At 35.2% G+C, this 72,089-nt stretch overlaps 4 protein-coding genes across 5 annotated transcripts in view; 1 reads left to right on the plus strand and 3 right to left on the minus strand.

Moving 5' to 3' along the window:
• Positions 1 to 15,193: 15,193 nt before the first annotated feature.
• si:ch211-57n23.4 (immunoglobulin superfamily DCC subclass member 3) lies at positions 15,194 to 46,809 on the minus strand. Its single transcript, XM_067361323.1, has 14 exons — positions 46,764 to 46,809; positions 38,096 to 38,407; positions 35,163 to 35,307; positions 34,943 to 35,073; positions 34,571 to 34,708; positions 32,785 to 32,943; positions 24,067 to 24,232; positions 23,462 to 23,712; positions 20,760 to 20,924; positions 20,273 to 20,461; positions 18,101 to 18,217; positions 17,888 to 18,014; positions 15,587 to 15,722; positions 15,194 to 15,283 (listed from the first exon to the last, which is right to left on the minus strand). Exons 1-14 carry the CDS (start codon positions 46,807 to 46,809, stop codon positions 15,194 to 15,196), a joined length of 2,172 nt encoding a protein of 723 aa, XP_067217424.1.
• Positions 46,810 to 52,314: 5,505 nt separating this feature from the next.
• On the minus strand, positions 52,315 to 64,647 carry crtc2 (CREB regulated transcription coactivator 2). Of its 2 annotated transcripts, none has more exons than XM_067412236.1 (14): positions 64,329 to 64,647; positions 63,249 to 63,350; positions 63,014 to 63,106; positions 60,756 to 60,817; positions 60,519 to 60,587; positions 60,225 to 60,325; positions 59,712 to 59,782; positions 58,513 to 58,556; positions 58,231 to 58,433; positions 57,684 to 58,135; positions 54,829 to 55,524; positions 54,687 to 54,743; positions 54,435 to 54,573; positions 52,315 to 52,853 (listed from the first exon to the last, which is right to left on the minus strand). In XM_067412236.1, exons 1-14 carry the CDS (start codon positions 64,506 to 64,508, stop codon positions 52,750 to 52,752), a joined length of 2,373 nt encoding a protein of 790 aa, XP_067268337.1. In that variant the 5' UTR covers positions 64,509 to 64,647; the 3' UTR covers positions 52,315 to 52,749. The 2 variants fall into 2 exon arrangements, with proteins under 2 accessions (XP_067268337.1, XP_067268336.1); XM_067412235.1 differs by having other exon boundaries at positions 63,225 to 63,350.
• Positions 64,648 to 65,281: 634 nt separating this feature from the next.
• Positions 65,282 to 66,702, plus strand: chrac1 (chromatin accessibility complex subunit 1). Its single transcript, XM_067411457.1, has 3 exons — positions 65,282 to 65,473; positions 65,643 to 65,769; positions 65,857 to 66,702. The coding sequence occupies exons 1-3, from the start codon at positions 65,321 to 65,323 to the stop codon at positions 65,934 to 65,936; spliced, it is 360 nt and encodes a 119-aa protein (XP_067267558.1). The 5' UTR covers positions 65,282 to 65,320; the 3' UTR covers positions 65,937 to 66,702.
• A 210-nt stretch (positions 66,703 to 66,912) lies between these two features.
• si:ch211-57n23.1 (uncharacterized) overlaps positions 66,913 to 72,089 on the minus strand; it is a 6,321-nt gene continuing 1,144 nt past the window's right edge. The window contains exons 2-3 of the mRNA XM_067411456.1: positions 70,497 to 71,022; positions 66,913 to 67,481 (exon numbers count right to left, since the gene is read on the minus strand). Of these exons, the coding sequence (XP_067267557.1) occupies positions 67,340 to 67,481; positions 70,497 to 70,993 (639 nt within the window). The 5' untranslated portion in view covers positions 70,994 to 71,022 and the 3' untranslated portion in view covers positions 66,913 to 67,339. The remainder of the gene's footprint in view (positions 67,482 to 70,496; positions 71,023 to 72,089) is intronic.

Consider the following 72,089-nt stretch of genomic DNA (forward strand, 5'->3'; position numbering starts at 1 on the left):
GTATTTTTATTAACTTACTTTAACACAGATTAATAAATGTTGTAAAACAACGTTATTAACTGAAATAAACTAACAGTGAGAAGTTGTGTGGAGTTAATGGTAGGCATAATAAGCTTTAGCTTCAGCCTACACCTTTTGGTCAATAAGAGTGTAAACATCTTGTTTTTTCTTTTTCTTTTTTTTTTCTTTTTTTTTCTTGTAATTATTTTATTTTGTATGGTTATGTATGTGTACATGCATATGCACAATTGTATGTATGTACCTGTAAGTCTCATGCTTTCCTGTGCAAAATAATGCAAATGGAATTTTGCTTGTTGACCAGAAAACAAACAAACAAACAAATAAATAAATAAATAGTTAATACATAATGTTAACAAATAAGTGTTACGGTGGTGTACTATCAAGGACGAGGAAGGCAGGATAAGAAGCAATAACGTAGTTTAATCACATATAGGAGTCGGGATACATAGAAACACTGGTAACATACAAGGGCAATTCCACGCAAAGGTCATCTTTACCATGAAAAAAAAAAGTTTTAACCAAAAGAACAAAACCCTTTTTAAATTGTCCATTTAGGTCTGTAATATACTGTATTAATGTGCTCTAACAGAAATTTTAAGAAAATTGCCTTGTTTATCCACAATATATGTGGTAAGCAACAATGCTTAAATTAAATTTTCAACCAACCATATTTCATGCTTTCAAAAAAGGGATCAAAGACCCCATTTTTTAAACTTTATTTTAGCAGTAAGCATTGTGTAGAAAGATGGAGGCATGCCTGAGAAATAAATACACTCATTTAGTCATAACAGCACTGCCTGATGAATTTATAAGAGCTAGAATAAAGAGGTCAGGACGCTTCAGAACTCTGTCACGTCCGTAACGTTTTAAAGATTAAGTTTATGTCATATAACAATTATAAATGCAAATAACTTGAAACTTTATATGCAAAGCTAAATTATGTTTATGCTTATTAGGATCAACAATTCATTTCACTACGTTGCTCTGAACAACCATAATAAGCGTTACGGACGTGACCGTTACGGACGCTTCATATTAAATCCTATGAGTTTGCTTCTTTATATTGCTATCATCTGTTTCAGGCTTACCATATCAGAACATATCCAATAATCGCAATACTCTTTGTGCTTTGTTAGTTTTAATATGAAAAAGGTTTAACTTTCAAATTCAGTCGATTTTATAACAAAATTTAAACAATAGATGTCGCTCTTTAATAGCCTACGGCGCGTGACAGATTAGCTACTGCAGCGCCTGTAAGCGGCGGATCAGGTGCACATGAACCGATCTTCTCTTCCTCTTGCCAGAGAACGAAATATGAACATCAAAAGGTAGGCCTATATGATACAGTACAACTTATAGAAGAGCATTGTGTCTCATAGGACACTTCCCTCGAGAATTGGGATGTCGCGTTACCGGTTGGTTAAAAATGAATAGCCTAGCCTATATTGATCACAATCCGCGCGATCAAGCTGACAAAATGAAAATAATAAGATTGCAATAATTTTGACTTGAAATAAAGTTTGATCATTTTGACTCAAGACTCCGCTTTAAACTCTGAAAACTAGACGAAAAACCGTGTGGTCATTTAGACACAAAACATAAAACTGACATGATTGCGATTGGCAATAGTGTCAATCGGTTCACCTGACTGTGGGGAAAACATGCGATTTTAAACTGCTTTATGATAAACATAAATATTTGTCAATGTATTTTAGCAAGCAGTTCTGTAAGAAGGAAAATCATGGTCTCTAAATTGATTCTTGAACAACGCACATGCTGGTCAACATGAGAAATAGGTCTAATCCATAACCTTTTGCACTACAGAGTATAACGTTACATTTGTATAAAGTTTAGTAAAAACTTGATAAATTGTGGAGTCTTACCATACTGGTATCCCAGATTTCAGTATTTGGTGGTTTAAATGCTTGCTTGAGGTCTCTGTGAAAGTTTTAAAGCAGTTTTAAACCAAGTCTTTTGTGCCGCTTTCAGACCGGTCACATCCGTAACGGAAAACTGTCACATCCGTAACATTGTTTTTTCCTCATTAATGCGAACATGAAAAATTAAATAAAATTATTATTTTATGCTCTGTGGAGAGCCAACCCTTCTTCATTCAGTGGGCAGTATTACTTTTGGTTTGCTCAATGTAATTCACAGAATTCTTAAAAAATATGTTGTCACCCAAATCTTAGTGACTTTTTTTGTCACGTCCGTAACGCTGTATATTTCCCTCATCTAAAATATAAAACAGTTGAATAGACTGACATTTTTCTAATGTCTGGACTCCTTTAGTAAGGGATTATGAATATATAAATAGACGGTTCAATATGTTACTATTAAATGCATTCTTTGAGCGTTTATATTTCAAGTTTTGACTCCAAATGTCACGTCCATAACGCTGGAATTGCCCACAACAATACCGGACACTGGACTGAAGACAGGGAGGAACTTAAGTACACACACAAACCAGAAACAGCTGGGGATGAAATCAGTGTCCATGGTGAATAATGAGTGGCGGGAGCAAAACACAAAGGAACACGTGACAGTCAAACAACCTGGACGAGACGGTGGACGTAACAATAAGTCCTTATTGTAAAGTGTTACAATTTTGGTAAATGGAAAAAAACAACATGATAAATGTTCGGGCTTGTCAGGTAATCATAACAGAATGTGTTTACGATATATAACGCAAGCAGAATTTAATTTCTAATTTAAATGGACAAATTTCACAGCTGCCCCGTCCTTGACTCTGTTCATAAGCAGTGAATTTAGTGTATTAAATCAACACAGGTACACTAAGAAGAGGAGAAAGGGGTTATTATTGATTGGGGCAGTGCAACTGTACAGCCAGCAATTCATCAGGAGCCGAAGAACAGCAGCTCCATTCATCAGTTCAACACCAGAAGGCCATTAAATAAGAATCCAGTCAAATGTAGCTATTGCATGGGCACCTTGAAGTTTGTATAATTTGTAGTGAAGGGAAACACATAATGCACTGCGATGAGCCCTCTGAAATATAAAATATATTAATAATAATTAAAAAAAAATATTTAATTAACATTTAATTAATTAATTAAAATTTAATTAATTAATTAATTAATTAATTTAATAATGCACACGTAATTAATTAATAATTAATTACTATTTATAAATGAATACAATTAATATTAATTCTATACAAATCAAATGTGAATCGAGTCTCCCATGTGGAGTGCTATTCTTGTGGTGCAGAACTGAACTTTCCATATCAGTGATGTACGCTGTTCCCGGACCGTTAGGATGCGGGTTTATAATGCAGCTGTAGGCATTAGGCAGCTCACTAGGTTTTGGAACAGATCTCCAGAAAGACAGTGACAACTGCAATGCAGGTGTGCTCATGTTTTCACTGCAATACAACAGTTCCAGCAGTCTATACAGACTGAATACTGCAGACAATAGCACACTGTTGTACCAGTGACACTGACACAGTTTGACAGATCTTAATAAATTAAATCTAAAACAATTTTTCTCTCTCTGTTTCAGGCAGATGTAAGACTAGATTTTAGATTTAAAAAAAAGCGGCTTGATTTCCAAAGGAAGCTTACACAGAAAAATAAATGAAGATTCATCAAGGCTATTCCTTCACTGTTCCTCAACATCACAATGCTTGTAATAAAGCAATAAAGCAGGACACTATACTTGAATGAGCTTTCAATTAATATTTTTACCAAGTATAAAACCATCAGGAACATACTGTATTGAAAGAGTAAGAGAAAATGGAAGGTGACTTTACAGAAGTCAAAATAAAGAAGTCAATTATAAAACAATTAAACATTTCTATTATGATTTTTTCTACACAATTATATATTGAAACAGTACAGTGATAGAAAAATTGATATGTAAATATTATTTAAAAAATGTGTTAAAGATTTTGTAAGCATTTAGTAAAATGAAACCTTTAGCTGTAGTTTGCCTCTTTTTTGCCAAATAATTTTGTCAGATAAATACCTTAAAGTTTAGTGTTTTGTTCCCTCATATTTGAAATGTAAAAGAATATATAATATTTTCCTCATATTTTGATGGTTTAATGGAACTTGTAGGGTTTTAAAAAAACAAAACTTCCCTCAGGACATCACTTTTGGCCACTATTGTATATATTATTATTTATATTTACTCTAATATAAATTGTGTATTATATATATATATATATATATATATATATATATATAGATAGATAGATAGATAGATATATATATATATATGTATATTACATATATATACATATATACATATTATACACAATTAGAGTATTTTATATATATATATATATATATATATATATATATATATATACACACTAAAAAGAATTGTTGGTTTAACTTTGAAAAAAGTAGGTTACCTTAAATTTTTTAGTTTATTGAAATGAATAAAATGAAGGCGATTGGTTTAATCAACAGAAACTCAAAATATTATGTTATCTGAATTATCTAAGTTGATTAAACAAAAGAAATAATGTCATAATAACAAATCATGAAAATAATTTTTTACAGTGTATATAGTGCTGTCAAATCGATTAATCGCATCTAGCATAAAAGTTTGTTTATATAATATATATGTGTGTAAATACACAATATTGCCAAAAGTTTTGGGACACCTGCCTTTACGTGCACATGAACTTTAATGATATCCTGTTCTTAATCCGTGGGGTTTAATATGGAGTTGGCCCACCCTCTGCAGCTATAACAGCTTCAACTCTTCTGGGAAGGCTTTCCACAAGGTTTAGGAGTGTGTTTATAGGAATTTCTGACTATTCTTCTAGAAGCGCATATGTGAGGTCAGGCACTGATGTTTGATGAGAAGGCCTGGCTCACAGTCTCCGCTCTAATTCATCCCAAAGCTGTTCTATGGGGTTGAGGTCAGGCCAGTCAACTTCCTCCACACCAAACTCACTCATCCATGTCTTTATGGACCTTGCTTTGTGCACTGGTGCGCAGTCATGTTGGAACAGGAAGGGGCCATTCCCAAACTGTTCCCACAAAGTTGGGAGCATGAAATTGTCCAAAATGTCTTGGTATGCTGAAGCATTAAGAGTTCCTTTCACTGGAACTAAGGGTTCAAGCCCAAACCCTGAAAAACAACCCCACACCATAATCTCCCTCCACCAAACTTTACACTTGACACAATGCAGTCATTCAACTACTGTTCTCAGACTCGTCCATCAGATTGCCAGACAGAGAAGCATGATTGGTCACTCCAGAGAACACGTGTCCACTGCTCTAGAGTCCAGTGGTGGTGTGCTTTACACCATATCCGACACTTTTCATTGCACTCGGTGATGTAAGGCTTGGATGCAGCTGCTCGGCCATGGAAACCCATTCCATGAAGCTCTTTACACACTGGTCTTGAGCTAATCTGAAGGCCACATGAAGTTTGGAGGTCTGTAGCTATTGACTCTGCAGAAAGTTGCTTACTGTGAGCCTCAGCATGCGCTGACCCCGCTCTGTGATTATACCATATACCATGCTTGAATTCACTGAGCTCCTGAGAGCGACCCATTCTTTCACAAATGAAGCAGTCTGCATGCCTAGGTGCTTGATTTATACACCTGTGGCCATGGAAGTGATTGAAACACCTGAATTCAATGATTTGGAGGGGTGTCCCAATACTTTTGGCAATATATATATATATATATATATACACACAATAAAAACAGTGATGTTGTGATACACAGAACTGCTTAGTTTATGCTTGCTGCTCTTAATTATCTGATCTTATTTGGGTCTTAGTTAAATTACTATAAACCTAATCTTCTTTATATGCTCTATTGCTCCAAATCAGACTCAGTGTGTGAACATCAGGAGCCTGTTCAAGGTGGCATTTGCATCACACAGTCAATCAAAGTGAGCCCCAACACATCTCCTTACATGTGTGATCAGAGCCATGGAAAAGTGCCCATTATATGTACCTTGCACATTACATTGGCTTGATGTTGCATCTTAGTCTCACAAAGACCTCACAGCTGCAGGAACAACTTGTGCGTCATTCACCATGGCTCTGTAACTGTACAGGGTTAAAAAACACACCAATCACACAGACAGCGTTGACCTGGCAGACAGGAGAGAATGCACAAACACTTATGAAGATATAGCGAAATTGCGCAAACACTGGGAAGCAATAATAAAGCACAACAAAATAATGTCAGTAAAGTGCAGACAAATGTGTTATGAATGCATGAGTCACAGAGCAAATGATGATTTGTTGTTTCAATTCAAGATCTTGGAAATTATGAGCCACTGACTTTTATAACACAGGTAAGAATAACATATATATGAGAGGTAAATCTACTCCTAATAGGTCTTTTGGCAGGGCTAAAACATGTGGTGCCACATCAAGAGACATCTCTAGGGTGGAGACAGGAATGGTTTGCAGGGTGAGGTTTCCATGGCAACAGCAAAAGGGTCGAGAGCTTTTGTATGTGTGTGTATGAGTATGTATGAGCAGGTTCAAAAGCATGTGACACTGTATCGGTCAATCAGTCATTAAAAGAAGCAACTGAAACAGTCATATAAGAGCAAGCAAAAGAAATAAGGATGAGGTGCTATTTTATTAGTATAAAATAGCCTAATTAAAAATTTGACTCTGCTGTGCCAATTTCCTATATGTGTATTAAAAGGTGAAGACCGGAGGATCACTAGCTGTTGCTCAAGCATAACTCAAGCCTCCATTTAGTCCCAAGCAAGTGATTTGTACAATTTATCTGCCCTAAATATCTGCAGGCATGTCCTTCAAGTATAACAATGGGATTTGGATAAAAATTATTTTTCTGTGAGGTTTCACATCTTGAACCACCTAATTACAATCATCACGGAATAAAGACACCCCTATAACAGTTTTATTAAGCAAATCTAAATTCATTTACAGCTCCCAGACAGTGGCACATAATTGTTAAATGGCAATTTTCTGTGAGCTGATTTAATGTCACGGCTGTTTGTTCAGCTGTTTGTTCTGTGATTTTACCAGCTGACTGTTTGCATCATTCCTGCCTATGTGAGGAAACACAAGATAATAAGTTTTTAAAGAATGTATCTTGAATTAAATTTCTTACCCCATTGGAAATTGTCATGGAAATTGTCTCGTGATGCACTTGGGCGAACGTTTTCTAGTGCGCATGCCCCGCGCATCACATCATGGCTACTTAAAGGGTTACTTCAGGATTTAGCATTAAGCTTTGTATTAGTAGAATACCACTTTTCGAATTACCGTGCTTTCCCCCTTCATATCAGCCCGAGATGAGAGATTTATGCATTTTTATTCTGTAAAAAAGCCTCCGATGACGCAAAAATCGTCATTTGCGTCATCGGAGGCTTTTTTGGCCACAGGCTTAAAACTACAGCCAGTAATAGCAGGTAGTTCCGCATTTTTTCACCACGCCCATACATATGCGCGTTTGAGGTTACTCACGGACATAGATCAAAGATTTTATCAAAAGTCAACTTGTAATTGTCTATCTAACGTTACTTTGCTAAGTTTGCAGATTTACTGCTACCTACAACACTACATATAGGCTACTGTGTTATCAGAAATAGAGTCTAGTATCAGCGAGTCTTACCTAAGCGAATACGCTTAGTACCAGATGCCCAGGCTGTTCGTCCTCTGGGAAAGTGAATATCGATGGTATCGCGGTGTCCTTCAGAATGGTTCTCTTCATTGCAAAGATATTTGGTTCGTAGTCCTCGTGCTTGAAATGGAGACTACATATTCTGCGTTTTTTTAGGTTTTCTATAACGGTGTCATCTCCAAACTTTGGGTGTTTGATGGCCCGCAGCCACTGTTTACATCGCTCCAAATCTTAAACTTAATCGGAAAATGATGGAAACTTACTTGTCCTTTCCTGGTTTTGGGTGTACATCCAGGTACAAAGCAATTTAGCACCATTTCGCTGTAAATGTATGAACTAACTCACGATTTATTTGTTTGAATTTTCCGGGTAATGCCGCCTGTAACCGATAGGCGTGGTTTGGGCGTGGCCTCGCAAGGGCAGCAAAACAAGTGCATTCTGGGAGTTGTTGTCTTTCATCCAAATTAGTCAAAAATACATTTTCTGCCTTTTCTCAGTCTAGAATGCTCCAAATTCAAAAATAATTTCACATTTCTACTACATAAATGACCAATTTTAAATACACATTCATCTTTCCAGGGGTGAAGTACCCCTTTAAGGGTGCGTTTACACGACAACGATATGCTTAAAACGAAAAAGTTTTTCCTTTGAGTTTTCCACGTACAGACGCACATTTGTCAAAACGATCCCTATTCATACGAATCCGTGAAAACGACTAAAAACGCTGCATTCTGCTGGCAGGCCATTAGATGGCGATGAAACACTATAGACTGAACATGTAACGCGCATGTGCATGACGTGATGTGTTTAACAGATTCGCGTTTTTGTTGTTTACACGGAGACCGTTTTCAAAAGTTTGCTTTTTCAGGCCACCAAAACAGCCCCTAAGAATTAGGGTATGTTTACACGACAACGATGTACTAAAAACGTAAAAGGTTTTTCTTTGTAGCCTACAGATAACGTTTTCAAAACGATCTGTTCGCACGAATCCGTGCGAAGGACTAAAAATGCTGTATTACGCGTGCAAGACAAGTAGCGATGTCACTTTGTAAAGAAAGACTATGCGCATACGCATTCTTTTACAGTGCACTGCCTCACGCATGCCTATCCAACTTATCTTTACAGTTAACTGCATTTTGATACTCTTCTCGTTATTTCACTATAGCGGCTAATAAATTGGAAGTCTCGCACACAGAAAACACCTTATTTCCGTGTTGAAAAATAAGGTTTATAGACTAAACATATAATACGCATGTACAAGATGTCACCGTTTTCACAGATTCACGTTATTGCAGTTTACACGGAGATGATAGTATCATTTTAAAAACTTCCACTTTGAAACCCGTTTTCAAAAGTTTGCATTTTTAGGCCACCAAAACGCTGTTGTTGTGTAAATTAACAGCAAAAACGCATAAAAAGTTTTTACGTTTTTAGGTGAAAATGGTGTTGTGTAAACAACAAGTTTACACGACAATGATGTACTAAAAACAGAAATGTTTTTCCTTGGCATTTTTCGTGTACAGACGACACCATTGTCAAAACGATCACCCATCTGTGAAAGCAAATAAAAGCGCTGCATTAATTCATGCAAGGCCAGTAGATGGCGTTGTCACTTTGTGAGGAAATACTACCGCCTATAGACTGAACACATAATATGCATGCACATGACATCACCGTTTTCACAGATATGCGTTTTTGTAGTTTACTCGTAGAAAATAACGGTTTCTTTTTCAAAAACTTGCATTTTAAAACCCTTTTTCAAAAGTTTACTTTTTCAGGCCCCCAAAATGCCATTGTTGTGCAAATGAACAGGCAAAACGCATAAAAAGTTTTACATTTTTAGTTGAAAATGGTGTCTTGTAAACAGCCCCTTAGTTCCCAGGATTTATTCATTAGGTAAATTCATTAGGTTACATCATTTTTGGTAAATTGTGGCCATGTTGTACTAATTTATTCCCACAAATTATTAATTCATTGCCTTGTTTTAGGGGCCGTTAACTTGACACCGTTTTCAACTATAAATGGAAAACTTTGTGTTTTGGCCCTTCATTTACACAACAACTGTGTTTTTGAGGCCTGAAAATGGTCTTTCAAACTTCAAAACGGGATTCAAAGTGCAAGTTTTTGAAAACGATACCGTTATCATTCCCGTGTAAAGTACAAAAACGGTGACTTCATGCACATGCGTATTACGTGTTCAGTCTATAGGTGCGTAGGGCTTATTTACAAAGTGACATCGCCAACTACTGGCCTGGCAGCATAATACAGAGTTTTTAATCGTTTTTGCGGATCCGTGTGAAGGGGATTATTTTGATAATGTTGTTGTCTGTATGTGAAAAATGCAAAAGAAAAACTTTTCGGTTTTTAGTACGTCATTGTCGTGTACACGTACCCTTAGTTAAATTGAAGCCAAAAATTAAAACAAGGGAACAAAATAGTAGCTAAAACATTGCCACGATTTAACTAAAATGAGAGAACAAATTAAAAACAAGTCTTAATATCTTATATTTTGCTTCTCAGGTAAATGTATCTCGTTTTAAGGATGATATATTTTTACTGCCAATGATATATTTTTACTGTACATAGAGCCTGTCTAGGAAGACGAGTAGAGTAGTGGTTGAGGGTCATATTTCCTTTTGATCCATGAGGCAAGAAGCAAAGAATGATCGGGCAGTTTTCTTAATGTGAATCTTAGACATTTAGAATGGCAGCAAGCATTTCAACACACCTGAATGATAGCAGGCATTAGTCTCTGTGACCTAGACTGAGATAAAGAGAGGTTTTGCGAGGTAGGTCTTGGAAGGGGAGGTCAATCTTGTCCAGATAATGCTGGAGGTGAAGTCACTCGTTTCATACCACTTAAACATAGATGAGTTTCGATTCCATCGGCAGGGTATAACATGATTACAGAAACACTGAATGCTTTCAGTCAGATGGCTATTGTGTTTAGATCAATAAAAGCAATATTTTACAGTCAACTCTATATGTCACTACGTCCAGTTGAAAAGTAACCACACAAACGTATTCTTATTCTATGTTTTTATTTGGTTTCAGGCGCCCTGGAATTTGAACAAATTAGGAAAAGCAGAGATCAGAGACTGTGCTATTACAATAGTCACCTTAATTAAGAGAGAGTTCAGCAATGGAATCTTGGAGCATTTTAAAGACATTCCCATTGGTAGCTAGGTAATGGCAGACATCATTATCTCTCCAGACAGGAAAGGAATTCATCGAAGCCCATTCTTGAGAATTCAATCACACTATATATATAATGATGCAATACTGGAAGGAGCGTGAAGTAAATTGAAGGATCTTGACATTTTGTAAACTGGTAACGACCTATGTGCCAATTAGAGAAATGCTGTAGAAACATGATAAATGTGTGTTTATGAACTCATCTCTGGCACATTAATTTCATTCTGCAAACAGATTGATTCAGAGGCTGCATCTGTATATTAAGCCATTAACAATCTGCTGTAGAACATATGCAAAAAAAAAAAAAAAATTAAAGTTTCAACAACCATGATCCATTTCTATTGTGCATTCATCGCTTGGTCCCTCTGTTTATGTAATTGTCCATTCACTGGACACCAATCTCTGTCTTTAATCTTTTTGGTCGGAGACATCACAGTCTCAAAGTGTTTAAAGCTTTCGTGTTTTCAGGTTCAAATAACTCAAAAGAAAATACATGTTAAAGCATTGTTTTTCCTCGTTGGTTCTAGCCCTCAAACTCTAGTACTATTTTTTTTTTTTCTCTTTTTTTCTAACCAGTGGGTCATAATCCAAACAGATGGCTGATTCACTCACTTAGGGGTGAATTCAGGGTGATTGGGACACATTTTGCCATTGAGATGACTTGGAAAAGTGTCCCAATCAAGCTGAATTCACCCTATGTGTGCTATTTTGCTGTTTGAAATGTTTATAAAAGTGCATTTGGTATCTGCACATTAACATAAGGGTGATTTACCCAAATTGAAGTGTAGAATATATAGGCAAATAGACTCCCAAATCGCATCTTTGCCGACCTGCTGCTTTTGACCCACTGTTTTTTTAGATTCCTAACAAACACTTTCACATTCTCTTTGTCAGCTACAGAGAAATGAAAAATGAAAACAGGCGTTTATCAAAATGGACGTATAAAAAAAGCAATAACAATAATTAAAATATTAATAATAATAATAACATTACAAAAATGGACATCTTTCCAAACCAAGGTAGGTACCATGACAACTTTGTGAAAGAGAGTAGAAAAAACGTTCTACAAAAAGAACCAAATATTGTTTAAAATATGAGTAATCTAATGTTTCCCACTATACGAATCACGCTATACAGCTACGAATCTAAAATCCTCCCATTTTTCTTTCTCGAAACATTTCAGTTCTTTCAAATTCAACATAAGGATGGGAGTTTTAGTCTATGGAAGGGCTGTTTTGAACTGCAGTGATTGTGGGTAAACGTTTCACACTCATTGTGTTCAAAAGGTCAACCTGAAGTAGAGTAGAGCGTCTTTAGGAAAGCAGTTTTAAAGGATGATATTCTTGGTTAAATCATCACAGAACGTCATTTGCTTTCTTGATACGTATCAGTGAAAAAGACAAGTTCTTTGGTTCCATTCATATGTTACTGTATAGACATAGTTCCCTTGACTCTTTTTGACAGGGTATCTTCGACCTCTACTGACCTCAGGTTTGACCTACGGTTAAGGCCCGTTCACACCAAGATATACACACCAACAATAAAGATATATTAGTTCTAAAAATATAAGGATAGCACTGTCCACACCATAAGATAACGATATAGAGAAACGAAATATTGTTGGAATGACTTTCAGAACGATTTTTTTTCCTGCTGTTGAACGATAAAAACGAAGAGCCAATCAGAATCCATTCTAATTTAAGCGTTCACGTATTTAAAATGGCTGATGACAAGTTATCTGCCGATGTCCAAAAAAAGCCACTATTTTGTGACAAGTCAAACCCCTCTTTTCAAAGATACTTTAAAGAAAATGGATATGTGGAAAACAATATCGCTAGTTTCAACAACATTTTCTTGGTTCCTTTGAAGTTGAAAATCTAGACGTTGTTTTTATTTCACTATATTGAGTTTGTCAGCTAAATTCACTGATAGGTTAGATTGATTACACTAGCTATTCACTCGAAACAGCATACTGAGGACATCTGCTGGTTAAAACCGTGTAAATGCAACAAGAATAGCAAAAACACTTTGAAACCGCAGCGCATGAGCTTAGAATAAACAGACCGTTATCGTTCGTTGGTGTGGACGCAAATATAGTTATCGTTATGATTATCTTTATAGTTATAGTTCTTGGTGTGAATGGGCCTTTAGCCAATCACAAAACACACATTTACATACATATACCGTACACTCTTGTATGTTCCTGTGCTTTGGTTATGAAGTGTAACAAAATATAAAGGTTACAAATGTAAAATATGAAAGAGGTATTTGGCATTATTATTATCATTCTACTATTTGGCAAGTTCAACTCTATTATCATAAAAAGGACACAAATGTTCCTTCTCTTATATCAACATATAAAATCTCCTTGAAAATATATCCCATTTTCATTTTAATTCAGTGTTAAAAGGTTTTCAAACAAAAATCTGACAGTTCAGTGTCAAAAGAGGGAAGATGTGAAATTTGACTATTAAAGCTTATTATTCACTCTTAAAAATAAAGGTTCTTTATTGACCTCGATGGTTCCATGAAGAAGTTTTAACATCCAAAGAATCCACTAAAGGTTCTTTATAGTAGAAAAAGGTTCTTTAGATTATTTAAATGTTCTTTTTTTTTTAAGAAGGTTCTTTGAGGAACCAAAAAAGGTTCTGCAAAACCCCCTTTTTTTTAAGAGTGTTGTTGCAGATATTTGTGTGAATAGGTTTGTTATTAATAAAGTACATTTTATTGCAGCTTCCCCTTTTAACATGAACTGTAAAAGCGTCAACACAATGGCTTAGGAAATGAGTATAAAGACAAATGAAAACCTTAAAAATTGTACATCTTTGGATATCATAAAGCTTGGTTTTCATATCAAAAACATTTTTGGATAATCTGCTGCCATGCCTGTTTGTTTGGGGGAAGAGAGAATGCGTCGGTTTCTCGGTAAACCCAAAATCAACCATCATCTCGCAGCTCCTTCAAGTTCCCATGGCAACCGATTTGGCATCTGGAGAAAAGACCAGTTGGTTTGGCTGAAAAGAATCACTTTGGATAAACATCCATATTCCTTGGTGGGAAGCAAAGTAGCCTAAGCTTTTGGTTAAATGAAAAAGGTATCCACATGAAAAGGCCCAAAAATATCCTCAAGGGTCCACACTTTCCATGCAAACTTCATATCGCATTTTCCGAACAAAACAAATCCCTCTCTCTTCCTGCTCTTTCATCATTTTCTTTGGAGTTTAGCAGCATCAGAGAGGAATCCTTCGGAATGGCTTGACAGGATCCAAATCATATCCAAAATGTACGATGCACTTTTGCATCAAAGGTGTTTTTGAAGTAATGGTTGTGTACACATCTCTGGACGATGATGAGGTAGGGAGGGGTTCCCAGACAGCTTTTGTCTGCTAAGGCAATATTTGGAGCAGCCAAGGTCACACTCTCCATGGCAGTCGACCAGATGGGCACCTGAATACAGGTTCTGGAGGCAGATGGCACAGGCACAGGCAGTGGGAAGAGTAGCGGGTATCTGGACATTTTTTGGCTGAGGTAGGCGTGCTTTATCAGCAGGGACTAATGTTAGCCCAAAATAACATTCTGAGGTAGCTATCTTTGGAGGTATACAGCTTTTGGTGGGTGTTACGAAAGATAGGAAAGCGGGAAAGCTGGGAAGAATCCATCACCTTTATGGTTCCTCTGGGGTAGCCTGCCTCGAGGCATGTACGGTGAAACATATAACAATCAATTTATTTGAACTCACACAACCACAAGCGAAGGCAAAAGCAAGGCCACGTTATTAATCTTGGTAAATATCCGAGCTAAGGCTAACAAATGGAACAAACCTCTGTTCCCTGTAATCAACTGAGATTATAGCTTGTTTTGTAAATCATGTAGTTCGCTGAATCTTATGTAAGAGTTTGAAGAGAAATAATGTTTGGTCTTTATATCCGGCATCAGTTCGGACACAACATTAGGCTACGTTTTATTACCAAAGGGCGCATTGCGAAAGGAAGTTTTGGTTTTAGCAGAAAGCCCTTTTGGTAATAAAATATAAAGTTGTTTTTGTATCACGTTTTGCTTGGTTTTGCTTCCATTGTGTATTCAGGCTCAGGAAGAGTGCCGTAAAACTATTTGTAACTTAGCATGCATTAAAAACCGTGTAAAGCATTTCCTAAGGCTATCATTTGGTGTTCTTGTGCAGATCTTAAAAGAGTCAAGCTTTGGTTCTGAAGGGAGGAAGCAAAGAAACAAATGGGACAGTTAATTAGCAGTTAATTTACACCCTTTAACACTAGCAGCAGTTTAGGTGACAGCCAGGGCAAGGTAAATATGGATTAAAGGGGACTTTGGTGGACAGGCTAGGCAGAGGAACCACAAAGAGTGAGATCACTGAGGCTAGTGCTAGCCAGTGCCCGTGCCTGTGCCTGGCAGACTGGACGAGTGCTGCTCGATAAGAACCTGGCATTGGGTCTGGCGATCTATATTAGGACCCTGAAAAAGAGAAAACAGCGATTAGTATGATATGCTACCTTTTTATGAAACCCAGAGCCCAAGTTTCACTAGGAGATTTCCCATAGCTTTAGCATCTCAGTGAGTGCACTGCAAAGTATTGTTACTGATGATATAAACTCTGTTAGCAGACAAGAAAAGGTGGAAAAGTGTTTTGGCAGTAAAACAACATTTCCTGCTGAGGAAGCTGGTGAGTCACAAGCTATAAAAATAGACAATCTGCTAAAGACGGCTTTTTCTCAGTTATAATGCAATGCGAAGCTAGACCACAGATGATAGTCTTACCTGAGGAACTAATTCAATGCCTTGAGCAGGCCGTGTTACTCCCTCTTTTGTGATGCCGTTGCTCTGAGAATGGTGCCCTGCATCTTCGCCCTGTGGCACAGACCAGCTGTCCTGAGTCCCTTTCCTACAGAGGAAACTGAGACAAAATAGATTAAATGCATTTATTGAACTTATATATATCAAAGTCTTTATATAATGTATTTATTACATTTATATATACAGTAGAACTCAAAAGTGATGGGAAAATTGACATCTTCACCCTTTATTGAAATATTAAGATTAAAAAATTGTGTTACACTTTATTTGAAGGCGTCCGTGTTACAGTGTAATTACATTATAAATTATACATTTAAGTACTGTGAAATAATAATTAACTTCATGTACTTATTATAGGGTTAAGGCAAGGATGAGGGTTTGGTTAAGGGTTAATTGCAAGTAATTATGCATAATGTATCGTTATTACTATAGTAACTACATGTAACATGTGTAACAATGACACTGTAAAATAAAGTGTTACCAAAATTTGTTGAAGATTTTGTAAGTATATTTATGCCAAACATGCCAAATTGTGTGGATATAATTTTTGTTTTTCTATGCATTTTTTTTTTTTTTTTTTTTGCATAGTAAAATAAAATCTGTAGCTGTAGTTTGCCCTTTTTTGCCAATTCATTTTGTCAGATAAATACCTTAACCAAGTTTAGTATTTTGTTCTTCCCTCATATTTAAAATATTAAAAAAATAAAATTAAAATATTTAGATGGTTTAATCAAATTTGTAGGGTCATTAAAAACAAATATTCCCTCCGGACATCACTTTTGGCCACTACTATATATACATACATACATACATACATACATACATACAAACAAAAGTTTGGAACCACTAAGATTTTTAATGTTTTTAAAAGAAGTTTCGTCTGCTCACCAAGGCTACATTTATTTAATTAAAAATACAGTAAAAACAGTAATATTGTGAAATATTATTACAATTTAAAATAACTGTGTACTATTTAAATATATTTGACAAAGTAATTTATTCCTGTGATGCAAAGCTGAATTTTCAGCATCATTACTCCAGTCTTCAGTGTCACATGATCCTTCAGAAATCATTCTAATATGTTGATTTGCTGCTCAAGAAACATTTATGATTATTTTCAATGTTGAAAACAGTTGTGTACTTTTTTTTTCAGGATTCCTTGATGAATAGAAAGTTCAAAAGAACAGCATTTATCTGAAATACAAAGCTTCTGTAGCATTATACACTACCTTTCAAAAGTTTGGGGTCAGTAAGAATTTTGATTTTGATTTTTTTGAAAAGAAATTAAAGAAATGAATACTTTTATTCAGCAAGGATGCATTAAATCAATCAAAAGTGGCAGTAAAGACATTTATAATGTTACAAAAGATTAGATTTCAGATAAACACTGTTCTTTTGAACTTTCTTTTCATCAAATAATCCTGAAAAAAATATTATACACAAATATTTTGTACAATTGTACACATTAAATGTTTCTTGAGCAGCAGATCAGCATATTAGAATGATTTCTGAATTATCATGTGACACTGAAGACTGGAGTAATGATGCTGAAAATTCAGCTTTGCATCACAGGAATAAATTACTTTGTGAAATATATTCAAATAGAAAACAGTTATTTTAAATTGTAATAATATTTCACAATATTACTGTTTTTTACTGTATTTTTAATTAAATAAATGTAGCCTTGGTGAGCAGATTAAACTTCTTTTAAAAACATTAAAAATCTTAGTGGCTCCTTGGCCCTTGAATCTGATTGGCTGAGAGCCATGCCATATTCTAGTGATAACTACCTTTTTACAGTTTGTAATTGTTTTTTTAGGCAAGAATGTAGTTGTTTAGACCTGTAATATGTGACTCATATTTAATCATGGCGCCTATTTTACAATTTGTTTAGGTGTTTTCGGAGATGCGAGCTCCAGGCCATCAGCGGCCCTTCAGTGCTCATGTACCCGCTGAGAACAGCTTCATCTTGGCCAGTGCTTCAAGGATTTGCCGCTGGCTCTTATAGTGGTTAAACATGAGATAGAATTCATTTTGGGTACATAAAACGGTCAATCTTTGGTCTTATTAATCTATAACTTGTTCCTGAGCAAATCGAATTGGGCTATGATAAATTTAATAATTTAATATTAGGGCTATATTTAACTTGCATCCTGTAGAGCACTGCTTTTGTACGTTTGACTGAATTGGCTATTGTTGTTAAACTTGTGAAGTGAATTAATATGAAAATATGACATGACATCATCTAACCAAAAGCTCCATTACCTGCGCCGATATCCGAACATGAGGAAGAGCACGCAGAAAATGATGCAGGCCATGCCAATGTGGATGCCAACCACAATACTGCTGATCGAGCTCTCCACACCCCTGCAGTTACAGTGAGTTTCCTCTCCTGAACCAAAGAACATGATCATTATACAGTGCACTTAAAAATAAAGAGCATATTTAAGTGTGCCAAATTAGCGAATGCTGATTTACCCGCTCTGGTTTTAGCACTTGTTCCGTCCTCAGCCAGTGACACAAGTTTTTTTGAACAGTCGCTCTCTCCATTGCCATTGTAGGCCACCAGTTTGACTTCATACACAGAGCCGGGGTCTATGGGGGAAAACGGAAACGGTCAGTATCGCACACACTGCAAATCAATCAAAGATACTCATGCATTCGCCTCACATACACAATCTAAGATATACATCGAGCTGGCTTTGTTGACTTTGCAGTCACAGTAGAACTATTGATCAGCTGAGTCATGGGGATTGAGGTCTTCTGTAAAACCTTCTGCTCTTTCTTTTATTTTGACAATTTTCTTTGTACGTGATGTAAGATCTGCTTTCAATTTTCACTCCTTTCTGAGTTCTCGGAAATTCACACTTTTGTCATGTAGTAATACTAGGAAATATTCTCAGAAGAGTGTTTGTTCTCTAGGACTCATGACATACTTGAGCGAGGGAACATTTCAACGGTCTTAATGGCTTCTTCAGAGGTGCTGTAACAGGTCATTTAGACTGAATTGTGAGAGACTATTCAGTATAAATCATCAAAATAAGCAGGGGTAGATGGAAACTGATGGCTTTTTGTGCAGATTATGTGGGGAAAAGTATTTAATTGTACTAAAGTACAGATGACAATAAAACTCTTGACTTGAACCCTTAAAAGTAGGCTATTTATACGCTTAAAACAGGGATTTTCATACTTTTTGATGCCAAATAACCCCAAATGTGGTGATCCAAAAAATATAAAGGTAGTTATATATTTTCAGTTATTAAAAAAAATGTACACTGTGTGAGGAAAAAGTGTATTATAAAGAAATGATTTGTTTTAAATTAAATAATTGGTATTTTGTATTTTTATTGTACTGAAGCTAAAGCAAATTATTAAAATTATTATTAAATTATAATTTTAATAATTACGGAAGAGGATTAGGGCCAAGCAATAATAAGAAAATAAAACCATCTCGAGATTAAAGTTGTTAAATTTCGAGAAAAAGGTTGAGATAAAATGTTGAGAATAAAGTCATTAAATTACAAGAAAAAAGTCGTTAGATTATGAGAACAAATTCGTTAAATTATGAGAAAAAATGTCGTTAAATTTCAAGAAAAAAAGTCGAGATAAAATGTTGAGAATAAAATCATTAAATTACAAGAAAAAAGTCGTTAGATTATGAGAACAAATTCGTTAAATTATGAGAAAAAATGTTGTAAAATTTCGAGAAAAAAAGTCGAGATAAAATGTTGAGAATAAAATCATTAAATTACAAGAAAAAAGTCGTTAGATTATGAGAACAAATTCGTTAAATTATGAGAAAAAATGTTGTAAAATTTCGAGAAAAAAAGTCGAGATAAAATGTTGAGAATAAACTTATTAAATTACGAGAAAAAAGTCGTTAAATTTCGAGAAAAAAGTCGAGATAAAATGTTGAGAATAAAATCATTAAATTACAAGAAAAAAGTCATTAGATTATGAGAACAAATTCGTTTAATTATGAGAAAAATGTCGTTAAATTTCGAGAAAAAAAGTCGAGATAAAATGTTGAGAATAAAGTCATTAACATAATTTAACGAATTTGTTCTCATAATTTAATGACTTTTTTCTCGTAATTTAATGACTTTATTCTCAACATTTTATCTCGACATTTTTCTCAAAATTTAACAACTTTAATCTCGAGATGGTTTTATTTTTTTATTATTGCTTGGCCCTAATCCTCTTCCGTAAATAATAAATTAATATTATATCAAATTCTTATTTTTTAACTATTACAATACATTTATTATTATTATTATTATTATTATTAATAACTATTTTATTTATATTAAAATTGCATCTTTTTCTCCCCACTATTAGAGTAATGTTAGATGTATAAAGCTCAAAAACACTTTCAGATTTTGTATTTCACTTTTCACACTAAATATAATTGTTGAACAGTTTAAGGTTTTACTTTGACAGCCTTAAAATAAATAGAATTCTCAAATATTCTGCGGACTCCAAGAGCCCTGTTGCGGCTCCCATATTGAAAAGCTCTGACTTGAGATATAAAATGCATGAATTTAATTGCATTTGATAACAAAACAGCAAAGCATATGGCACCTGCAAAAATATATCGCATGTATTGTTGCATAATATAGTTTACACAAACAGAAACCCGTTATCCCTCACCGAGACGAGAGAAGGTGTGAGCGTTAACATGGCATGGCAGCTGAATCGGCCCCTGGATCTCTCCATGGGGGACCCTGCGGTATGACAGTCGGAAACCCTCCGTTTTCCCAGGCTTACTGGGCAGCTCCCATAGGACCTGGACTGCTGTGCTGTTTATTGCTTTGGTGAAAAATGTAGGTGGACTGGGCACTAGATGAAGAAAAACCATTATAATGAGCTCAGAAGAATAAGGAACACTGTCAAAGTTCATTCTGTTGAAGCAAAAAACATAAGGTGGGTGTGCAAAAAGAAGCCATTTAATGAATGAAACAGATGCTCGAACATCTGTGACAAAACAGATCTGATCAGAGGGAAAGGACATGGGTGCGGAGCTAAAAATGCTGACGTGGCTCAGAGAAGAGACAGCCGGGGAGAGAGAGGGAGAGTTTGAAATTGTAAAACATGAACCAAACAGCATACAGTGTGCGATCTGTATGTAAATACATACCGCCCCCTAGTGTTGTGGAAACAACAGTGCTGGACCGTTCACTGGCACCCAGAGGAGAGTAGGCCTTCAGGTAGATGGAGTAGGTGGTCGCAGGTTCAAGGTTTGTGAGGTCATGCTGAAATGTTGTCTTACTCACGGCCTCCTGTAGCTCTTTACTCTCAGGCTCTGAAAGCAAAAGTGCACCGATTATTGAGTGCATCAGCCACAATTCTCATCATTTTTAACTGTAAAAAAACTGTAAAAATGTGATGGTAAAATCCTGTTAATTGGTTAACAGTAAGTTCACTTACGATATATAGTGAATAACTGTAATAAATCTAACAGGACATTTCATGTAGTTTTATAGTAAAATACGGTTAATTTTACAGTTTTTAGAAGTGAAAAACAACGAGCCATCTTATAATTTACAGTGAAAACATGTACATAGACATTCCTAGAATTTCCTGTGTGACAAGTTATAATGTTACTTTTTGTTATTAGTTATGTACGCTAGGATCTTACATTACAACTTGTGTTGTTAAATGAATGTTTATTGCATTATTTTAGTTTCATGTTTTACCATGATGGTGTTTTGTGTTGTTTTGTTCACCTTCTATATAGTAATATTTACCTCAGCTCGTGGAAAAGCTGCTTGTGTCATGATAAACTTTGATTCATCATGAATCTTTTCATTACCAACTGTTTTTTTTGGTGGTTTTCAGTGTATTATAAAAGGTTTTTAGTACTTCAGTAGGATGGTATATTAACATTATCAGTTAATGAAATATTTTTTTTTACTGTAAATATTTTAATCCGTAAAACCTAAAATGTTGCTACCATACCCCCTGAACAAAACTATAGAAACTCACATAGAATTTGTAATGGTTTTAATGGTTACAAAGGGAATGGTAATGGTATTTTAATGGGAACTGTAATGGCTCCAGTGGGTCTCTCTCTACTGGTAATTTATTGCATGTCTTGGCATGATAGACCACTAAACCTTAATGGAATATGGCCCAAAACACACTACTGGACAGGGTTGCCAGGTCTGTGTAATAAAACGCCAATTTAAAATAGCCAAAAACAAGCCCAATGACCCTATCCAAATGTATTTATTTATGATTTAATGCCATATCAGCAGCAATGGCTATATTCATGGCAATCAGCAGTATCACTTCAATACATTGTTTATAATAATTTAACAATTTTGTCTTAAAAACAATCACTATACAAAATCAGGCATATATACCAATAACAACATTAATAATAACAAGACCCTATCCAAATATCAAAACTTACAGAAGCTTGTTTCCGCCACTAAATAAAAAAATTAAAAAGGTAATTGCGACTTTTTATCTCCCAATTGCAAGTCTTTATCACGCAATTCTGACTTTATATCTCACAATATTGACTTTATAACTCGCAATTCTCACTATATCACGCAATTCTGACTTTATATCTCGCAATTCTGATTTTATATGACGCAATTCTGACTTTATATCTCGCAATTCTGATTTTATATGACGCAATTCTGACTTTATATCACGCAATTCTGATTTTATATCACGCAATTCTGACTTTATATCGCAATTCTGATTTTATATGACGCAATTCTGATTTTATATGACGCAATTCTGACTTTATATTTTGCAATTCTGACTTTATATCTCACAATTAGGAGTTTATATCTCACAATATTGACTTTATAACTCGCAATTCTCACTATAACACGCAATTCCGAGTTTATATCACACAATTCTGACTTTATAATTGCAATTCTGACTTTATATCTCGCAATTGGGAGTTTATATCACACAATTCTGACTTTATATCTCGCAATTGGGAGTGTATATCACACAATTCTGACTTTATATCACGCAATTCTGACTTTATATCACGCAATTCTGACTTTATATCTCACAATTCTCACAATAACACGCAATTGCGAGTTTATATCTCACAATTATGAATTAATATCTTGCAATTCTGACTTTATAATCGCAAGTTTGGAGAAAAAAGTGAGAGATAAACTCGCAATTTCAAGAAAAATGTCAGAATTGTGAGATGAAAAGCCGCAATTACCTTTTTTATTTTTTATTTCATGGTGAAAACAAGCTTCCATAAAAACTCCCATGCGTAAAATACATATTTTACAGTCATACACAATTATACACAATTTCAACTTGAAAAACACTAGTAGTAATCATAAACAGTCTGTTTTCATAAATGAGCTCAAAGTCCCCTCGCTCACAGTTTTATCATTGGATTTGGTAGAATGTAAAATATTTCATGCATTTCAGTCAATTATATTTTATGCAAAAAAGCCAAGTTTACAAGTAGCCAAGGGAAAACTTGGCAACACTGCAGGACACCATTAGGCAATGGTTTTATTGGTAAACAGTTGATGGTTTGTAATGGTATTTGTAGAGGAAACCATTAGAACTTCTGTGATGGTTTCTATTGTTTTTTTCAGCAGAGGTATTTTTTACAGTTACAGCTGCCAGTTTTTTTTCTCCATACATTTCACATATTATATAGAGAGCAAAATGCATTCAGTTCAGAAAAATCGAAGGCTCGAGGGTCTGTCCAAATAAACCTACGTCGCGCACTTGAAAAAGTTGTACCCACTTCCAAATGGCCCCAAAGGGCAGTGCCTAGGGAAGGTTGCGAGTGTATGTCTAGAAGTGGAGATAAAAGCAGCCCAGAACTCCAGAGGCACTTACCGCCATACTTGCGGATGTGCAGCACATATCCAATTATCCCGTCTGTGATTTCGGCCGGCGGCTGGGTCCAGGAGAGCTGCAGGGTGGTTTTAGATAGAGCCGTGGCTTTCAGGCCCTGAGGGGAATCGGGCAGCTCTTTGGCCAGGGACACAGCCAGTCGAGCACTAGCCTGGTTAGTGCCAGCAGAGTTTTCAGCGATGCACTGGTATATGGCCTCATCCTCTGATGTGATGCGAGTCACGGCCAGGGTGCTAAAAGCATTAAAAATCATTAAAAAAAACTATACTGTGAATGTATTGCAAGATGTTGTAACCTTGTTAACATTCACAGAGTTTGGATGACAGAATCTAAAACAGGTGAAAACTGACATCTAGTGGAGAGAAGATGGTAATGCCTCCAGACATATAAAAAAATACAAAAAATCTAAAGAGGTATCTACACATATAAGCAGAAACCATTTTAGATAGCCTATCTATTAAAAAAAAAGATTAAAAAAATTTTGGTAATTTTTTTTGTTTACAGTATAGGCCTTTGTATTTCTGAATGTTTATTTCAGCAGTAAGTTTGTGTATTCCTGTTGATATTTGTGGGTTTCCTGTGTGTACCTGTTATTGTTAGTGAGTTTCACATTGTCACCAGGTGTGAGTATCTTTCCATTCTTCAGCCATATGATATGAGGTTCAGGAACACCCTGAGCCACACATGTGAACACAGCACTGCCCCCTGCTGGCTTAGACACAGACTGCGGCCACTGAATGAACTCTGGAGGAGCTGTGGAAAGAGAATGAAAAGGGTTATTATAGTTCACTTAAACTAAAGCCATTACTTAAAATAAAATATATGTTAACTGAAACAATATATATATATATATATATATAAATAGTTTTATGTCAGCAAGTTGCCAAGGAAACATTTCTAATTTTCACTTAGTGTAATTTGGTGTACTAAAATAACTAAAACTAAACTGAAATAAAACAGATAAAAACTGTATAGACATATTTAAAAAAAAGAAGAAGAAAGAAACCAAAAAATTACAACAACAAAAAAACCCAACAAAAATACTAAAATTTCAACAACAAAAAAAATGAAAATGGAAAATATAAAAATTAAAACTATAATAGTATCTCAACTAAAATAAAATACAAAAAACAAGACGACATTTATATGACCAATTTAATCACGTAATTGGTGACACTTTACAATAAGGTCCATGAGTTAATGTTAACATTAACAATGATCAATGCATTTTTACAGTATTTATTAATCTTTGATAAAGTTAATTAATAAAAATACAACAGTTCATGTTAGTTCAGGTGCAGTAAATAATAATAACACATACAAAATATAACTTTAATAATTAATTAAAATAATATAATTTTATTAATGAAAATAAATTAACTAACATTAAGATTAATAAATGCTATATATTTACTAATATAGTTTACAAATGTTACCAAATTAACCTTACTGTAAAGTGTTACTGTCATATCAAAACCAATTGAATAATATGAATAGTTTTAAAATGTGTCTAATGTTTTGATCTCTGAAAATAAAAATTACATTTCTGTTATGAATATGAACATTTTAATGCAGCACAGACAGTATGATACAGAAACACAGCTCATATAAGAAGCAGAGATACATTTGTTTAACATCAAGACATTAATATTTTACCAGCTATATGGCCCTTATAGAACGCACTTAATTCAACAATCAGATCTTGAACTTAAACTCTAGTTTTTATAACTGCTCTCTCTCTCTCTTCATAAATGAGCCTGCAGCCTGTCGTCTGGCTCAGCCGCACAGATGCAGGTTCATCGTTCCGCTTGACACCTCTTCAGTGTCCGCACAATGGCCATGCATATATGTAGAGCTCTCCAGACCACAGGCCCATGCATCTCATTGATCTACTGACACCCACCACAACCAAACACCCCCAAACGAGCCCCTTCTACCTGGGAAGAGGGTCCGAAGTGGTCTGTGGAGGTGTGGAAGGTCATAGGTCAAAGGGAGCCCTATTTCAATAGAGAGCTACTAATCAGGCACCGATCTTTAAAACAGCGCAGCTCCCCCTTCAATTGAGGTCAAAATTTTTAAAACCGTTAGACAAAAATATAGATTTGGCAGATCAATATGAGCTGCAGAGAAGCTGTTTAATTGGGTTTCACAGCTGATTGTTGTTTTTCATCATTGCAATTCTGAAAATGAAGAAAAATGAAAAAATGAAGTTGTTCTTTTTTTTTTTTTTTTTTAAATCTAATTCAGAATCTATTGATAATGAAAGTCAGTACACTTAAATTGTAAAAAAATAAAATAAATGAAGAGCAAATGGATACTTTTGGAAAATATATTGGCACCTCTAAAAAATAATATAACATAAAACAAAGAAATATACATTAGATTAATTACTTTTTTCATATAACTCCCTCCTTTTTAAAAAAAAAATATGTATTGATTTATTATTTATTAGTTATTTATCATCATTATTATTATTATTAGTAGTAGTAGTAGTAGAAGTAGTAGAAGTATTTTTATTTAAATAATAATTATTTATTATTTTATTAATTATTATCTATTTAGGTATATGTGGTTATAAGAGTCTTAAATATGAATAATATATATCTGTTATATGTCTATATCTAATATACTCTAATATCTAATATATATATATATATATATATATATATATATATATATATATATATATATATATATATATATAAATATAATATTATATATATTTTATATTTTTTATATATTTTATATATATATATATATATATATATATATATATATATATTTTTTTTTTTTTATAAAAAAAAATATGCAAAAGTATCTTATTATGTAATTGTTGGTTATTGTTTGGTGGTGGGTATTATAAAAAATGAAATAAAAAAAGAAAGAAGAAGAAAAAGTCAACAATTACTGGAAAAAATATGTCTTTATAAAAGAAATGTCTATTTGTATAATGTAAATGATTTGAATGGAAATACATAATAAAGTATAAAAAAAATATAAAAAAATACATTTATAAATAAAAATAGTATATAAAAAAAACGGGCACAAAAAAGACTGAAAATGTATATAACCTAAGGTTTAGTATATCATGACAAGACATCAAGAACCACTATAAAAACACAAAATTCATCATATGGGTCCTCGTAGGCCTGAAATGAAAAATGCAGCCTTTAAAAACACTTCACTGGGTTCTGCTTAGACATTAGGGTCAAAGTGAAAAGTGGGAGGGGCTGGAGGGGTGTGTGTATAATGAAACTATAGCAGGGCACAATAGGACAGAGGTCACTTCAGACCTCCAGACGCAATCTGAATGAACGGCGGTCACACACACACACACACACACAGTGTGTGCATGAGGAGGGGGTGTCATTCATCAGCCACGTCATTGTGGTTCTCTTCTCTCCCAAGAAGCACTTCATACTTGAACCTGAGTAGAACTGTTGATGAATAGACATCCTTGAATAGAAATGTTTTAAACTGAGGGCCTTGAGAGGGAGACGATACATGCTGCATCTGTCTGGCTGATATACACAAATGTTTGGAATAAAGATAAGTCTCTTATGATCACCAAGACTGAATTTATTTGACTAAAAATACAGTAATATATTCTATTTGAATATATTTTAAAAAGTAATTTATTCCTGTGATCAAAGTTGAATTTTCAGCATCATTACGCCAGTCATCAGTGTCACATGATCCTTCAGAAATCATTCTGATATTCTGATCTGCTGTTCAGATATTATCAATTACCGGTGTTCAAATATTATCTTATTATCATCAATGTTGAAAACAGCTTTTGCTGCTTAATATTTTTGTGGAAACTGTGATACTTTTGATCACTTTAATGCATCCTTGGTGAATAAAAGTATTAATGTCTTCTTCTTTTTTTAATCTATCTTACCCCAAACTTTTGAATTGTACTGTATTAGTTTCCAGCAGCAAAAACTGTTTTCATAATAATAAGAAATGTTTCTTGAGCACCAAATCAGCATATTAGAATTATTTCTGAGGAAAACAGAAAAGGTTATTTTAAATTGTAATAATATTTCAAAATATTATTGTTTTTACTGCATTTCTTATCATATGCTGCCTTGATAAGCATAAGAGACTTATTTCACAAACTTTTGACGGGTATAGCGTATAATTATTATGGTTGCAAAGGGCTGGAAAGTTTCCGGTAAATTTCCGGAAACTTTTCACGGGAACTTAACCTGGGGAATTTTGGAAATATTCCAATTTAGAAACTTAACAGGAATTTATGGGAATTTACAAGAATTTATGGGAATTAATTGGAAATTTTGGGAAATTTTTATATAAATGTATAGTATTTACATAAAAAGTATCATATAAAAACAAATATATATATATATTGTTTGGTCATAACATGAAATAATATCACTTTAATATCACTTTTTATCAATTTCACACATCCTTTCTGAATAAAAGTATTAAATATTTTAAATAAATGCTGTTCTTTAATTTTTTTTTTTTCATCAAAGTATCCTGAAAAAAGTATCACAGGTTATTAAATAATATTAAGCAGCACAACTGTTTCCAATATTGATAACGGAGTATCAAATCAGCATGTTAGAATGATTTCTGAAGTGACACTGAAGACTGGAGAAATGATGCTGAAAATTCAGCTTTGATCACAGGAATAAATTATATTTTTATGTATATCAAAATAGAAAAAACATTACTTTAAATTGTAGTTATCTTTGACAATATTACTATTTTTTTCTGTATTTTTGATCAAATGTGCATGTTATGGAATGGGAGAATGCACAGTGCATGCAGGGGGTGTGGCCTCAATAGCCCTGCAGTAAGTCGTGTGCTGTGTGAATGTGATTGAGGAATGTGCAGGGAAAAAATGTGACTAAAATTGCATTAAATATGGTTGTTTTAACCAAAATTATGCTGCAAGATGTTCTTTTCAACTATATTTAAGTACCCTGTTATAGGCTAACCTGTAACTTTGTAAATTCCCTGTTAATTCCTGTTAATTCCCATATATTCCCATTAATTCCCATGGAAAGTTTCCAGCTTTGAAAATTCCCGGAATTTTGCAACCCTTATAATTATACTATATTGTCTTTCATCAACTGAGATTTGATATTAGCCCTGATTTCCAAATTGAATAGGAAATCAGAGCTTCTTTGTATCATGTTACAATAAACATGGTTGACTATGGTATAAGCATTAAACTTAATCTTTCAGAAAAATGTTTTCACATTATAACACGTGTAGTCAAAAGGAATAATCAAACCCGCTCTGGTACTAGTTCCGTCAGACTAAAGCATTTATATGGCATCTTAAAAAGACAAATTAGTATTTTAGTCTGACTGAAATCAAACTTTAATTACATGAGTGAAAGTCAGCTATAAACAGAGCACACGCACACATAAAACACATGCACATGTCGATCTGTGACTGATTACGATGGATTTATAATTTCATGACATATGCAATTTCCCTTGCCTGCAAAGAGGAAGCAATCAGAGTACAATTAAATAACAGCATCAGCTTTTGGGGGCCTGTTTTTCCCTCTACTAACTAACCAGCTGTGTCTTTACAACCAGGGTCAACTGACAGCATCACTGTCCAATCCATCTCATGTATTGATCAGTTATTCTTTTAGCAGGGTCTCAGATCCCTGACCTTGAGTATGATCAGGTGGCTATTCCTCATTCATTTCTGTTGTGTGACACCCCTTAAAGGATTAGTTCACTTCAGAATTAAAATTTCCTGATAACTTACTCACCCCCATGTCATCCAAGATGTCTCTCTTTCTTCAGTCGAAAAAGAAATGAAGGTTTTTGAGGAAAATTTGTGGTTAAAAAGTATATAATTTTTTTTTTTTTTTTTTAGAAAATGACCAATCGTTTCTCTTGATAAGACCCTTATTCCTTGTCTGGGATCATGTACAGTCCTTTGAAGCTGCACTAAAGCTGTAATTTGGACCTTGAACCCATTGGTCCCTGATGAAGTCCACTATATGGAGAAAAATCCAGGAATGTTTTCCTCAAAGACCTTAATTTCTTTTCAACTGAAGAAAGAAAGACATAAACATCTTGATGACATGGGACTGAGATTTTAATTCTGAAGTGAACTAATCCTTTAATATTGTTGAAAAACATGGCTGACTCTTGATGCGTAATACTTTCATACGCATAACAAAACTGGTTCTTGAAAGCAATCACTGGATTTCAAGCCACATATCAATGCGCTCCATGTTCAATATGATTTGCTATTTCTGCACCTGCTATGATGTTATGGCATACGTTTTCAGATGAACTTTAATGCCTTCAGCTGATCCAGTCATTTTCTCATATTAAAAAACAACCCAGGGTGAAGATAAAGGAAGGGGTTCCCTCGACACAAAGATGTTATACTGTCATAGTACTCTTGAACTTCATCACCCGCTGCCTGATCACCAGCTGGGACGAACAACTGCCCTCATGACGCTATGGAAACTGTGGGGGGAGGATCAAGAAGGACCATCACCCTTCCTCATTTGAGGACCATCCATTCTGCTTGCCCCTCCCTCACTGCTTCATCACCTGTCTGTCAGAGGAGACTCCACCCCCTCCACTGGCTAAAAGAGCTTCCTAGGCCAATGTCAAAGGTGAGAAATGAGAGGGCAGAGGTGAGAGGGGATACCTCGCCCCTCCCAAAACATACACATGCACCCTAGGAAAACTGCTCTTTGCCTGTCTATCTAACCTTTTGTTCTCTATTGTCCACATCCTGGCTCGGCATCTGTCCCAACCTTCACGGCTGTGTGAAAGTGCAGACCTCACTTCCACAATAACCTAACAAAAATGGACCTCTCAGCTTTGAACTTGATGTGCTGGTTTTCCCTTTGTGACTGGCAGACAGACTGATAGAAGTTATCAAATGTGTTCACAGAACAGGATTAAAATATCCATATTCCCCTTTCCGCTTCTTCTATTGAATTTCTATACTTGTCCATCAAGTTAAAATACTTTAAAACTGCTTTTTAAATGATTTTGCATTTAAAAACAACTGAAATTGTAGCACTTCAGAATAAGGTTCAATTCATTAACATTCGTTATTGCATTAGATGTCATAAACTAACATTTAACAATTCTGTAGGAGCATTTATTAATCAGGGTTAATGTTAATTTCTAAATATAAAAAGTTTGGGATCAGTAGATATTTTTTAATGTTTTTGAAAAAAGTCTCTTATGTTACCTTAAGGTTGCGACTATTTGATCAAACTTACAGTAAAACACTAATATGGTGAAATATTATATTTAAAATGTTTTCTATTTGAATGCATTTTAAAATGTAATTTATTACTGTGATGGTAAAGCTGAATTTTCAGCATCATTACTCCAGTCTTCAGTGTCACATGATCCTTCAGAAATCATTCTAATATGATTCTCAAGAAACATTTAATCTTATCAATGTTGAAAACAGTTGTGGAAACATGATACATATTTTTTTCTATAGAAAGTTCCAAAGAACAGCATTTATCTGAAATAGAATTTTTTTGTAAAAATGTACATTTCTTTACTGCCAATTTTGATCAATTTAATGCATCTTTGCTGAATAAAAGTATTAATATCTTTAAAACAAGAAATAATAAAATCTTAATGACCCCAAGCTTTAGGACAGTAGTGAATACTAATAAATTTGATCAATTCAAGTTGAATAAATGAACATAATTCATGTTTATTCATAATACATTAACTAAATAATGAACAATAATGCAGTATATTAACATTATTGTTCATTGTCAGTTGCGTTAATGTTAACAAACTGAACCTAAGTGTTGTTAATAAAGCATTCTAAAGCAATTCCTTGGTAGGGAATTTCATTTCTGTGACTCGTTACTCTAAATTTCACTTCATGAGGGTTTGTTGGGAAGGTTTTTGGATTCCATTTTGGAGAAATAACCTAACCTAATCTCTTTGTTCCCATCTTACACAAAAAGTGGATCAATAAATGAATCAATACATTCAAGATTACCTCCCCCAAATGGCTTCACTGCCAATTCTGTTGTAAAAGACTGATAGGGGTGACTATTGATTGATCAGGCTTAAGCTGGACATTTGGGACACAGATAGAGAAAGCACACCTGGGTGCAATTCCAACAACATTTTAACAAATGAACAGATGCAGAAAGCTAAAGGACAAGAGGATAATCTACATTATCCCAGCAGGATTTTATATACAGCAGATATTCAGTGTGCTTTGATTATGTTTTTCTGTCTCCTGGCTATCACTTTTATGTTCAAATGAATCTTAGATGCTTAAATGGTCACAGCTACTGACTGTGTGATATTAAATATGACTTTTGCACTCCACCCTCTCGTGGATGATTTACCCATTTGTTCTCATGTTGTTTTTGTCCTAAAGACCCCCAGTGTGCAGATACTTTGAAGATAGCCAATGAGAGGAGCATATATATATACCTCAGGGATATATGATCAGGTTGAATGTACGGACAGTAGCAGGGTGATGGATGAGCTTTGTCATTGGGGTGTTGAAGGGGGGATATCTCCTAACAGCTGACTTCATTACCCAAGCTATCCCTCTCAAGCCCAGCTGGACAGGACCAGCAGGCCATAATTACCATAATGGTAGTCAGAGTCCCACACCATCAGACCCAGTGCAGAGGAGGAGGAGGAGGGCCTGAATATTGACTGACCAGTGAGCTTCCAAGGTTCATGTTCAAAGCCAATTCTGCTGGTCCTCATAGTGTTTGACAAATACTTCATACCCCCATATATACACACATCTACAAACAAACATGCACAAAGGATAATAGGCTTTCTATGTTGTGCTCAGTGAAGTGTGCAAATAGGAAAATGACTGTAATAGTGGCGCTGTGTGAACTTGTGTCACAAAAAAATCAGGATTAAGCAGTGTGGGGTCAGCTATTACTTCCCACATGAGTTTGGAACATTTACGAAATAATGAATCTAAAACATATACTTTTGTGATTCGATTATTTTATTATTTTATCTATTATCTATTTTTATCAATTATTTTAACAATGTCTTTTCTGAACCTTGAATGACAGTAATTGCATTGCTTTCTATGGGGGATAAAAAAAAAACTCTTGGATTTCATCAAAAATATCTTAATTTGTGTTCTGAAGATGAATGTCTTACGGTTTGGAATGACATGAGGGTGAGTAATTAATGACAGAAAATTCATTGGGTTAACTAACCCTTGAATCTGAGATTTTAAAAAAGTTTGAAGTGGAAGATGACTAGTATTTGTCACAAAATAATATCTTCTTTGGATTTCCATTAGAAATGCAGGAGATTTACCTTGCACTACCAGCCTGCCCAGTGCGGTACGCCTCATCCTGGTGCCAGGCCGGTTGGCAGCACACACATATACTCCAGAGTGCTGAAGGGAGACGTCTGAGATCATCAGGTTGCCCGTGCCCAGCACCTGAATGCCCTCCACTCCGATGGATCTGCCATCTGATGGAAATAAATGATGAGAAGGTAATGAATTACGTGAAGTTCAGAACTAGAGAACAACTAAGGGTGTGTTCACACTTGTAGTTCGGTTCTCTTGATTCTTTCTGCACATTTAGTTTTGGTTTGCTTAGTGTTCACACTGAACATCCAACTTACTGAACATCCAAAACAATGCTCTGTGCTGTACTAAATGATGTTGTTTTTTACCAGCTGAGAACTCATTAAAGGTGCCATCGAACGTTTTTTTACAAGATGTAATATAAGTCTAAGGTGTCCCCTGAATGTGTCTGTGAAGTTTCAGCTCAAAATACCCTATAGATTTTTTTAATTAATTTTTTTAACTGCCTAATTTGGGGCATCATTAAATATGCACCGATTCAGGCTGCTTCCCCTTTAAATCTCGAGCTCGCGACTCTATAATACAGTGCATTTACAAAGTTCACACAGCTAATATAACCCTCAAATGGATCTTTACAAGATGTTCGTCATGTATGCTGCATGCATGCTTTGGGTCATGTGAGTATAGTGTTTATTTGGATGTTTATATTTGATTCTGAATGAGTTTGATAGTGCTCAGTGGCTAAAGCTAACATTACACACTGTTGGAGAGATTTATAAAGAATGAAGTTGTGTTTATGAATTATACAGACTGCAAGTGTTTAAAAATGAAAATAGCGACGGCTCTTGTCTCCGTGAATACAGTAAGAAACGATGGTAACTTTAACCACATTTAACAGTACATTAGCAACATGCTAACGAAACATTTAGAAAGACAATTTACAAATATCACTAAAAATATCATGATACCATGGATCATGTCAGTTATTATCGCTCCATCTGCTATTTTTCACTATTGTTCTTGCTTGCTTACCTAGTCTGATGATTCAGCTGTGCACAGATCCAGACGTTAATACTGGCTGCCCTTGTGTAATGCCTTGATCATGAGCTGGCACATGCAAATATTGGGGTCATACATATTAATGATCCCGACTGTTACATAACAGTCGGTATTATGTTGAGATTCGCCTGTTCTTCTGAGGTCTTTTTAAACAGATGAGATTTATATAAGAAGGAGGAAACAATGGAGTTTGAAACTCAGTGTTTGTCTTTTCCATGTACTGAACTCTTGTTATTCAACTATGCCAAGGTAAATTAAATTTTAAATTCTAGGGCACCTTTAACAGCTTATAAAATGTGTAAAAGAGTCAAAACAGAGCAAGGAATTCCTCCGTCAGACATACAAAGATCTGCTGCAAGGAGACACAGTTCACAATGGGAAACGCACTGTAGCTCTTGCGATGAGAAAAACTAAGTATTCTAGAGCATTCTGTCCTTTTTAGGGTCATATCTTGTGACATTCACATCCTATTTAGATGTCTTTGGTCAATATTGCATTTATATTTCAATCGAACCGCATCAGAGTTTGTTTGGTAGCAGACAGAGACCCACCTTTTCAGGGGTCCTGGTCTGCTTGTTTGGTGAACACCAGATAGCAGCATTCACTCTTATTCAAATGAACCGCACTAACAGAACAATCACAACAGAGTTTATTTTAATTGATCCAAACCTGCCAAGTGTGAACACACCCTAAGTTATCCTTGGACATTTTAAGTATGAGGATTCCTACCAAGTCTACTCCAAGACACAATCGGGCGAGGGTTTCCGGTGGCGATACACTCCAGGATGGCGGTCTGATGGACGGTAATGGTGAGGTTCTGTGGGCCGGACAGGATGACTGGTTCCTTATAGGTGCGAGGGACACCTCCTGAGAGTAGATAAAGAGATGATAAGACTGGAGCTAAATTACAGATCACTAATATAAAGATGACATTTGACAGCATGACATTTGAGGTAATCAATGTTCAGGTTGTGTCCTTCATCAAACCACATGTTCAATACAAACATAATTTAGCACAATTCAGGCCTTATTTACTGGATGAAGGTTAAGGTTATGCACATGCAGTCTGGGGTGTTTGTCAGATCAAGGTTGACTACTGACCGGTTACGTTCAGATAGGCTTCATGGCTGTAGCGGGTGTTGGCGATATTGGTGGCGACACAGCGGTAGACACCAGCGTCTGATTTCTTAACTCCTGTAATCTGCAGAATACCCATTGGGAGAAGTGTGTACCTGTGGAGAAGGAGTGACATAAATGAGTGATTTTGGAGGAGATTGTGAGGAAGAATATAAAGAAAGACTGTCGGTGATGACCATGTTACCTGTCATCAGAGGTTCCGAGCACAACACGGTCCTTCTCCCAAGTGATGTTGGCCTCAGGAATGCCACTGACCTGACACTGGAAACGTGCAACACCTCCCTCATCTACTGACATGGACTCTGGGTGAGTGTGGAATTTAGGGAGAGCTGTGGGACAAAGAGAATTGAGTGAGATATATGTAATAATAATAATAAATAATAATCCATTTAATAAATATAAATAATCATTAATACTAGTTGAGTGAGATACGTTCTATTGTATATTCTTTTGAACTTTCTATTCATCAAACAATCGTACGGAAGAGGATTAGGGCCAAGCAGTAAAAAAAAAAAATAAGACCATCTCGAGATTAAAGTTGTTAAATTTCAAGAAAAAAGTCGAGATAAAATGTTGAGAATAAAGTCATTAAATTATGAGAATAAAGTCATTAAATTACGAGAAAAATGTTGAGAAAAAATGTTGAGAATAAAGTAATTAAATTACGAAAAAAAAAGTCGTTAAATTTCGAGAAAAAAAGTCGAGATAAAATGTTGAGAATAAAGTCATTAAATTATGAGAATAAAGTCATTAAATTACGAGAAAAAAGTCGAGAGAAAATGTTGAGAATAAACTCATTAAATTACGAGAAAAAAAGTCATTAAATTACGAGAAAAAAGTCGTTAAATTACAAGAAAAAAAGTCGAGAGAAAATGTTGAGAATAAACTCATCAAATTACGAGAAAAAAGTCGTTAAATTTAGAGAAAAAAAGTCGAGATAAAATGTTGAGAATAAACTCATTAAATTATGAGAATAAAGTCATTAAATTACGAGAAAAAAGTCGTTAAATTACGAGAAAAAAGTCTAAAGTAAATGTTGAGAATAAACTCATTAAATTACGAGAAAAAAGTCGAAAGAAAATGTTGAGAATAAACTCATTAAATTACTAAAAAAAGTCGTTAAATTACAAGAACAAATTCATTAAATTATGATTTTTTTCTCGTAATTTAATGACTTCATTCTCATAATTTAATGAGTTTATTCTCAACATTTTATTTTGACTTTTTTTCGTAATTTAACAACATTTTTCTTGAAATTTAACAACTTTAATCTCGAGATGGTTTTATTTTTTTGTTATTGCTTGGCCCTAATCCTTTTCCGTAGAATTCTGATAAAAATGGATTACAATTTAAACAAAAATATTAAGCAGTACAACTGTTTAGACACTGATAATAATAAGTTAATAGTTTCTTGAGCAGCATATCAGCATATTAGAATGATTTCTGAAGGATCACGGAAGATTGGAGTAATGATGCTGAAAATTCAGCTTTGATCATAGGAATAAATTACTTTTTACAATATAGTAAAATAAAAATCAAAAATTTTATTTTAAAATGTAATAAAACCTCAAAATATTACTGTTTTTATTGTATTTTTGATCAAACAGATGCAGCCTGGGCAAGCACAAGAGAATTTCCTTGAAAAAAAAACAAAAAACAAATTGTACAGAAATATACATTTAATCATATATATATTATTAAATATATATAATGTTATTATATATTACGCATAAATGTAACACAACTGTGAGGTTTCAGGATATATTCTCATCATGATTTTGCATGCCAAGTAAATTTATCCTGTTTTGAGGATATTTGTGTGTGTGTGTGTATATATATATATATATATATATATATATATATATATATATATATATATATATATATATATATTATATATATATATATATATATATATATATATATATATATATTTAACATTTGATTGTTTTCTAGATGTTTCCTAGATACTGAAAAAAGAACATTTATTTATTAAATTTTTTTTCGCTTTAAGTATTCCATGTGGTATAACAATTATTCTTTCACATATGTGTAGTTACCATGATAACTTATATTGGCATGTAAAATGTTGATTTTCATTGGGGATGTAGGACGAGGTGCCAAGAGCTTTGTGGTCTAGATAGCCTGGTCATTCATATAATCAATAAATAGGGGTGTTAGAAGAAGGGCCTCCCAATGAGAGTTCATTGCCATGGTAACGTAGCACCTTCTGGGGAAGCATGTAGTGACAACTATAATTCTACAGGATTATCACCCACCCTACTGCTTTTATAGGACCAAAGGGAGAGCCAGAGGAAGATGGGAAAGGATATAGTAAAAACAGACAAAGTGTAATTGGATATTTGTGCTGCCACTATATCACTGTATTTCTCACATAAACAATTAAAAGTATAGGCAAAGCATACGATTTAATATCATAATGAATGACTATCCATTTAAAGGGCCCTATCATACACCCGGTGCAATATGTTTCCAGGCACGATGCAAATGTTTTTTGCTAGTTTCAGCCTGACATAGTTATCATTTTCACATCCAGAGCCACGTTGTTTAAATAGCAAATGCACTCGCACCCATCTATTCACCCATGGGCGTGCTGGTCTGAAAACGAGGTGTGTTCAGGTGCATTGCTGGCGTGTTGCTATTTTGAGGCCACTGAAAACAACTGCAATGTAAGAGACTATTATTGTGTACATATTGCATGTATTAGAATGACCTATTTGCAGTAATGATGAATGAAATTGGCTAATTATTTGATCAATTGTGGCAATACAAATGTATTTAAACCAACTCGTCAGGTTGAGGGTGTCTATGTAAATAGCAATCCATCATGGTGCAAGTGCAGCTGGCTTTTAAAGGGAATGGGAGATGACACTTTGATTGGTTTTATATGCCCAAAACACACCCATGACTCATTAAGAGACTAGGTACAACCCTTCTGAACCTTTTTTTTTTTTTTGTCGTTAAACTAGCAAAAGTGGATTCAGACACGCCCTAAGTGCACCTGCGCCATGCACTTCAGACCATGCCTTTAGATCATTAAAAGTGTTTATTTAATTAGCTGCCCATGTTTGAGATGCTTTCTCCTCAGTCACTCACATGCAAGCTGCACACGGGCCTTGCGGCTGACCAGCATGCCGTAGTGGTTCTGTGCAGCGCAGTAATACTCCCCAGCATCGGTAGCATCTCCATCCCGTCTCTTCTGGAAGCTCCGGATCAGGAGCGTGCCGTTGGATAGGATCTTCGCCCGACTGCCTACTCCAGGAAGCAGCGGCGCTCCGTTCTTATGCCACGTCACTGTGATGGGACCCTCGCCTTCCACCTTGCAGTCCAGCATCAACGGCCTGTCCCGTACCGCGATCACATCACTGGGCTCCGTAAGGAAAGCCAACTCAGATCCATTACACAAACCTGAAAGTGAGAGATGGGTCAGAACACAACTGAAACAAACCCTAAAAGTAAAGATTATGTATGTAAAATAAATTGTCTACAATGCAGAAATGAGATTATAATAACAGTTATATGTATTAAAAAAGATGATATATCAAAACAAAGTCCTATCAGTTTTAAAAGACATTTAATATTCAGCAATATTATCAACTTGTGAATGAGAACTAAATTGAGCTGGATAATGACAACTTGAATCGAATCTGTTTCAACATGATTTGAGCTGAATATTGACACTATTACCATCTGTAATAGTGAGAGTGTAAGAGTTTGCATCATAACTAATGAACGTTGCAACATTCACACTGTTATTGAGCTAAATTAAATCAACACTGAACTAAACGGAACTGAATAATGGCACTATTGTCTTTTTAGAGCTGCTTTAGAGCTTAAATTGTATTCGTATTCATAACTTTGCAACATTAATATTGTTAGTTTCTTGTTTATTACTGTGAAGCTGCTATGATATAATATATATTGTATAAAGCGCTTTAGAAATAAATGACTTGACTTGTATATACATTAAAGTTAGCATGATTTTGAGCTACTTTTCATGGAAACATTTTTTATTTTAAAATGGCTAAAAGTCCTTTTTGGTCTCAGGGATTTTGGGTTTATGATATGCATGTATTTTTGTCACTTCAAGATGCCAAAGCGAAAGCTCTGAAACTTTCCACATCTAAAAAGATAGCATTTGAGTCTCAGAACTGACGTCATTGTAACTATACCATCTAAGCATATTTACTCAGTATCATCAAACCAAACATGGTTATCACAATAGAGACAAACGCAATGCAGCCAGTGAAGCATAGAGGGCTGTGACAAAGCCAGAGTAGAAGGGATGGAGAATTAGGGTGAGTTATGGGGTCAAGTTAGAGGAATCTCTTTTGAGTAAACCCACCCTGATGACAATAGGCCTGTGACGACACCAAAAAAACAACTCTGGGTAACCACCAGGAGCCTTCTGCACCTCTCTCAGTCTGGACCATCTGCCCCCCACTTATACAAACCCCCACTGTTCCAAACCCCCCAGCAGTCACATTTTCCTTTCAGGCTGATTCCAGGGTGACTTTCCCATGCCACTGGTTCACCCCAGTCCTCTCTCATTGTCAACTCGCTACATGGCCATTCCACACATCTTCTGTGCTTTTCATATGGAGAACTCCAGACCTAAAGCAACCTTTAATGTGACCTCTGGAGATGTCCGGTGTCTCCAGCAGCTGTTATGTAAAAGAGCACAAGTCTGCTCTTGAACTTGCATTAGATGAGAAGTACCTTCCTTCAGCATCTGTTAGGTGGATAGATATAACCTACCCCCCATCCAATAAGCACTCTTTCCCTGCTTGCGAACATATACTCATTTCTGACCACTGGGGTCCTCGAACGCCACCTGCACTTGATCATGACAGCCATGACATGAATAGATCAGCCAAAAACATGGGATTTTTGGACCTTTTGGCTTTCATTGTATGTACAGTTCTTTAAAATGCCTTCATGTGTTTGCAGAAGAAATAAAGTCATACAGGTGTGAAATATCATGATGACAGAATTTTTATTTTTGAGTGAATTATCCATTTTAAGTGCATTTAGCTGCTTATTATTTGATATTTTTAGTTTTATAGCTCATTTAGAGCTGTAACAAAAGATGATGTGTTATGCTTCTCTATAGGGATGCAATGTACATCTGTAATATATTGATCATATCTGAGAAATTAGCAATACTTTTACATATACGGATATTGGTATGCTAATGTTGGATATTTAATTGTGCAGTTTTACATTTGAATTACCTTTACCATAACCTAATGCTAACTTAAAGTTAATCTTTAAAAACACTAACAATTTAATAACACACTCTAAAAAAATGCTTGGTTAAAAACAACCCAAGTTGGGTTAAAAATGGACAAATCCAGCGATTGGGTTGTTTTGACCCAGCTGTTGGGTTGAATCTTTAACCCAACCTGCTGGGTAGTTTTATTTAACTCAACTGATGTTTAAAAATTACTTTATTGATCACTTAAAATGAACCCAAAATAGGTTGGAAAATAACATTTATTAATATGTTTAAATTAATAATAATTAAATAATAAACATGTATTAAATTGCTTTTTAATGAATGTTCACCTTTTGATTATTATTGTTGCCTCTACACTTTAAAAAATGCTGGGTTAAAAACAACCCAAGTTGGGCTGAAAATGGACAAACCCAGTGATTGGGTTGTTTTAACCCAGCGGTAGGGTTAAATGTTTGCCCAACCTGCTGGGTAGTTTTATTTAACTCAACTATTGTTTAAAAATTACTGTATTGCTTAATTAAAATTAACCCAAAGTATGTTGGAAATGAACATTTATTAATGTTCAATGAATAATTATTAAACAACAAACATTTATTAAATTGCTTATTAATAAATTTATATTAATAAACTATTAAACTATTAAATTTATATTAATAAAATATTAAAGCTTATTAATAAACATTCACCTTTTGTCTATCTATAATTACATCTGGTTTTTAATTTCCCAACTATTTTGGGTTCATTTTAAGCTAGCCATATAGCAATTTTTAAACAATAGTTGAGTTAAATAAAACTACCCAGCACATTGGGCAAACATTTAACCCAACCGCTGGGTTTGCCCATTTTCAACTCACCTTGGGTTATTTTTAACTCAGCATTTTTTTAGTGTGCACCATTAACTTAATCTTTAGCAAATTTTTTTTTTTTCATATTGTAATGTTGTGATGGCTAAATTCTCTTGTAGCATTTAAAATGAGTTTTAGGTTTTATTTTAGTATAGAATGAAAATAATTATTTGGTTCTTATAGAGTTTTAAGAGTGTTGTTTCAATCTAGCGTGCAAACTTTAGGAACCACTGCTGCAAAATCTGACATTAACCATGACAACATGACCATATAAGCTCAATCATGTCTTGGACTCATATACCTTGAACAATATCAGTTCTGGAGTCCATAAATATATAGAGCTATAATGTCTTCCACTGAAGGGAATATCTGGGATGCTCCTTTTGCTCCCAGTGAGCTCATACACTGAGCAGATGTAGATGGGACGAGTCTGTCTCTTCTTTTTTCATTTTTATGAGGGCTAGCTTACATCTGACCCTTCCCTGGCTTATACTGCACCCGAAGTGTTAATGAAATTCAGAGGTCCCAGGGGAAAGGGGGGTTATGTCACACAAGCTGGATTCAGAGATATAGAGTATAACACATGGGCCTAAGCAATAAAAGTATGGGTGTACAAATATAATATAACATTTTTGCTTGATATACCCAATTAACTAAGGAAATGTGATATAAATGGACTGGATCTTTAACACTAACCATCCTAGAGAACAATATACCATTTTAAAAGATTTTTAAGGTTTTCTGTTTCTGTCCATTTTATAATGGAATCTATGAATTCCATGATCTTTCCATCAGAGAAGTTTGTCATTATACATCAAACACTATTCTAAGATCTCCATGGTTGCCACAATGGTGATGATGAAGTGTATGTTGATTATAAAGTCTAATAACCCTCTAGAACCTGCATGAGACCTGAACAGAAGTGTGATTAAGAGCTCAAGTCTTTGGATAATTCTGATCATTCAGATGAGAGGTGGATGGAAATGGGGTTTTGGGGGACTGTGGATGGTGTTCTGAGCAGCAGGAGACCCCCACCCATCCCCACCCCTTGGGCTGTGACCTCGGTCCCTAAAGGGTCATGAGAGAGTTGGTGAAGGGTGGATGAACAACGTGGGGCTTAAGGCACACAGCCTGTGTCCAGTCACACACACAGTCCCAGCCCCCAATTCGGTCCATTGTCCCCAGACTAAGGTTGGACCTGAACTTCACAAACTATTGTTGAAGGCCAGACATTATTCTAATGTCCTTCGTCTCTAATCAGAGTCCATGAAGGGTCAATGTGGCAAAGATCTGTAACACTCTCACCATCACTTTTACCTTACTATAATATAATATAATATAATATAATATAATATAATATAATATAATATAATATAATATAATTAATATAATAAATATAATATAATATAATATAATATAATATAATATAATATAATATAATATAATATAATATAATATAATATAATATAATATAATATAATATAATAATATGTGTGTACAAATGAAAGTGTCCTGTATTAAAACAGCATATATTTGATGCTAAAGTTTTTTGGGTTACACTCTATTTTGTGATGAAGTTACATTGTATCTACTCAAATAAGTAATATTATTTAACTACAGGTACTTACTATAGAGTTAAGGTTAGGGTTTGATTTAGGGTTTGTTACTTGTAATTATGCTTAATTTACTGTTATTACCATAGTAAGTACATGTAGTAACGTGTAACTACTTCAACTTAAAATAAAGTGTTACCGTTTTTTGTAACATTGCAAAGGTCTTTATTGTCATTAGTGTCTTTTGATCAATTTAATGCAATTAAGTATTAATTTATTCTCAATAAGTCTTACTGAACCCAAACTTTTGAATGGTAGTGTACATATAAATCTGCACGGGTCTGTTTTATGGTTAATCTGAGGAGCAAAAAAAAAACAGAAGTGAGATTTGAGGAAAAAACAGTCAGAGGATTTAGAACTGAACACTCCAGAGCTATAAGACTCAAGCCAAATATTCTAATTTTAATGCTCATTATAATTTCTATATGGGTCTCTCCTTTGTCCAGAGAAGATTTTAGCATTACTGAAACTGGCCTGCCACTTTGAAAAAGTGATATATGCCTTTGAAAGAAATTCTAAATGCATATGAACATTCACAAATTCCTCTCGCTCTCTTTTTCTCCCATTATATCCATGGCAGCAGCAGGAGATCTAACGTAAACAATGGCTGAATAACTTGGAGGAGGAATTGTAAAGAAGCTGGGTGGAAAGGGGGGGATCACGCTGCTCCGGGTGGGCTTCTTTTGACTCCATAATGGGAGTTAAATTCTTCCTGACTACAACAGCCACAAGCTGTCTGCACAAACACTCCTTTGTGTTGGTCATCTGAGGCTAAGTTGTCTTTTGTTTAAACGCTGATTGTCATTAGGTGGCATACGCCAAGTTCAAAGTCATGCAAACACACTTGAGAGGAAACAATCCCCTGCAGTTTAACTACGCCCTCCTTATTAACCATTACCTCTCACCAATTAGCTTGTTTGTGCTCCACTTTTCATGAAGTATCTGACTCCAATGCAATTTTTCAGATATATAATGGTACTTTCTATTAATTAGATCATGTCTGTAGGTCACCAGCTTTTATGGAAAAAGTCTTTCTCAGACATGAAACCTTTAGGTAAAATCAATAAGCAATATGCTCCAATTGGAGGGGGAGGACACCTCATCACTATGGCCTCAGGTCTTTAATTATTGGGATAAGGACCAGAAGGGGGTCCAGGGCTTCCATTAAGCCAATCTTATTAATGGAGCAACCAAGGGTTAAAATGTCCCTCTGCTGCAACATGTGAGTTTTAATGCCACCGTTAGTTCCTCTTTGGCTTGATGAACCCTGATGACTTTCTTTAACAGAACCATTGAAACCAGTTTTAAGGCCTCTATAAACGAACTCATTTTGTGGCCGATTAGCCAGCACATTGTATTACAGGTTATTACGGCAGCTTCATTACCATGAGGAAATGGGTATTGCTTCAATTAGAGCAATAAATGTACAGGCTGAAGTGGCTCACAACTTCTGTGGTGATCCACTGGTTATTTCGAGGATGGATTTGAAATTGAAAACGTATCACAGTTTTTAACATTCATAATAACAGAGCACCAAATCAGCATATTATACACTTTAAAAAATGCTGGGTTGAAAATGGACAAACTCACACTATAAAAAAGCATTTTCATGATTTATCACAACATTTTTTCTTGTCAAATCAACTTTAATAATTAATGTGGTTCACATACAGAACATAATATCCCCTTAATTTCAATGAACTCAAAATTTTAAGGCAACCAACTTACCTCTCTAAGTTAAACCAACAATTATTTTTTACAGTGCAACGATTGGGTTGTTTTGACCCAGTGGTTGGGTTAAATGTTTGCCCAACATGCTGGGCAGTTTTATTTAACTCAACTATTGTTTAAAAATTACTATAATGCTGGCTTAAAATGAACCCAAAATTGGTTGGAAATTAAAAATCAGACACATGATTACTAGAGGCAACAATAATCAAAAGATGAACACTTATTAATAAGCATTTTAATAGTGGGTTTTAACGCTGGGTTAAAACAGCCCAATCGCTGGGTTTGTCCATTTTCAACCCAGTATTTTTTAGAGTGTGAAGCGGCTCATAACTTCTGTGGTGATCAACTGGAGATGGAAGTTATTTCGAGGATAGATTTGAAATTAAAAATGTATCAGTTTTCAACATTCATAATAATAGAGCACCAAATCAGCGTAAATGCTGGGTTAAAAACAACCCAAGTTGGGTTGAAAATTAAACATATTAATAAATGTTAATTTCCAACATATTTTGGGTTCATTTTAAGCAAGCAGTATAATTTTCAAACAATAGTTGGGTTGAATAAATCTACCCAGCAGGTTGGGCAAACATTTGACCCAATTGCTGAGTCTTTCCATTTTCAACCCAACATGGACTGTTTTTAACCCAGCATTTTCAGCCCCATTTACTTTGGCTATAAGATTTACCAACTTTACTAAGATCTATCTAACTACTTGGTAGGAGAAACTTTGTGAAGCTCAGGTCCAGACTATGATTTGCTTTTAACTTCATAATTGTCCCTTTAGTAAAGTGTATTACTCTTACTCCTGTGATAGAGACATCCTGTGACCTGTATGTGGATTAGCTAGATGGGTGACTTGTGAGAATTAGCTTACTGGAGTGATGAGGAGTCTGAAGCGGGATTACTCCAGCATAACCATATTCAGGCATGCACACACATAAACCTCCAACAGCTTTAAGGCGATTTTAAATGTACCCCTGCTTCCCAGTAAGGCTGGAGCAGTGTTATGGAGATCAGGGTGTTGGGGTCAAAGGGGGTGGGGAGAGGTGGCCACTTTTGTCTCTTTTCGCTCCACCCGCTTTGGACCGCTCTGCTGTCCAGGAGGGGACCCCAAAGGTTAATACCGCCCAAGGTCACCGCAGACCCTCTGTCTGTAAGGTCATCTGTTTCTCCCCCCTCCTCCCTGAGACTCCCCATCTCCTTCTGTTCAACTTTCCGACTATGTTTATTTATTATTCCACAGGAGATTTATTCTAAAGAACGTATATGATCTAACCTCATGGCAATAACATCTGGTTTGAAAATAAACTGTTTTGATCCTAAGTCCAGTCGTTTAATCTCTTTATATTAATATACAAGCAGAACAAATGTTTGTTTCTTATAAAAGCCTGAATTATTGAGAAGAAAAATGGATTTAATGCAGGATGTATATGATTGCTCTACCCTGATAACTTATGGTATTTTTTCTATAACTTATTAAAGATCCATGTAAAGAATACATTAATAAGACAATCAGATGAGACAAATTAACTTTTTTGCATAGTGAAAAAAATGCAATTCTACTTTTTTGTGTATTCTTTCAACATTATAGCAAAATTTTTGTCACCATTTAATTTCTGTTATTTCTAATTTTTATACGTTTGATTTTAATCAGCAATTAAACCTAAGTTTTCAATTTTCCTAAGATTAAATTTGGGTCATAAAATTAACTCTTAGCTGAACAAACTACAGTATTGGCTATATAGATATTGCTTTAAACACATTATCTGGTTTAAACTAAATACTAAGCTTAATTCTACTCTATTCATCCAAATTTCAATTTTAATGTGTTCAGATACACTTAAGTTAAAAGGTTCACATGTTCCCTATTATGTGAGAAACACTGTGTGTCTGTGAATACTAATTTAACAAAGAAAATAGCATAGAGCTGGTGAATTACAGCTGAAATTACTTTTATAAACTTTTAAAGTCTAAAAAGATGCATCAGGATAAAGAAACTCTACGACAGGAGTGTTTTATGTAGCTAAAGACAAGTAAAATATTAGCAAATATTAATATTCTAATATGTAAATTAGCTTTGAGGTCATACTTTATTAATTTAACGCACTACTGAGGACATTTAGGCTATCCAAATAAAAGCAATTACACAGTTTGTATGCTAGTCTCATCAGAAAAAAAAGTTATTCTTTTGCTACAAAACTCAAAATATGATCTTTAAATCTTTCTGGTCAAATTATGCAAAAAAGGTGCACACAAATGGGTGAATAGAACACAAAATGACTAAAAAGTATTCCACTGTAAAAAAAAAAAAAAAAAATAGTCAAGTTCATACTCACAAGAACCAATAAACGTCAGGAAGGTCAGTAAAATCCGTGGCTTCATTTTCCTGTGTAACGTTAAATCCTTTCCAAAAAATGGAAACACGTAGGTGACTTCTTTGTGGTTAAAAGGAGTTTCAAAAGTGAACAAGAAAAAAGAAATTTGCTGCTTCTTCAGTGTAAATGTCTTTGTATTTGAATACCAATCCTAAACGTAGTCAACCTAGAATAACATCGCTACTTTAACACATTAACGGCGCTCCAGCTGGGCGCTGCTGGTCACGTCCACGGCCACTTTGAGAATATCCCGAGAGCGGCTTCAGCACAGCGGTGAGCGCGGCGCTCATTAATTATTCATGATGTTGTTGTTGCTGCTGACACGCGCACGGTCACTACACGGACGTTGCCACGCGCGCTCTCGCCGGCAGTGACAGGTGGCTCTGTGATGAACCAATCATTAAACGAGCTGCTGCCTTTGGGTGGGTGCGTTATGGCTGATTTATCTGAGCAACATAACATAAAAACATACAATGATCAAATAGGCCTATTCATAATTAAAATATTCAGCTTTTAAAATGTGCAACACTTGAACTCACTGTATTCAACAGAACTAACTTTCTGAACAGTGTTTGATGTGGCAGTGTGAACTAACCTCCTTGTTTTGCTATCATTAGTCTGACTATTTGAATAAACCATTCTCACAGTGTGTGGTCAGATCTAAAGAACCAACAAACTGATTCAATTAGCAGATATTAGCATATGAATCAGTATATGAATAGATCTGCATGCTAAGTTAAGTGAGTTGCCTGCCCGGGGGACCGTCCTCTCTCATTATAGGCTACTAATTGAAGTATTTAGAGAAATATTTGAACAGGCAGTTTGAGAGAGACACCAATTGACTGAAAGAACACTCTTCACAAAGTCTATTTTCATATAAAGACAATGAAATAATTCACTAAAATGGAAATCAGTAGTAAATCTGTATGCATGTGAAAGAGCTACACTATATTCCCAAAAGTATTGGGACACCTCTACAAATCATTGAATTTGGGTGTTTCAATCACTTCCATGGCCACAGGTGTATAAATCAAGCACCTAGGCATGCAGACTGCTTCATTTGTGAAAGAATGGGTCGCTCTCAGGAGCTCAGTGAATTCAAGTGTGGTACCGTGATAGGTTGCCACCTGTGCAATAAGTCCATTCGTGAAATTTCCTCACTACTAAATATTCCACAGTCAACTGTTAGAGGCTCACAGTGCGCAGAAGTCGCCAACTTTCTGCAGAGTCAATAAGCTACAGACCTCCAAACTTCATGTGGCCTTCAGATTAGCTCAAGAACAGTGTGTAAAGAGCTTCATGGAATGGGCTAAGTGTCGGATATGGTGTAAAGCACGCCGCCACTGGACTCTAGAGCAGTGGAGACATGTTCTGTGGAGTGACCAATCACGCTTCTCTCTCTGGCAATCCAATGGACGAGTCTGGATTTGGTGGTTGCCAGGAGAACGGTACTTGCCTGACTGCATTGTGTCAAGTGTAAAGTTTGGTGGAGGGGGATTATGGTGTGGGGTTGTTTTTCAGGGGTTGGGCTTGAACCCTTAGTTCCAGTGAAAGGAACTCTTAATGCTTCAGCATACTAAGACATTTTGGACAATTTCATGCTCCTAACTTTGTGGGAACAGTTTGGGAATGGCCCCTTCCTGTTCCAACATGACTGCGCACCAGTGCACAAAGCAAGGTCCATAAAGACATGGATGAGTGAGTTTGGTGTGGAGGAAGTTGACTGGCCTGACCTCAACCTCATAGAACAGCTTTGGGATGAATTAGAGCGGAGACTGTGTGTCAGGCCTTCTCGTCCAACATCACTGCCTGACCTCACAAATGCGCTTCTAGAAGAATAGTCAAAAATTCCTATAAACACACTCCTAAACCTTGTGGAAAGCCTTCCCAGAAGAGTTGAAGCTGTTATAGCTGCAGAGGGTGGGCCAACTCCATATTAAACTCTACGGATTAAGAACAGGATATCATTAAAGTTCATGTGCACATAAAGGCAGGTGTCCCAAAACTTTTGGCAATATAGTGTGTATGTCATAGAAAAAATAGCCAAGTGTCATGTGTCCATACACCTTAATTCTCGGCCTAATCTAATTATGTTCAAGACACTTGAACCAAGCACTCTAGAAACATTACTAGCAATCATGAAGGGAAAATTACTCAAGCATTCTGAAAACAAGCAGCAAAAATGTTTCTGTACACCCGGTTATATATCCATCTTGAGTTTAAGGACTGGCTGTCCTCAGGCCAGAGGAAGAGATCAGTGCGCGGAGCAGAGAAAAGGAATCAGACGGGCCTCACCTACTGTTCCGCTCTCTCCTTATCCCATTAGGTGCTCTATGGCTGCCCAGTTAACCATGGATACAGGCACAGGGATAATCCACCCTAACACTTAGGGACTCATTCACCGCTCTCTCCTTGCCTTTTATATGTTGTTAACTCTATTATGCACTGGGGAGGGAGAAAGTGGGAGAGAGGAGAGGAATCATAAGTCACATACAGGTTCTGATAGGCTGGTCAACAGAGCATTGTGGGTTCAGCTTCATTTACAGGATTGAGGAGGATATCATAGCAACTGTAGACCTGTGCTGCTGTCACTGGGAGATTTGAGGAAATTGAGAAGGATCAGCAACTACACCAAGGGATAACAGAGAGAGCGCGAGATGATATTAAGAGGTTTATGGAGATTCAAGTGGAATAAAGGGGAAAAAAGGGAGTTTTAATCTGAAGAGAAAGATAAAGGAGGTAATAGCATCTGAGCACTTTTTCCAAAGAGTAATTTTAGGAAAGTAGAGGGATGACAGGAAATGATGGGGAAAAGAGGGAATTGAATCTAGAAATGTGGTTCACTCTAAAAAATGCTGGGTTAAAAACAACCCAAGTTGGGTTGAAAATGGACAAACCCAGCAATTGGGTTGTTTTAACCCAGCGGTAGGGTTAAATGTTTGCCCAACCTGCTGGGTAGTTTTATTTAACTCAACTATTGTTTAAAAATTGCTGTATTGCTTAATTAAAATTAACCCAAAGTATGTTGGAAATGAACATTTATTAATGTTCAATGAATAATTATTAAACAATAAACATTTATTAAATTTCTTATTAATAAATTTATATTAATAAACTATGAAACTATTAAATTTATATTAATAAAATATTAAAGCTTATTAATAAACATTCACCTTTTGTCTATTATTGTTGTCTCTAATTGCATCTGGTTTTTAATTTCCCAACTATTTTGGGTTCATTTTAAGCTAGCCATATAGCAATTTTTAAACAATAGTTGGTTTAAATAAAACTACCCAGCAGGTTGGGCAAACATTTAACCCAATCGCTGGGTTTGTCCATTTTCAACCCAACTTGGGTTGTTTTTAACCCAGCATTTTTTAGAGTGTAGATTTGAAGTCCTATTATTACCCAGTTGAGCGCCACAACCAGGGTTATTATCGTTTCTGTTCATTGAAATAAAGCTGGAATAAAAATAAATATTAGTTGAAAAACTAAATGAAACTAGAAATGTTGCCTTGTCAATAATCAAATCATTTTCATTTGAAGCACTTGAAGCATTTGAAAATTATTAACTGGAAATAAATACAAACTAAAACTGAAATAAAAATAAATTAAACCTAAATAGCAATATTTAAATATATATATTAAACTAAAATTAACATGAAAATATAAAAATAAAAGCTAATTCAAAATATTAATAAAACTATAATGGGAACACTTTACAATAAGAATTTGTTAGTTAACATTAGATGATGTATTAACAAACAATAAGCAAAACGTGTGTTACAGTATTTATTAATCTTTGTTAATATTATTTGATAAAAATACAGTTGTTTATTGTTTGTTCATGTTAGTTTACAGTGCATTAATGTTAACAGACACAACTTTAGTAATTGTTTAAATGAACATGAATTGAGATTAATAAATGCTGTAGAAGTGCAGTTCATTCTTAATTCATGTTAACTAAAGTAGTTAACTAATGGTAACTAATGAAACCGTATTGTAAAGTGTTCCCACTATAATAAAACTGAAATAAAAACTAGTCAGTGTTGGCAGTTTCCTTCAGCATTATCATTTCAATTTTGGTGTGACCTTTACATTTGCCCAAAATATAACTTTTTTGGGCTTCTCACCAGTCCAGGTGAGAAAAAGTAATGCAAAAATAATGTAACAAACACATACTTAAAAATAAACTCAGTTAAAAAAGTAACTCAGTAACGCAATTTAATTGTAACAATATTGTTTTCAAAGTAACTTTCCCCAACACTGGTCACAAATCAGTGCGTTAATATAATATTGATATTATATTAACAGTTGCCTGATGAAGGTCATGTGACCGAAACATTGCTAATAAAATATTTTTGATACGTTTTTGCAAGTATGGATAATGTGCGGGATTCTCTCTCTCTCTCCCTTTTTTTTTTGTATAATATTTATATTAAAATGTATTTGGCAATATTTAAAAATAATAAAATAACACAACAGTATTTGGGAAGTTATAAAAAATATGAATGTGCATTTCATACCAACTGAGCAATTCTTCTCCTGCACATCCAGTGGATATAGTGTGTAATTCTTTAAGCTGTCATTGAAATGAATATAGGCTTTAAGAATTAAGATGACAAATTTGCTTTTACTAAGTATAAATTAGGTACAAATTGCATATTAATACACAAAGACATCTGTGGGGGTGAACCTGATGTAAATTAGTAAATCATTTCCACACTTACTAGTAACAATATTTGAAAACGTACACTTGGATGCATTAGTCCACTTTTTAATTGCAATACTCGTGGAATTTACAGATGGTGTTTCTGTTCAAATTATATGATGAAGGGGCCGTTTACATGACAGTTTTCAACTAAAAAACAGAAAACGTTTTGTGTTTTGGCTGTTTATTTACATGACAACGCCATTTTGGGGGCCTGGAAATTTAGAAAACGATACCGTTATTGTCTTAATTTGTGAAAATGGTACATAATTTGCATGCGTATTATGTGTTCATTCTATAAGCATGTAGTTTTTCTTTACAAAGTGACATCACCACCTACTGGCCTGACAGCATAATAGTCATTTTAACAAATCTATGTGAATGGGGATCGTTGTCATCTGTACTTGATACTTTTAAAAAATGCAAAGGAGAATGTTTCTGTTTTTAGTACATAGTCGTCATGTAAACAAACCCTAATTCTATCAGTCATGAAAATGCATATGCATACTGAGAGAAATCTTAATATATTTGATTTAAAATTGAAGGCAAATACTGAAAAATAACAATATCACCTCTACCAGAGAGTGATAAAGCAAAATCAATATGAAAATATAATAAAACTGCATTTTGAATATAATTAAGAATGATAAAACTGCAATAAAAATGATAATATGGAAATTCAAAGGCAGGTGTCAACAGTGAATTACAAGAAGTCGCAGAAATGACCCCCCAGAAAAACACTAACATAAAATCTATAACATGCAAACAAATGGATATGATCAAATGTATAAGCCAAGTCGGAGTTAGACATAATTAGAGTAAAAATGTTTACTATCTTAATTTTACCATCATGACAATATTATGATTAACTAAAGAAGTTGGCTAAACTAGCCAAAAATGTTATACTGGCTATGCAACATGTGAAAATATACATGTCCTAATCAACTTCACCACACGTATCTGTACACAATCTATTTCAATTCTATTTATAACTAAAACTTCATATTAAGGCACATAGACCTGCTATCTAAGACCTCTGTGTGCAAAAACTATTTATTAAAACATAATTTTTATGTTTGTTCCCTTAAAGGACCTTTCAGCCAATTTATAGTTTACATTCCATTTGACTGTAAAGACTATATTTCGAGTTCATTGGCAAAAACGTCCCTTTAAAAAGGTACTCGTCCAAATAAACGTGTCATAATATGGATGTTCTTGTGCGCTTTTATGACACACTCATGGCCAACCCAAGTTACTGTCCAGGCCAAAAGAGTCTAGGTCAAATTCCAGGACGGAGTCCGGCAGACCTGATATGTCCTGGTCCAGCCAGGATGACGGGTCTGAAAAACATGGAGAATTAATTGGTGAGAGAAATAAGTGAATGTCAGGAGGATCTAAAATGAAATATGACAGGACATGTAGGTTATGAGCACTACAATGTAGACATTTTTGATTTACAAATCCCTTCAGCCTCTAAATGATCAAAATTAGCTGAAAACATGATCAAAACTTAATGAAGCTGAAAACTACAAGCCTTCTGTTGTCTGATTTATATTTCATACTTTTTAAGCAAGTAAAAGGCCTTTTAGTGTAATTGTAAAAAAATTTCAAGTTGTGGTTCACGTGTCTCTTTTGCTGTGAAATTTTTCTCATCACCAAGGCTGCATTTATTTAATTTATTTTACAGTAAAAACAACAATATTGTGAAATATTATTACAATATTAAATAACTTTTTTCTCTCTTATTTAAAAATTTAATTAATTCCTGTGATGCAAAGCTGTATTTTCAGCATCATTACTCCAGTTTTCAGCATCACATGATCCTTCAGAAATCATTCTAATATGCTGATTTGCTGCTCAAGAAACATTTATTAATATTATTATCATTAATGTTTTTGCTGCTTAACATTTTTGTGGAAACAGAGAAATTAATACTTGTATTCATCAAGGATGCATTAAATTGATCAAAAGTGACAAGACATTTATAATGTTACAAAAAATATTATTTCTATTCATCAAAGATATTAAACAAAAAAATATTAAACTGTTTTTAACATTGATAATAATCAGAAATGTATTTTGAGCAGCAAATCAACATATTAGAATGATTTCTGAAGGATCATGTGACACTGAAGACTGGAGTAATGATGCTGAAAATTCAGCTTTACCATCACAGGAATAAATTAAAGGTTAAAGTATATACAAATAGAAAACTAACTTAATTTGTAATAATATTTAGCAATAATACTGTTTTTACATGTTTACTGTTTTTTTTAATCAAATAAATGCAGCCTTGGTGATCATAAAATACTTAAAAAAAAAAAATTATGTTTCCAAACTTTTGACAGATACTGTAAAAGTAAGAATAACTTTTATATTGTTAGCAATATTTCAAGATGAACACGTACTGAACTGAAGCAACTTGTTTGATTATCCATACATCATGTTTTAGAAAAATGTATCAAATATGATCCATCAGGCATTTGAGGAACATTTTTGCACATCTCTCAATCACCACTGTATTACATTGCATTACAATTGCAATTGGGGGGTAATACAATACCACCCACAAAAAAAAAATATAGAGCTGCATTTTGCATTTTATGTAAATAGTCTTCCATTGTCACTGTTATAAAGACCTCATTTATTTACGTTACGTATTTAAGTTGAAATTTATCATACTTTTTTTTCCATATAAATATCAGCAACTACAACAAATTGCATATTTTTTCTCACTTTGGGCCTCAGGAGAGTGTGTGCTCCATATTCTCCTATTTCAAAAGCCTGATGTATCAAATATAATACTCATGAAACAAAAACAAAAAAAACGGTTCAATAAACTATTTCAAAATGTGTTTTTCTGACTATGATTTACACTTCAGGCTTTACAGGGTTAAACCGCCAGCTGATGTTAGTCTTACCAGATAAGTTGATGTTGAAAACATTTTGTGTCTCTCCAGCACTGCAGCTTTGGTTCTGCTGTTCCCTGCTTTCTGCAGCTTCACAGTTAAGCTCTGACACTCTACCGCCACCTAGAGGCTCCTTCTGAAGTACTCCAAGCTGCGTGGGGATAAAAATCTTCAAAATCAGTGATAAATGCAGAGGCGCTGCTTAGCCACACACCATATGGCCAAGACAGTATGTGCTGGTGATTAATGAAATAGGCAATGTACCTGCTGGGAAAGGGCTTTTGCTTGGCTAGGGGTAAGATGTAAGCCGACATATGATTCCTGTAACAAAAAAGGTGTTTATCATCATCATCATCATCATCATCAACAAGTCTGGTTCATACAATCTAATGCAAACAGGGCTCACCTTGTTCAGTTCAAAACCTTTATCCTGCAATCCTGGATTTGCTCCATCTACTTGAGTGACTTTCAATCCCTCTCCTTGAGTCTCGTGGACAGCGACTTTAGATTGTGGTTTTGCTTCTGCCTGCATCTGCATACAGTGTCTACGTTTCACCTGAAAGCCGTGTGGGCCTGGCATACGATTCCAGTTTTTCTCCTGACCCGAAGAGGGGAAAGACATAGGCTGATGTAGCTGTTGACCTTGATATTGGCCCTGCTGGCATGGCAACTGCCACTGCTCCTCAGACATCTGGTGATGTTGCAATTGTGCGTACAGCTGCTGCTGCTGATGATGATGTTGTTGTTGCTGCTGCTGCTGGGTAATCGCTTGCTGCAGTACATGTGGTTGGTGAGTCTGGGAATGATGCAGTAACTGCTGTTGATATTTAGCGTGCAGTTGTGAATGATGCTGCAGGTGACGACCGTGTTTGTGATTGTGATGTTGTTGCGTGTGACTGTGTGTTTGTTGATGTTGTGGCTGGTGGTCATTTTGGATCCACTGTTCCATCTCTGGGATAGACTGATCCTGCACCTCTGGCTGGAAATACTGCCGCAGTGGCTGATGGGACAGCGGAGGAGCGGATCGGAAGGGCTGAGTGCAGGGATATGCTGGTGGCTTTGTCTCCTTTAGAACTTTGTTGGGGTTGAGAAGAGGAGCACCCTGTGAGAAACATTCATACTAAATATTATAAATAATAATATAAGAATATTATTGTAAATAAAACAATCAATTTAAAGGGTTTTTAAAGGATTAGTTCACTTCAGAATTAACATTTCCTGATAATTCACTCACTCCCATGTCATCCAACATGTTCATGTCTTTCTTTCTTCAGTCGAAAAGAAATGAAGGTTTTTGAGGAAAACATTCCAGGATTTTTCTCCATATAGTGGACTTCAATGAGTTGAAGGTCCAAATGTCAGTTTCACTGCAGCTTCAAAGAGCTCTACATGATCCCAGATGAGGAATAAGAGTCTTATCTAGCGAAACAATGTCATTTTCTATTTTTTTTTTATACAAATTTATATACTTTTTAACAGGACCGGAGTGGGACTCATTTTCAGCCCTGGAGTTTCATGCCTTAAACCGGCCCACTTTAATTCAAGACTGACTATATTAAAATAATGTAATTAAAACCTCAGTATATAAGTCTGCAATAGTGCACTGTTCTCTAAAGCCTTGTAATTAATTGTATTTTTCAAAAATGTCTTCAAAAAAAATAAAAATTATAGTACAAAAAATGCTAACATTTGATATAGAGTCATTTTTATTGTTATGATTTTATAATGTGAACCACTGATTAATTCTCCAGCCATCTAGTGGCTGTAGTTAAAAAAATTCATGTTATTTTATTATTTTTTAAAAGAAGCAATCATCCACTAAACCCAGGCACATTTTTCATGTCTATCACTATGAATGAAATTAAAAAAATGTAGATCTTTTTTTTAAAGTGGATTTAACATAAAATTTTGCCATTTTATATGAATGTATATACTTAAATTATTACAAATTGAGGCAAATAAATAACAAAAAAATACCATAAATCTGCAAAACTGCACAACTTTACAGTAAAATATTAAAGTGAGCTATATTACGTTTGTTTATAAGAAGTTACATTATGTTACAAAATCACATTTTACTGTCTGGTTATGTAAGTTAGTTGTACAGAAAAATTCATATTGTTGCCCAATGTGTAATAGCATAGCAAGCAACATAACATAAGTGATAGGCCCTATTTATTATTTGCCCGGTATACGATATGTGTAATAGCTGCTTGCATGCCTTTATCTTTCACATGTTTCCACTCTTCCTTTGTATTTATTTACGTTACCTAAACCGGCCTCCGGTGGCGTAGACCTTTTGTCTTACCATAATTTAGTGTTGATTTAGAACTTGTCCCACTGGCCCTACAGACGTCACCTCATCCCTTCTTCTCGTATACTTTTGTGTGAGTTGTCTTCTCCGGGCGCACATTCCCATGTCGTCCATGCCTAAATCCGTCACTGACGGGTTTTAAGGAAAAGGTTAGGCTACTCAGCTTAGTACTTTTGGCCACGCCGACAGTTTCTAGAGCATCCATATTTCAACCCAGTGCCATGACAATACCGGCCCTCACGTCCAAATAAACATACCGGCCCAACGGGAATTCTCCAGGCGCTCCCGATTAGCCAATCCGGGCCTGCTTTTTTCAAATGTTCTTCTTGCGAATGCGCGCATTAGGTAATCACGTTGAAAAAAGGTCATGCGTGATGTAGGCGGAAGTACAAAGCAAGTGTTTACAAAGCATTTACAAAAGACTAAGTCAAATGGCCTTTCCCAAAAAAGGTAAAACAACGATGTCGGACGATTCTGAAGTTGGAGGAGAAAATGAGATGGTGTTTTTTGCCCTACCACGGTTCTTCGCCTACATCATGCATGACCTTTCCAACGTGATTATGTAATGTGTGGTGCATCGCAGAGCAGTGCAAGATGAGCATTTGTGGTTAAAAAGTATATACTTTTTTTTTTTTTTTGAATATGACTGATCGTTTCGCTCGATAAGACTCTTATTCCTCGTCTGGGATCATGTGGAGCTCTTTGAAGCTGCACTGAAACTGACATTTGGACCTTCAACCCGTTGAACCCTGTTGAAGTCCACTATATGGAGAAAATCCTTGAATGTTTTCCTCATAAACCTTAATTTCTTTTCGACCGAAGAAAGAAAGGCATAAACATCTTGGATGACATGGGAGTGAGTAAATTATCAGGAAATTTGAATTCTGAAGTGAACTATTCCTTTAAGGACCTACAGACAGTATGATTATCAACAATCTTCATCTTGCCTGTGATATTGAAGACATGGTTGGAGACACTGTGGGTGAAAACTGCTTTGGATGCTGCCAGCGGGACTCTCCACCACTGGGCACAATGAGTGGGCTGAGCTGGGCTCTCTTCCGTGATGTGGTGGCATGGGCGAGGCCAGTTACACGTGGCGAACCGGAGAGAGAGGAAGAGGAGCAAGAGGGAGATCCGCCAATTCCACTGCTGTGACTGCAGCGGCTGGCAGATGACTGGATGGACTGGTTACTCAGTGAAGAACTGCTAAGGGAGGACTGCAGGGACTGGTTGCTGAGCGATGACTGCAGGGAAGAGTTGCTAAGTGACAGGCGCAAGGAAGTGGAGCTCAGAGAGCTGGGCAGGGAGTGGCTGCTGAGACAGGTCTGGATGTTGGGATTGCTGAGTGAAGACTGGAGCAATGGATTACTTAAAGACGCCTGAAGAGATGAGGACAGACCTAAAAAGACAAAATTGCGTCATTTATTTGCATACTTGGCATAAGTAGAGTGAAAACCCTCTGCAAATCAAACACTGTCAGATCCTGAAACATACCTGGCAAGTTAAAGTCAGCCATAAGGTCAGGGTGCATGGAATTGTTGTTCAGGTGATCCGCACCGCTGTGCTGCTCAGAATCCTGGCCTGAAGGAAGAGGAGAAGGCAGGTGCAGGCTAGAGAGGTCTGGAAGAGAGCCACACGTACTGAGGGCCGATGGGACAGGGAGGGAAGACACCTGCTGATCAGGCAATGGGAAGTTGCTGGAGAGACAGCAAACAAAGACTGTTTATAGAAGAAAAACTGGGATAGCTTAATTACTAGGACTGAAAAGGAACTTACTGAATAACAGGTGTTTCACAATCTGATGATGACATTGAGGAAAACTACAAAAGAAGATGCAACGGAAATAATGAGTCCTCATAATATATATTGCACATCGCCTCATTTCTCGAAGAGTCTGAAAACGGTTCATTCTATGATTTAGTCTCTCTAAACCCCTTCTTTCAGAGACTAATTAAAGGGTTAGTTCACCCAAAAATGAAAATTATGTCAATTAATTAATTTTTCCAAACCCGTAAGACCTCCGTTCATCTTCGGAACACAGTTCGGATATTTTAGATTTAATCTGAGAGCTTTCTGTCCCTCCATTGAAAATGTATGTACGGTATACTGTCCATGTCCAGAAAGGTAATAAAAACATCATCAAAGTAGTCCATGTGACATCAGTGGGTTAGTTTGAAGTTTTTGAAGCATCGAAAATACATTTTGGTCCAAAAATAACAAAAACTACAACTTTATTCAGCATTGTCTTCTCCGGACAGTGACGCAATTAGGACATCCGCGGAATGCACACTTACGCACAATTTTAAAAAATATAGCAATACCAAAATACAAACAATGTAGAATAGCTTGAATACAGCGTGCGTCTCCCTCAGACTGTAAACGAAGCTCGGGCGCACCGGATAACACATCATTGTTAACATAACAAGCATCACTGTCTGGAGTAGAAGGAGGCGGTAATGCACCAATAAGCTGGATGCCAACTACCGTAAAACAGGAAAGAAGAAGAAGCAGCGTCACCGTGGAGTGAAAGCGGATATACAACAGACCCGGAAGAGAAGACAATGCTGAATAAAGTTTTTGTTATTTTTGGACCAAAATGTTTTTTCGATGCTTCAAAAACTTCTAACTAACCCACTGATGTCACATGGACTACTTTGATGATGTTTTTATTACCTTTCTGGTCATGGACAGTCTACCGTACATACATTTTCAATGGAGGGACAGAAAGCTCTCGGACTAAATCTAAAATATCTTAAACTGTGTTCCAAAGATGAACGGAGGTCTTGCGGGTTTGGAACGACATGAGGGCGAGTCATTAATGACATCATTTTCATTTTTGGCTGAACTAACCCTTTAACTTCACATTAAACAGCTATATTACACACTTCATGAAAGGTAAAATTCAATAAATAATACTTCGAAAAAGCATAATGGGGCACCTTAAGAACAATTTATCAATAAGGCAGAATAAATACCTTCTTTAGTTTGGGAGATTGTGACTCCTCTTGAATATTTTCTTCAATTAGTGGTGCAGGATGCGCAAATCCTTGAAGAATAGGTTTCATTCAAAATAAGTCAGTAATTTAAGACAAAATACATATAAACATATATATAATATTTTCATGTTATGTTTATATCTGAAACAGTTTTATCTAAATGTAAAGTTTACTGACTGATTATATAGTCCATCACATGTTTGCCTGTGCTACAGTTCAAAAGTTTGGGGTTGGCAAGTTTTTAATGTTTTTTTTTTTAAGTCTGCAAGGCTGCATCGATTTGATCAAAAATACAGTAAAACAATAATATTATTGCAATTTAAAATAATTGTTTGCAATTTTTATATATTTTAAAATGTAATTCATCTCTGTCACTTCTGATCAATTTAATGTGTCCTTGCTGAATTAGTGTTTTGTTTTCTTTTATTTTACCCCAGAATTTGGAACGGTAGTCTATCTAAGATAATGCACGAAAACAAATGTTAAACTCACCATGGTGTTTGGTTTGAGGGTTCAGGGTTTGGCCAGATTTCGGATGGCCATGTAATTGTGTGTTTCGCACACTGGTGTGGAGAGCCGAGTCAGAGTTGGTTCTGAGGGGATGAACAGGATTAGAGATTGATTGGCGTAAACAGCTTGATGTGGGACCCAATAACATTTTCTAAATCTTCCAGAGTAAGCATGTTTATCCCCAATTAGAGAGATCAGCGAGTGCAACTAATACAATTATTATATATGCACGAGAGCTGATCTTGGATCAGCAGTCTACTTATGAGTTCTGCTTACCTATTTAGAGCTGTCAGAGGGAGACGGACCATCTGGCTTTTCTCAGTGGCAGAACAAGTGGACCAGTTTCTGGTTAGACACAAGCAACTTACTCAAAGTACTGGGACAAACAAAAGCTCAGGGAGCTCATCATTTTATGGTGATTTCATTGTGAAAATCAAACCACATGATTGTGCTCCTAAAGTTAATGTTGTGATTGTAGTAGATTACAGCACACTTTATTTATAATAACCTTACCTTCTCCAGTTAGGACCTCGAGGAGGAGAGAGGTGGGTAGAGAGATAGGGAGCACTTTCAAACTGTGAAATGAAGTTAAGGCTTAAAAAGAATGAATTTTAGCCCTTCTCAGTCTTTGCAACCTACAAAGTTCCATGAATTCTGCAGCTGTTTATGATTACTGCATAAGTATTTTAAAAATAATTTGCCAATTATTGAGTAGCATTTAAAAGTTTAGGGTAGGTAAGGTTTTTTTAATATTTTTGAAAGAAGTATCTTGTGCTATAATACAGTAAAAACAGTGATATTACGAAATATTATTACAAATTTAAATAACTTTTCTATTATAGCTGAATTTTCAGCATCAGTCTTCAGTGTCACATGATCTTTCAAAAATCATTCTAATATGCTGATTTGCTGCTCAATAAACATTTCATTTTATTTTTGCAGCTTAATATTTTTGTGGAAACTGTGATACACTACCATTCAAAAGCTTGGGGTAAGTAAGTTTTTTGTTGTTGTTGTTGTTGTTGTTGTTTAAGAAATTAATACTTTTATACCGCAGGGATGCATTATCACTATTATTATAAATGCTGAAATTTTTTTGTGGAAACTGTGATACATTTTTTTCAGGATTCTTTCATGAATAAAAGGTTCAAAGAACAGCATTTATTTGCAAAAGAGTGCCCTAGTAACATTATAAATGTCTTCATTGTCACTTTGGATTAATTTAATGAATCTTTGCTAAATAAAAGTATTAATTTCTATAAAAAAAATCTTAAATAATCTTTTGAATGGTAGTGTAATATTGTACAAATGTTTTTAACTGCATTTAATGCAGTTAAAAACATGAATATCATAAATAGAAAAAATATATATGTATATTCACAATAACAATTTGCATTGCTTTTCCGGCCCTGCAAATCTTTTTTTTTTTGGACAGTGGTGAAAATTACTATTATTAAACTGTTCTCTATACAAACATTGTCTGTGCACATATTAATCAGTATAATATAAGACCAAGGCAGCTCAATTTTTAAGATTAGAGTTGTTACAATATTCCTTTCATATTACCATAAACATGCATCTGTAAGATTATCAGCAGTTACACTTTATTTTGATGGTCCACTTTAGACATTCAACTATTATAAGTAACTTTGCAACTACATGTCAACTAACTCTCATTAGAGTATTAGTAGACTGTCTGCTTAATATCTGCTAACACTTTATAATGATGCTCCCCAACAGACATTCTTCTGACTATAACTAACTTTGCAAGTACGTCAATTTATTGTTGTAGCCCTAACCTAACAGCCTACTAGTCTACTGACACTCTAATAAGAGTTAGGTGACATGTAGTCTCAGCCTCAGACATCATGCCCATGGACCATTAGCTGAACGTCTGATGCATAAGGCACAAAAATGGGAAACAAAGTTGGTTTTGGTTGAATTCTCCAGGATTTCCAAGAAATGTGTGTGTTGCGTTGTTCAACGGCCCGCCTGGAAACAAAGCCGTCATGATGCCAAACCCCCTCATGGAAGATGAAAATCGTTGTGTTTATGAATGTGTCAATGAGCACTTATCAGGATCAACTAAACGCTTGATTTTCAAAAGTACACTGTAAAAAATTATTTTCATGATTTCATGTTTTCTTTTGTCAAGTCAACTTGGATAATTATGGAAGAGAATTAGGGTCAAGCAATAATAAAAAAATAAAACCATCTTGAGATTAAAGTTGTTAAATTTCGAGAAAAAAGTCAAGATAAAATGTTGAGAATAAAGTCATTAAATTACGAGAAAAAAATAGTTACATTTCAAGAAAAAAGTCGAGATAAAATGTTGAAAATAAACTCATTAAATTATGAGAAAAAAGTCATTAAATTACGAGAACAAATTCGTTAAATTTACGAATCTGTTCTCATAATTTAACGACTTTTTTCTCATAATTTAATGACACTATTCTCAACATTTTATTTCGACTTTTTTCTCGAAATTTAATGCGTTTTTTCTCTAAATTTAACAACTTTAATCTCGAGATGGTTTTATTTTTTTATTATTGCTTGGCCCTAATCCTCTTCGGTAGATAATTAATGTGGCTCAGATAACATAATATTTTGAGTTTCTGTTGATTAAACCAGTCGTCTTTATTTTATTAACTCAAATTTTTAATTTCAATGAACTCAAAATTTTAAGGCAACTTTTTTCAGTTAATAAAATGTCTAAAGAGGATCATCGAAATAAAGTGTAACCTTATCAGCCATTGTTAAAGTGGGGATACATGTCTCCTGTGCGGCCTGCCGAGAGGACTAGGCTGGACGTCTCTGTACTCTTCATCTGCCTCTAGGAGCTGCTGTGTGAGATAACTCGGATACTGTAAAGAGCAGAAAGGCAAATCAAATGCAGTTCATTCAAAGAAAAATCCTGACATTGAAAAAGAAACATAATTTCTACTTCACTTAAAAAGGAGAGCACAATAATATAATACTAACATAAATGCAATCAGAATCCCTCACCTGGGCCTCTGTGGAGCATCTTGAGATCTGATTGACATTTGGCAGTGATCCTCCATAGTACGGGACCACGTCTCTGGTTTGCCGAACTCTCTCAGCCTGAACCTGAGGAGGGAATGGATGCCCATTGGTCACAGCAGCACAAACACAAATCTCTCACTGCTTTACCCTCAGGGGAACAAACGCCTGTTGCATCATAATTTAAAACAGACACCGTACCTGGGATTTACAGATCCCTTTGCCTCAGTCTGCAACACTGACATGAAACAGACCCTGGATGAGTGACTGTCAAAGTGCTATTTATGTGCATTGACATAATCCACGTGGACCTGCTGAATCACAAGTCCATATACAGATTGTAACCAATTTACTTTTTTGATTTTGAAGGGTCTAAAAAAACCAAATGAAAGTACCTTTTATAAGCATCTGCTGTAAATAGTTACAGAACAGCTTAACACCAGTTTGCCCTTCATAAAACTACATACAAGTTTGTTTGTTATTTATTATAAAGATTGCTGTCTCATATAAGTCATGATCGCACACCTGAGCCTGATTTTTAGCAAGTAGCTGAATGATTCATATTAAGTATTGTTACATTAAATAAAACAAATGAATGTACAAAGAAACATGCATTTAATTACTTTTTCCTGATGCAATTATGTTACTTCATTGTTTGAAACCTCAAAATTAGACCTTATGGACCAACAAGTGGATATTTTCCATTCAGTTCTAAAATACTTAAATTATTAATATTATTTAAGAAATATAATAATGATATATTATATTAGTATTATTTTACAAGAGGCATGCATAAGTAAAAATACTTGAAAAATGAGATTTAACGGGTACAAAGACAACCATAACTGTTTATATTATAAAGTACATATTTTACTTCCTTCTTGGTTTCTTGTTTCTGACATCGCACTTCCTAAGAACACCCACCTAAAGCTGACCTGTTGTCAGGAATCAATAAAACAGAGTTTAAGTCCCTTCAGCCGCAATAACATTATAATTGAATCCAGGTCAAACATGAGACAACTGTCGTAAACGCGCCTGACATGTGCTGTATTGAGCTGGACTCACCCTGATGGAAGTAATGTCCATCATAACCTCACGGAAAGCGGCTGTGTCTTCAGCCTGTCGCTGATTGTGTAAAGCGATTTTCTCGCTGAATTTCCGCGGATTGCAGCTTCCTGGCGCTGGTCCGGCTCCGGGCCCCTGTCCGTGTCCTATTTCCCCAAGCCCAGCGCCTGATAGATGCATTATTGCGTCAAATAAGAGAAAGTAAACTGGCTGACACGGCCAGAGTTCGATAAGTGACCCAAGAAAGCAATACTTTTGACAACGGTGAGCGAAGCATTGTGGGTAATGTAGTCCTGAACGCTGTAGTAAACATCGTTGCCAAGCTCATTCGTTATCTGTGAAGTGCACACGCCCAACTACTGTCGAGGAGGAGAAAAACAACTCTGGTATTGTGGGAAACGTAGTTTACGGCTATTTTGTGGACAGTTTTGTTGCCAGACTTTCTGTCGCATTAAAAAAAAAATTCCTAAGTAAAGTAAACGTTGAAACACTAGTACTGAAACATATATATATATATATATATATATAAGAAAAAATAGATTAATAAATTTTGTGTTACATTTAAACTGTTTAAAACACGACGTTATATTTGTCATTTTAATTCGTCCTCTCAACAGTTGTTTTTACTGAACAAAAATATTTCATTATTTTAATAAACTGACGCTCTTACGTTAGAAATTTTTGAGTCAAAATGTTGAAAAAGCGTATTTTAGATCATTTAACATGGCACTTTTACTAATAAATAAATATAAAAGATATAAACATATTGTAAAAATATGTATATGTATATTTATAAAAATATAAAGATATAAACATGTTGTCACAGCATATCTAATATATAAATACATTTTTTTTCACCGCTGACAAAATTCTCAAAGGACTACAAAACGATCCGTCATAAAACTACAGTTCCCATGTAAACGTCATCCAGCGACGAAAGCCTGTCGATTTACTTCCGTTACGCTTAAACCACCGCGGCTGCTAACAGAAACATGTCTGAAAGAAACATGGAGGAGAAAGCTGAGCAAGCTACAAATAGTAAAAATATATCTCTGCCTATGTCGAGGGTGCGATTAATCATGAAAAGTTCTCCCGATGTGTCCTGTATTAACCAGGACGCTCTTTTCTTGACCACAAAAGCAACGGTAATTTGATGTATTATTAACCAATGGTCAGTTGCCAGGCTATCTGCCTTATTCAGTTTGTTTTTGCTCACTATACCAGTTAGCTTTTAGTTTAAATACACATTGTTAAGAGGACTCCTGTTATTGAATGATGTTTATATTAATGTGTGACATCTTAATTTCCTCACAGGAGCTTTTTGTCCAGTACTTGGCTCTTTCCTCATATAAAAACGGTTCCGGTAGAGAGACAAACACACTGTCATACAGTGATCTGGCCAATGCAGCAGAGGAGACAGAAACATTTCAGTTTTTAACTGGTGAGTCCTGGTCATTTGTACTGATGACAAACGGCATTCAAACTGAATCAAGTGGTGTGTAAACAGTTTTGTCTCTTCTATTTTTAGATATCCTTCCTAAGAAAATCCTGGCCAGAGATTATCTGAAGTCACTGGAAGAAATGGAAAAAGATGATGACAACCTGTAGTGATGAATAGCAAGTGGTTCTGACCACTTCCGCACTAGAACAGTGGATAAAATCATAGGACATTCTTACAAATCAGGACATTTCACCCAAAGAGTTGTTGTTTTAGAGAGGTAACGTGCATGTTTTACTTATGTAGTTGTGTGTTTAACACCCACTTACACTATGCTGTTTGAAAAATATCCATTAGTCACTGCAGATTCACAACTGTGGTGTTATATTACTATTTGACACCATGATTTGTATGTTTAGGGATGATTTTTTTCATTCAGCCGCAACAATTGAAACATCTATACAGTCCATTCCGTTCAATGTGAAATTAGATCTTGCCTATGTGTCTTCAAAATGAAATTATATTTCTCAGGGTTTAGTGTAGGTATATTCGATGGCCACTGATGCTTTAACCACTTCACCGCTGAGGATAAAAATACACTCGAGTCGACTGCAGCTGAAGATTTATATAATGCACTGTATAGTTTTTAAATGCTTGAACAGTTTGATTTTGTATTCGAATAAATGCATTTCCTGGTTATGTGTTCAACCTATTTTTAATATGGCAATCAGTCTTGCAAAATCAATTGAACTGATGTGTAAGTGACATTTTTCTTGATCACAGACTATTCAAGACAAATTTAGCATAAACTTACAATTTAGAATGGAACAGTCTGAAGTCTGGGGGTATAAAAATAGATTTTATTGCTAGTACCTAATGTTTTACTCATTTACTTAAAGGGTTAGTTCACCCAAAAATGAAAATGTAATTTATTACTCACCCTCATGCCGTTCCACACCCGTAAGACCTTCATTAATCTTCGGAACACAAATGAAGATATTTTTGATGAAATCCGATAGCTCCGTGAGGCCTTCATAGGGAGCAATGACATTTCCTCTCTCAAGATCCATGAATGTACTAAAAACATATTTAAATCGGTTCATGTGAGTACAGTGGTTCAATATTATGGAGCGCCAAAAAACAAACAAAATAACGACTTGTATAGTGCTGGACGATTTCAAAACACTGCTTCATGAAGCTGATTTTAGTACCTTTATGGATCTTGTGAGAGGAAATGTCATTGCTGGCTATGGAGGCCTCATGGAGCCATCGGATTTCATCAAAAATATCTTAATTTGTGTTCCGAAAATGAACAAAGGTCTTACGGGTGTGGAACGGCATGAGGGTGAGTAATAAATGACATAATTTTCATTTTTGGGTGAACTAACCCTTTAAGAGTGGAAGAATGAGTAAAAAACATACCAAAAGAGAAGTACAGGATGCTGTTAGCATGCAGGATACATGTCTTTTTTGTTTGTTTGAATAAATGTTGTGATAGAGCATGCTTTTTTTTTTTTTTTTTTTTAAATATAGACATGTCTGTTTAACATGGGCTTGTGTTGCTCAAATTAAATTAGTAGGGTAGTAGTTTGGCCAGTCGAAGTTGCATCGTGTTCAAAGACCTCTCCAGGTTGGCAAGGCGTTTCTCCAGAAGTGCTGCTACTTGCTCCCTGTTCGCAATGGAGTCTTTCGTGGTTTCAATTTGCTCCTTCAGACTAAGAGAGAGAGAGAAAAAAAACTTAAAACATTTTTGATTGATTTTCTGGATTTTAGTTCAGGAGAAATTCTGTTTTGACATCTTGTAATAGTGTCACCTTTCCACTATCTCCGACAGAGTGCAAAACAGTCGGGCAATTGATTTTTAACGATAATGACCCCTGTGGGCTGCAAGGTCATTAAGTGATGGTATATGCTTTTGTTGAAGCCATCAGTCTGCATTATGTAACTTATTTTTTATATAACTATTTAACAGTGGAATTCTTGGTGCAAAACTACATTACCCATGATTCTGCAAAGTAATCTCTACAAATTCAAGAATTGCAACAAGTAGTGCCCGCCCACTCCCATGAAGCACTGCAAATGACATAATCGAGTCAGTCTCCCTCTACTCTCAAACTACTTAATGCTTGTGTGTATATGCATATTTTGCAATAAACATAAATTATTTTGTTTCTCCTCATTTAGGGGTCAAACTCATACTACTCCTGGTCAAAAGTGGCCAAATGCCTCAAATGTAAAAAAAAAAATTTCCCTCAGTAAAATCAATGTTTTTATTTTTAATTTAATAATATTTGTGTAATTGGATTTCATGATTTTAATTAATACGGAAGAGGATTAGGGCCAAGCAATAATAAAAAAATAAAACCATCTCGAGATTAAAGTTGTTAAATTTCGAGAAAAAAGTCTAAATAAAATGTTGAGAATAAAGTCATTAAATTACGAGAACAAAATTGTTAAATTTCGAGAAAAAAGTCGATAAAATGTTGAGAATAAAGTCATTAAATTACGAGAAAAGTCGTTGAATTATGAGGGGAAAAAAAATGCAATTTAACGAATTTGTTCTCGTAATTTAACGACTTTTTTCTCATAATTTAATGACTTTATTCTCAACCTTTTATCTCGACTTTTTTCTCGAAATTAAACAACTTTAATCTCGAGATGGTTTTATTTTAATATTGCTTGGCCCTAATCCTCTTCCATAAATTAATAACTATGCAATTATGATACAATTTTTTCCCATAATTTTTACAATACAATTAATCCAAATTTAATTTTTCCCCAATTAACCCTTTCATTGCATTGTTCTTTTCTGCATCGTGGCTGATTTGTAGATTGTACCCCTAAAAGAAAATATTCTATATTTTCATATTTTTTATTTCCTATTCATTTTTATGGCGGTCAAGTGTAAGCATCTTTTTAGGACCATTTAACCCTTCGAACCATGACCACGAATTGTGTTTTTTTTTATGCGTGTTCACATAGCAAGTGCCACAAAAGTCACCATGTGTTATACCATTCCGATGAAGATGTTAAAAATCTAAATGTACATTTTTGGGGGGTTAAAAATTGACTGAAGAGCACCAGAGGGATGAATCAATAGTTTTATAAGGATTGTAGTTCTTTCTTTCAATAAAGCCATAAAGTACACAGTTTTGTACCTTTTGTCTTTTTTTTCAAACACTTTAAGGTTTTTCACACTGCTTTTAACCCCAGATAAAGAACATTTCACACTTGAAATTTAGAAGCGAGGTTATGAAACAATGCGGTGTTAGAATGTTTCGTCTAGACAGCCAATCACGTGCCTTATATTCACATGCTTTGGACAGTCACGGAAACACCGTGTTGTATAAACAGTAGTTTCAGCATTTGAGTGGAAAACGTGGGACATTTCATTTCAACCTTTATTCTCTGTAAAGTCCTTTCATGATAAATTTGATAGTACAGCTGGCAATAATATGAAGATGCGTAATGCTAGAGCCTTTATGTAAACATATTGTGTGTCATTCGTCCATCAGTGACAACGCAGTTAACCCTGGGTTTAAGAACATACAGTGTTAAACATCAGCTTATGAATACCCAGCATTAATTGCCAACCCTGGCTATATATGTGCAGGGTGAAACATGAATAAAGATAACCAGGTTTAGATTGACCCAACTATTTAAAGTGTGAAAGCACTTTTTTTTTTAAATTAAAATCCCAGTTTAGCGTTGAAGCGTTCATAGCTCATTAGCTGGTTGATGATTTGGTTCATCGCTCTTTATTGAAGACTTAAAAAAAAAAAAAACACATTATTGGAAAAATTAAGTGAAAAAATTGTTATGGAAACAGATGCTTCTATTTGTGTACAGTTATCTAATTTCTGCCCCTAGTGAAAGTCACATGGAACTTTCTCATTGTGAAGCAGCTTTTATTCAGCATGGTAAAATGAATGTATAAATACATCCACAAAAAAGGGGGAAAAAAAAGAAAAAGACTGCCAATATGTTTGAAACAGTTTATAAATTAATGTTTTATTGCAAAAATAATGGTAATTCTCATATTTTTATTAGAATCACATCCAGTCGGCCAGTCGCATACAGTCTATCTGCAAATGTTAAAATATTTCAATGCACTCAAAGCTCAATTCTGATCCAAAAAGTCTGCACATGCATATGGTTGGAACCCCACACAGCTTCATCCGGTCTGTCATTTATGGAGATGAAAAGACGATTTTACCCAAAAATGAATATTCTGTCATTAATTACTCACCCTCATGTCTTTACAAACCCGTAAGACCTTTGTTCATCTTCAGAACACAAATTAAGATTTTTTTGATGAAATCTGAGAGCTTTCTGTCCCTCTATGCAACTACCACTTTCAAGCCCCAAAAAGGCAGTAAAAACATCATTAAAGTAATCCATGTGATTTCAGTGGTTTAACCAATTTTATGCAGTGACACGAGAGCTCTGGTGCTTCATAAAATTGAGGTTAAACCTCTGGAGTCACATGGATTACTTTAATGATGTCTTTACTGCCTTTCTGGGGCTTGAAAGTGGTAGTTGCGTAGACTGTCAATGGAGTGAAGAGAAAGCTCTCAGACTTCTTTAAAAATATCTTCATTTGTGTTCCGAAGATGAACGACATGAAGGTGAGTAATTAATGACAGAATTTTCATTTTTGGGTGAACTAACACATTCATCCTTTTTTACCTCACAAATTACCATGAAAACATTCAAAATAACTCAATTACCTTAGGAAGCTATAATGCTCTTTCCCCTCCTTCCTCTTCTCATCCAAATCCATGAACACCTTCTGCATTGTATCGGCAGTCTGAGTCACGACGAGATGGTCATCCCGGACGCCCTGCACATCCTCCCTGGCCTGTTGATCATAGGACGCCCCTCCTTCCTCGAGACCACTAGATCTGGACACAGCCTGCAGTGCCGCCCTGTTCTGCAGAACGAGGAGGCGTGACTTCTCAAACTCCTCTGGGCCCGCTATATCATCCCAGCACACAGGGGAGGACGGAGGCAGCCAGAAGCGCTGAGTACAGTTGGCCGGCCTGCCGGGCGTCTCTCTGAGAAAAGGACTATCTGCTGGAAAGCTGTTCAGGAGCTCGTGTAATCCAGAACCCCAGTCCTCCAGCTCAAGTTCAGTCACTACACCACCCGCCGGGTACCAGACAAACAGCAGGAAAAGGCACCAGGACAAACACGTCCGTCTCATTCTGTTCTGGAGCAACAGCATACTGGTGCTATTGAACAGATGCTAAATAGCTGTAAAAGGATGAGATTATTAACTGATCTTGCACCAATGCAGGTTTAGTGCATCAAACACATATTCCTGACTTTGTAAGCACATGATGCATATATAAGATCTCAATACAATGAAAGGACTTTGAATAAATCAATAAATGCTATTTTGGGGTCAAGTGTTGGGGAAAGTTACTTTTAAAAGTAATGCATTACAATACTGCGTTACTCCCTAAAAAAGTAACTAATTGTGTTACTTTTTATGAAAAAGTAATGTGTTGCTTTACTTTTTCGCAACTGGGCTGAGCTTGCTTGTTTTTTTTAATAACATAACAAAACAAAAAAAAGTTCTATTTTTGGTTAAGTGTGTTTGGTTAAATGTTAAGGCCATTTCACACCAAAAGTGAAATGAATGAGCCTCAGGCTGAAGAAAATGCATATTTACGCCTGTACAGTAGAGGGTGCTGCTCAAACAAAGCAAAGACATTGGTTAATAAAGTGATATTAAATACATAAAGTATATCTGTGTAATTTTAATATAGTTAATTATTAAAGGATTGCATAAAATTCTGAGATTGCATTTCATTGTTTTGATTCATTTTGAGGAATACTGGATGTTTTTGTGCAAGTGAGATGAGTAAATGCATGTTCACATTTAGTCTAGAACTACAATAATCACAATGTTCTCACAGCGCACACAACACCTCTGAACTTTATTTCTCTGAACATGAGGACAGGAGAGCTGTCAGTCAATATATGGGAAAAAGTAACTTGCATTACATATTTGAAAAAGTAACTTCGATATTTTGTTGTAAATTGCCAAAGTAATGCATTACTTTACTAGTTACTTGAAAAAGTAATCAGATTAAGTAACTCAAGTTATTTGTAATGCGTTACCCCCGACACCGCTAGAAATAATTTCAATATATATATATATTTTTTTTTTCTGGCATGGTGCATATGTGAAAACTGAAACATCAATTAAGGGGGCCTTTAGCAAACTGCCCCCAAAAGTCGTAAATTATTTAAATAGTTACATTATCTTAATAATAAAATAAACACTAAAAATAAACTAAAAAATATAATGTACA

The sequence above is a fragment of the Chanodichthys erythropterus genome, chromosome 15 (genome assembly GCF_024489055.1).
Source record: "Chanodichthys erythropterus isolate Z2021 chromosome 15, ASM2448905v1, whole genome shotgun sequence".
Classification (NCBI taxonomy): Eukaryota; Metazoa; Chordata; class Actinopteri; order Cypriniformes; family Xenocyprididae; genus Chanodichthys; species Chanodichthys erythropterus.

Coding starts and splice junctions, on each gene's coding strand:
- si:ch211-57n23.4 (XM_067361323.1), bottom strand. CDS start 46,809: ATGAAGCCACGGATTTTACTGACCTTCCTGACGTTTATTGGTTCTT. Junction 32,944..34,570: donor TGTGTCTTGGAGTAGACTTG/GTAGGAATCCTC, acceptor TATTTCCATCAG/ATGGCAGATCCATCGGAGTG. Junction 24,233..32,784: donor GGGCAGGCTGGTAGTGCAAG/GTAAATCTCCTG, acceptor CTCTTTCCACAG/CTCCTCCAGAGTTCATTCAG.
- crtc2 (XM_067412235.1), bottom strand. CDS start 64,508: ATGCATCTATCAGGCGCTGGGCTTGGGGAAATAGGACACGGACAGGGG. Junction 59,783..60,224: donor CCCTCAAACCAAACACCATG/GTGAGTTTAACA, acceptor CTATTCTTCAAG/GATTTGCGCATCCTGCACCA. Junction 55,525..57,683: donor CCATGTCTTCAATATCACAG/GCAAGATGAAGA, acceptor TGTTTCTCACAG/GGTGCTCCTCTTCTCAACCC.
- chrac1 (XM_067411457.1), top strand. CDS start 65,321: ATGTCTGAAAGAAACATGGAGGAGAAAGCTGAGCAAGCTACAAATAGT. Junction 65,474..65,642: donor TCTTGACCACAAAAGCAACG/GTAATTTGATGT, acceptor ATTTCCTCACAG/GAGCTTTTTGTCCAGTACTT. Junction 65,770..65,856: donor AACATTTCAGTTTTTAACTG/GTGAGTCCTGGT, acceptor TTCTATTTTTAG/ATATCCTTCCTAAGAAAATC.